The 72,089-nt window shown below is 43.7% G+C and overlaps 1 long non-coding RNA gene across 1 annotated transcript; it reads right to left on the bottom strand.

Annotated features, from left to right (window-relative positions):
* Window positions 1-21,973: 21,973 nt before the first annotated feature.
* On the bottom strand, window positions 21,974-53,770 carry LOC147663119 (uncharacterized). The gene is made up of 3 exons (XR_015305429.1): window positions 53,349-53,770; window positions 26,420-26,551; window positions 21,974-22,074 (listed from the first exon to the last, which is right to left on the bottom strand). It is a non-coding gene; the product is annotated as an uncharacterized LOC147663119 (long non-coding RNA).
* Window positions 53,771-72,089: the final 18,319 nt, after the last annotated feature.

Genomic DNA, 72,089 nt, shown 5'->3' with positions numbered 1-72,089 from the left:
ACGTGAGAGTACCTTTAGGACCAGCAGGTCAAAAGATAAGAGCTGATTAGCAAATTCACATCAACTAAGATGATTGGCTCCATGTTAGGCCTCGAGGACTCAGTCTTGTGTCCTGAATAAATAATAAAAGCAACAGATAGGGCTCATTGTAGGGCTACAGTGCCTTTATTTATTGTTGTGGTGATCCCATGACAAAGCCAATAGGCCTGACCATTGATTTGACATTACATTTAAAAATAACTTTAGAAATTGACTGAAAAAAACCCAAAGGTTAAAGAGATGTTACAGTTAGGTGACAATGTCAGTTAACAGTATCAAATTGTCACAGAAACTGATCCTGGGGCAGCCCAACCCTAAAGGCTATCAAAAAAAGGTGCAAGGGGAACAGACATGACTTCGCATCCAGCAATATCACTAGCCCTGGGAGCGAGGCCCGACTTCACGCAGATAGATCAGCACATCATCAGCATGCAAAGAACATATGCCATGTGCTGCAATCCCCCATTACTTGTCCCATATTCATAAGGCACAGGTCAATGGTTCCATGGCCAAGGCGAAGATTAATGGGGACAGAGGACAGTCCTGTCTGGTGCCCTACTGGATATCGAACCTGTCCAGTATCAGCCACCCTGTCTTGACTCTCGCCTCTGGAAGTACATATGAAGCACAGATCCAAACAAGGTACCCTGGACCAATGTTCATTTCTTCCAGCATCGCAAACAGGTAGTCACACCCAAGGGTATCATAAGCATTTCTGGTGGCAAGGGATACCACCACTGGCATAGCCTCTTCCTCCAAGTCAGCCCTCACCAAATGGAGGAGTCTTCAAATATTAAAGAAGCTGTTACGACCCAGGATGAATACCTTCTGTTCTGCATGCACTTCAGAACTAACCACATGGAGCAGTTTATTCACCAGCACCTTGCCTAGGATCTTGTAATTGAGATTCAGTAACAACAACGACCGGTGTGAGAGAAAATCCAATGGGGAATTGTCCAGCTTGGGGAGTACCACTATGAAGACTTTGCGAAATACCTGTGTTCCCACGCTTCATTGTAACTCTCCAGTAGCTACAGAGACAGGAGCGTGCTACATGTGGCGTGATATTCTATGGGGAGACTGTCCATCTCAGGGTTTTACTGTGCACTATTTCATATATGGCCACACGGATCTCTTCCATCTGGAGAGAGGCATTCAGTTCTGCTTGTGTGATAGATTCAGATGGGTATGGGCTATCTTGCAGGTAACCACACAGGCCATCAACGGGGGACTCACTGCATGAAGGGAGTGGTAAAAGCAACTAAAGGATTAATAATACGCCCTTGTGTGTTGAGGACCACCCCCGTTCATTTGAATTGTTCAAAGGAATGATCAAATCTGATCAGCGCAGGAAAAGGACTAACCGGGGGTGGACCCATGTACTGGGGAGTTAAAGGAGCTCACCATCCTTCAGATGCTGGTGGCACTACATATCATGTGCCCTATGCCATGCCAATTATTCAGGAAAGTGTTGCTTGGTCCTGCGACATGCAGAACCCTCCACGGGGCAGAGTGGTCCCTGCCAATGTCTGGCACACAATTAAAGTCCCCGCCCCAAATTGTAGGGATGTGTGGATCACTGTAAAGAGTTGCGGTCAACCGATCCAAGAGGCAGAGTGCTCAGCGCATAAATAACCAGCAGCACCAGAGGTCTGCAATCTAGCTGCCCCTCCACTACTACCACATATTTGCCCTCCAATCTATCCTGCATGACTATTGCACAAACTGAGCCCCTGGAGCTACCATAAAAGGACTCATAAGCTGAGGCCATAAACCTGTCCTCTTCACTTCGTGTGGTGCTTGCACAATTCTGTCTGCGTCAAGTGCGTCTCCTGCAAGAAGGTGACCTGTGTGTGCCATTGTTTAAGGTAAGTATGAACATGGTACTGCTTAACAGGAGTGGCTATGCCCCACACATTCCACATCAGGAAAGTATATTGTGGGGTTGTAAGTTGCTCAAGTGTTCCCATGTAAAGTGTGCATAGTCAGGTGACAGTCAACGGCTCTGCCCCACACATGTGGCACCACCAGGCAGCTGGTCCCTCCCATCCCCCTCCCAGCGTTTAAGGATATACTAGTGGTGTGAAGAACAGGCAGGCATGTGTGTAGGTACATCTACAATAGCACAACAGCATTCTCAAGTCAATTACAGTATAGTGGGGTATGACAAGCCATAGGTAATGTTACCCAGCTCTTCAGCCCATCACTTGACACTTGGTGCCAAGACAGCCCAACCCCCCCTCTGAGTCCCTCAAAGCGCATCCAGCCCATATAGGCAGTCTCAGGGCTTACCACCCATGAGAGACAGAATGCATCATAGCAAATGATCCGCGGGATGGGGCATCAGCTCCGGGTCATTGAGCTCCACATTGAGGGAATACTTACTTCAATCCAAAGGTCTGCAATTTCAGCTCAACATCTGTGTATAAGTTCAACAATGCTGCTCCTCAGCAGATAAAATCTGGGCAGGCAGTGGGAGCGCTGCCATTGAAGTGCCAGGCCCCTTCATCCAAAAATGCTGGAGAATTAAGTCTCTGTCCCTGACGTTAAGGAGTCTCACAATTATGGGATGTGGGCAGGTGCCTGATGGCACTCAATTGAAAAGAAGTTAGGTGCCTTCCCTGTCAACACTGTGAACAACAGCCAATATTCAAGATAAAGTTCCATGTTCAGGCCCTCATTGTGTTCTGAGAAACCCAAGAAGCAAGCATTGTTGCACCTCGAGCACCTTTCTGCATCTTTCGCTCTCTGTTGTAGGGAGAAATTATTGGCCTTCATCCCCTGCATCTGAGTCTGTAAATCTTTTAGCATGGGATGCATGGTAATAAAGGGGGACTCCATATCTTCTACTCTGTCCACTAACGGCTGATGATCTGCTCAAAGAAGGCCCCCATCCAAGGAAATAGTGTCTGTTTTAGACTCTAGGGTGGTTTAGGTGTCCATTATGGCCTGTAGAATCCTTTCAAACTGGCCAAAAGGGTAGCTTCGAGACTCCCCAGGGCACCATCCCCCCTCGGCCTGTTCAGCATCCCCGACTGAGGCAGCCTAAACTGTCAGAGAAGGCTGCTTAGATGCCCGCAACTTCATAATAGTCCCAGGCCAGTGCAGAACATAAAAAAAACACAGCACCAGGTTCCCAGAGGGCAGGTGATGACAACCATCAGTAGCGCCCCAAACCACAAGCAACTCAGGACTTCATGGGTCCCACAGAAAAAGCTGAGCACTGTAGGCAGATACAAGGAATCACTGTCCAAGAAATCCCTTCCAGACCTTCAGTCAGTTCCACCAGGGAAACATGGGCCCCCACACCACTGACCACTGCAGGCACGTGGAAGCTGGGCCTCACCTTCCCATCAGGTTGCGGTCGGACCCCAACAGGACATCACCACATGCTGTCACCCACGGGTCGAGGGTTGACCACGGTGACAGCCTCACACCCTGCCTGGAACCCACAGCCAGGCAGGTAGCCTACTGTCAGAGCCAATCTTCACTGGCCTCAAGCACCCATTGCAGCTTGAGAAGAAAATCAGATCGGACTCTCCATTCAGGTTCCAAACAGCATAAGTCCCCGTCGACACCCAACCGAGGTCTGCAAAACATGCCACATCTTTCAGGCACACAGCGGGGTCCCTTATGTCTGTCCACTGTGCTGTTCTCACTGACAGTGGCCCGGGGGTGGACTGCCGTGCAGGTGCATTCAGAAGCGCTGGTCAGGACCAAGGCTCCATGGCCCCAGAGCCACCGATGTCCAGGTCAGCGTAGTCAGGGTAGGCCGCAGCGTTCCCTGTCTCACTCCACTGTGGGTAACCTCACATCTCCGTCAGGATTGGCCCATGGGTGTTGCTCCAGATCAGGAGTTTCAGCCACTGGTAGGCGTCTCAACACTCCAGGCAGGCCGCAGTTGGGACTCTGCATCACTGGGCACGGCCTTGCGGCAACAGGCTGCTCCGATTGGCCATGCATTCCCACAAGCAGCAGGGCCCTCCACACAATGGGCACTACGGTACCAAGTAGCACAGGGACACATCGGCACAGCGACGAGTGTTCACTTTCGTGGGCACCCAGGATAGGAGCGGATTACAGAGAGGAAATGGCCGGAGCTCAGACAGACATGTCTGCTTTATTTGCCATCTTGGCCATGCCCAAGAGGACCTAAAAGTTAATCTAGAATCATTTGAATGTCCTTGGAAATCAGATAGAAATATTATGTTCTAGAGGAAAAGGGAACAAATGCTTTTGCAGCCAGGTATAACAATCATTATTTTTCACTTATTCTCTACACACAAAATGGGCAATGTTTAAAAATGACAGTGTATGAAAATGGGTTATTAGTTGGTGTGTGTGTGAGTTCTTCCTAAGTAATAAGTCATACGCTTTGTCAATTCCAACCCAAAGTTTTTTTACATACCCCTGGGTTCAACCTCCAGTAGCTATGGCATTGAGCAGACAGGCTTAATCCAAGAAAATTATCTGAAGTAGTTAGCAATACCTAAACAATCAAAAAGTCAAAACACCCACATGGAAAATCCCATGGCCAATGTCCAACGAAAGTCAAATTTTTAACCTGAAATATGACCCAAAAATCATTATACACCACTAATGGGGACTTGCAATATGAATTTTTAAAGATTGAGGTCAAAAACACAAAGAAAAAGAAAGAGACAAATCAGAACTCATTGATTGTGTTTGACTGGGACCTAGGTGTGATTTCAGGCCAACTGCAATAGTCTGTAGGTCGGCTACCACAAAACTGTCATACTGGTCAAAGTAGTTTTTAACCTTCTGGACTTACCTTTCTTATGAAAGTCATAACACTCTAGTGGGGCAAAGTTGAAGGCTGTATTTGGAGCAAAAATTCTCCAGTTGGGTAAGCCTGATGTAGTATCGGATGAACTCCTCACATCATTGGACACCTTTTCTGATTGTATTGAGCAGTTCCTCTTGGTCACTTCTAAAGCTTTCAGGTCCTCAGGGCCAGGACTCAGGGATGAGGATAAATTCCAGACGATGCCACCAGCAGTGTCCAGTACAAGTACAGTTACTACTGATCACTACAAGAAAGGCCTCAATAAGCTTTCTCTGTCCCTTTGGCGACACAAGAGGTCAGTTTATTGACCATTGAAATCCACGTCTGAATCGTGGTTATGGTGGGAGCAGGACCAGCCCTTCACGCCACCACATAGCACGCAGCTTCCAGGTCCATATGTGTTCTGGTGAACTGGGGGTGAGTCAGTCAGTCAGTGGAGGGAGGGTAATTCCAGGGCACTTCCTTACCAATGGTCACAAAGTACCTCTGGGCACTCCTCAATCTTTAGCAGCACATCCTAGCTGCCTTACTACAAACTATTTAACAGCTCTATTCTCTGGGAAATATAGCATAAAAGGACCCTTAAAACCCTCAAAGGATCTGGTGGCCCAGTCAAACGTATCGCTAGGAGTCCCCTTCTCTTCACCCACACTAACCTGGTTCTGGGACCAGCTTTACTCCCACTGTGATGGTGCCAGTACAGCTGAACTCTGCCCCTGAAATGAAAGGCCTCTTTTACCCAGGTTTCACTTTTCACCTATCTATGAATTGCCAGGCTTTAGCTTGGTCCCTTTCAATGTAATTAAGTTTCTAATAGGATCACCCACAGCATTTTAAATGAATAATAACTTTTGAGGTGTCGTCACTTTATGACAATGCCAGCATTACATTCTTCTGTGTTTCACTTTTGAATACTACGCATCCTACTTTGCGAGCTTCAAGACCTAATTAGAGTGACTAATTTAAGATTTGCAAGAAGATTTCCATTCTGTTAAAACAGTTTATTTTGACAGGCAGACTATACATGTAGGACTGAAGCCAATTCTTTCTGTGCCAACCTAGTGAATATCGCAGTAGGTCCTCCAGATACACTGGAGACATTTACCTTTCCATGACAATGGTATATTTTCCTGTACCATATAATATGGCCTTACTGGAAAGTTTAATATGTCAGTTGGGGAATAACCAATGTTACCATGTTTTAGGGTTCAGAGGACATACACATCAGGATTGGACAGCAGTGATCTCGTGAAGAGTTCAAAGACCAGACATCGTAGTCAGAAACAATTAGGGTGATCATGCAAAAGAAGGGATCTTCTCATTTGGAAATGTGCCCCTTAAAAGAATATTCACTGTCATTTAGCTAGGCAGTTAAATTATATCTAACTAGGGAACCCCAATAACTATCAGAGAAGAAATAATGCATAGGTGAATTCCATATATGTACATCCCAACCCCCTGCAACCCCTAGGCTCAAAACGATCATCAGCTTAGCTGTGGAGTTTCAGAACAGATTTACAGAGCAATTCAGATGTATAAGTCTGACATTCACATTCAAATGACTAGATCTACAAGTGCAAGTTATTCAGAAAAGGCATTTGCACTTATAAATCATTTTACTAATGCATAACATTATCCACAATGGGGTAATACAGAGTGTCAGAAGATCCCAATAAGAAGGTAGAGAATGGACATACTAAGGGAACAGGGGTTTCTTGTTGGAATTGGCAACATCTATATTCTTAGGAATTAATGAGCGTTCTCAAATTCTTTCTTTACCTCTAACCCAAAAAACACAGAGAAATCTACTACTATCATAGGCAGTATTGAATATCCTCCAACTGAGGTAAAAGGAGAACTAACACACTCAAAAGATAAGGGATCTTGCCACAGGAAAAATATTTTTTCCTTTTGGGATTTTTTTAATAAATTGAGGACATTACACAATGGCTAATTATATAACATCCACCATATATATTACTGCCGATAAGAATTCACAACAGTTTTCCAGAAATACGGCTGTTGCAGATTTCCTGGGGTGTTTCTTGAAATCTCCCTATGAATGCTGGATGGCTGTAAATCAGCACCTTGGAAAAGCAGTAAACCTGCAGGTGCACATGTGCAACAATTTATGTGAATCAGGCCCTTTAAAAACTAGTCCCATTTGAGATAAGCTGAATACAAAGGCTGCAAAGTGATGTATTTCAAAAAAGGAAATCATTGGATAAAGCACAATGGCCATTGAATTGAGAACCATCCTATCACGCAGCTTCCCTGACAATCTCAGGGAAAAGGTAATAGAACGTAATTTTGGGCCTGAGTGTGGCAGGCAGAAAGGATAATTATTTAGAGGGGCGGAGCTTCAAAATATCAGCAGGGAAGATTACTCCATCTCCAGCACTGACATACAACCTTCAATGGACAGACTGAGTATTGGCCATCAGAGGTTGTGCCATTTAGAGTGGGAAAACAAATTACTTTTCCTTAATGCAATCCAAAACATGGTGGCATTTGAAAGTAGACATTTTTCAATGACCCCCAAGCAATGGGAGAAAACTCCAGTGGTATATTGCTGTTTTTATTTTCAAGAAAAAAATCCAGCTTTCGGATTTTCTTTTTTAAAAGAAAAAAAACATTGGCGATTGCCATATGGCTTCGTGATGTTGACAGACCCATATGGCACACTTTCAATACATTGACAGGAACTGCTAAGACAGTTGCTCCTTGCAATGTAAGAGATGTCTGCTGTGGCCATCTCTAAACGTGGAGTACTCCATTGCCCGAAATGAAAACCTGCCCTATAAATCAGACCCTTTGATTGGTAGTGGTACTCCCAAATGGAGATACATAATTTATTTCACCACTGGATTTTCCTTTAAGAAAAAAAACGCTCTGAGAATGGAGTTCACATATTCATGCCATAAATCCTCCTAAGCAATCCCAGATCCCCTGTCTAAAACAGGTGAAGATAATCCTGACCAACAAGGGTAATGGTGTGTTCACTATGTGTGTGGTGCCTGAATAATGAATTGTGTGCATCACGATGCCAAGCCTAATAGGCGAATATTCAACAATATATGGGCATATGGAGTGAGTCCATGAAATAAAGAAAGAATACCTGAATGCTGCTCACTTGCAGGATGATGGAGTAATGTCAATAAAAGGAATGGAAGGTGTGTTTTTCTCACGAAGCATGACTGATGTGAGGCAGTTGTTTCTGCAATTAAACCACTAGATGGTAAGGCCTTTACTGGACAAGGCGCCAGATGTAGGACCATTAACTTTTGCGATTGCAAAACAATATTACATGGCATTGAGGCTCGTAAATAGGAAGGAATGTCCCGTCCTAATAGCGAGAGTCACAAGTGCTATTTTGCGTTTCAGTGACTTGCAAAATAGCATTTGTACATGCCTGGACCCTTTTCTGTGGTTCTCCCGTTTACAATCGCAAAAAAGGTTTGTACATCAGGCCCAAGGAATTTAGATAAACTGATTCGACATGCAAGAAATTTTGTGTTGGCCTGTGCGTGGATCGGGCACTAGGAGGTTGAGTAAAACAGGAAAAATTATGTTTTGTGAACATGTTGTGTTAAAAATACTGATTTGAGAAATAAGGAGTTGAAAAGTTGTGATTGCTTATACAACAATTTGTTGCCCAATAAAACCCTATAGTATATAAAACTGTGTATTTTTGGTGAATTTAGGTTGTAATAGGCGGTTCGGCATTTCCTATCAAAGTGAATCACAGAGAAAAATATCGACCTGATATAGAAATTTAGCAATGGCAATTACCACCAAAAAATAAAGAACAAGGAGAATGAGAAGCAGATCTGAAGAGAAATAGGGCATGGAGAATCTCACCCATTAAAAGGTGAAACGGAGCAATGAAACACCCAACCAAGAAAAATATGAGATGTTGTTAAACAAAGAAAAATGGTCCATGTAACTAACATTAATGCTGATTCTTCCAAACTAAAACTTAAGACCTTTATCACATACAGGTACATGCATCATTGGTGCCGTTTGCCTTAATTGCGAAAAATTAAGGAATCGCAATTAAGGAATCGCAAACGGCAATGCATCAAGAAATCGCTAAAGTTTTAGCGATTTCTTAATATTCCTTATTTGCGATTCCTTAGTTGCGAATCGCAAATAAGGAATCGCTTTACATTGATTCCTATGGGCCTAGAGGCCCATAGGAATCAATGTTAAGGCATTTTCATTTTGCGAATTCACAATTAAGGAATCGCAAAATGAGAATACAATTTCAAGGGTGCAGGGGGGGTCCTAAGGACCCCCCTGCACCCTTGGAATGTCACGTAAGTACATTTTACTCACACACATGTCCCAAGGGCATGTGTGTGTGTAACATGTAAGTGTCAAATATGCATTTATTTGCATTTTTTAAACTTTTCGCAAAATTACCATGAAGGTTTACTTCATGGTAATTTTTCACTTCAAAATTGCGAATTCGCAAAATAAAATTAATCATGCATAGCATTTAGGAAATCGCAAATTTTGCGATTTCTTAAATGCTATCGCAATTTGAGAAATCGCAAAAAATTGCGAATTCTTAAATTGCGATACATGAAAAATAAATGATGCATCCCAATAAGTGATTTTGGAATCGCAAACGGCCGATTTTTGCGATTCGCACCGTTTGCGATTCCAAAATCGATTGATGCATGTGCCTTATAGTGTTTTGAGTGTGCATGTCTTAGTAGCAAGTGAAAGCTACATTTGTACATACTCTGTACACAATTTGAACACAAAAGTATCCACCACATTCATAGTAAACCAGGGAAAATAAAAGAGACAAAATTGCATCCCACTGAAAATTCGTTTACTCAGATTTTGGAATGACATCTACAGATTACATCTTTAGAATTCCACGGAAGCCATAGTGAATCATACAAAAACGTGTGTTTTTCACACTTATCTTCAAAACAAAACTCACATTCATATTTTGAGATTTTGGATTATCAATTTGGAAGTGGGTACTACACCAATTAAATATTGCAATCTCTTCGTAGTTGAAATCACAGTTTCATTGAAAAAAATCTCGTCTACCCTGGTAGCTTACACAAAAACAGTAGAATTTTCGCCACGGAAGTGCATGCTAAATAAATAAGTGTCATCAAAAGAACATTAAAGTAAAAAAAAATACATTTCGCAAATAATACAGGGTGTCAGAAGATCCCAATAAGAAGGTAGAGAATGGACATACTAAGGGAACAGGGGTTTCTTGTTGGAATTGGCAACATCTATATTCTTATGAATTAATGAGCGTTCTCAACCTCTTTCTTTACCTCTAACCCAAAAAACACAGAGAAATCTACTACTATATTAGGCAGTATTGAATACCTTCCAACTGAGGTAAAAGGAGAACTAACACACTCAAAAGATAAGGGATCTTGCCACAGGAAAAATATTTTTTCCTTTTGGGATTTTTTTAATAAATTGAGGACATTACACAATGGCTAATTATATAACATTCACCATATATATTACTGCCGATAAGAATTCACAACAGTCAGTTTTCCAGAAATACGGCTGTTGCAGATTTCCTGGGGTGTTTCTTGAAATCTCCCTATGAATGCTGGATGGCTGTAAATCAGCACCTTGGAGAAGCAGTAAACCTGCAGGTGCACATGTGCAACAATTTATGTGAATCAGGCCCTCTAAGGTTCAGTAAAACTAGTCCCATTTGAGATAAGCTGAATACAAAGACTGCAAAGTGATGTATTTTTAAAAAGGAAATCATTGGATAAAGCACAATGGCCATTCAATTGAGACTCATCCTATCACACAGCTTCCCTGACAATCTCAGGGAAAAGGTAATAGAACGTTATTTTCGGCCTGAATGTGGCAGGCAGAAAGGATAATTATTTAGAGGGATGTAGCTTCAAAATATGAGCAGGGAAGATTACTCCATCTCCAGCACTGACATACAACCTTCAATGGACAGACTGAGTATTGGCCATCAGAGGTTGTGCCATTTAGAGTGGGAAAACAAATTACTTTTCCTTAATGCAATCCAAAACATGGTGGCATTTGAAAGTAGACATTTTTCAATGACCCCCAAGCAATGGGAGAAAACTCCAGTGGTATATTGCTGTTTTTATTTTCAAGAAGAAAATCCAGCTTTCAGATTTTCTTTTTTAAAAGAAAAAAAACATTGGCGATTGCCATATGGCTTCGTGATGTTGACAGACCCATATGGCACACTTTCAATACATTGACAGGAACTGCTAAGACAGTTGCTCCTTGCAATGTAAGAGATGTCTGCTGTGGCCATCTCTAAACGTGGAGTACTCCATTGCCCGAAATGAAAACCTGCCCTATAAATCAGACCCTTTGATTGGTAGTGGTACTCCCAAATGGAGATACATAATTTATTTCACCACTGGATTTTCCTTTAAGAAAAAAAAATGCTCTGAAAATGGAGTTCACATATTCATACCATAAATCCTCCTAAGCAATCCCAGATCCCCTGTCTAAAACAGGTGAAGATAATCCTGACCAACAAGGGTAATGATGTTTTCACTATGTGTGTAGTGCCTGAATAATGAATTCTGTGCATCACGATGCCAAGCCTAATAGGCGAATATTCAACAATATATGGGCATATGGAGTGAGTCCATGAAATAAAGGAAGAATACCTGAATGCTGCTCACTTGCAGGATGATGGAGTTATGTCAGTTAAAGGAATGGAAGGTGTGTTTTTCTCATGAAGCTTGACTGATGTGAGGCAGTTGTTTCTGCAATTAAACCACTAGATGATAAGGCCTTTACTAGACACGTAGACACGGGGCCAGATGTAGGATCATTAACTTTTGCGATTGCAAAACAATAGTACATGGCATTGAGGCTCGTAAGTAGGAAGGAATGCCCCTTCCTAACAGCGAGAGTCGCAAGTGCTATTTTGCGATTCAGTGACTTGCAAAATAGCATTTGTACATGCCTGGACCCTTTTCTGCAGTTGCAAACAAGCCAATCTCCCGTTTACAACCACAAAAAAGGTTTGTACATCAGGGCCAAGGAATTTAGATAAACTGATTCGACATACAAGAAATTTTGTGTTGGCTTGTGCGTGGATCGGGCACTAGGAGGTTGAGTAAAACAGGAAAAATTATGTTTTGTGAACATGTTGTGTTAAAAATACTGATTTGAGAAATAAGGAGTTGAAAAGTTGTGAGTGCTTATACAACAATTTGTTACTCAATAAAACCCTATAGTATACAAAACTGTATTTTTGGTGAACTAATGGTGTAATCGGCGGTTCGGCATTTCCTACCAAAGTGAATCACAGAGAAAAATATCGACCTGATATAGAAATTTAGCAATAGCAAATACCACCAAAAAATAAAGAACAAGGAGAATGAGAAGCAGATCTGAAGAGAAATAGGGCATGGAGAATCTCACCCATTAAAAGGTGAAACGGAGCAATGAAACACCCAACCAAGAAAAATATGAGATGTTGTTAAACAAAGAAAAATGGTCCATGTAACTAACATTAATGCTGATTCTTCCAAACTAAAACTTAAGACCTTTATCACATACAGGTACATGCATCATTGGTGCCGTTTGCAATTCCTTAATTGCGAAAAATTAAGGAATCGCAATTAAGGAATCGCAAACGGCAATGCATCAAGAAATCGCTAAAGTTTTAGCGATTTCTTAATATTCCTTATTTGCGATTCCTTAATTGCGAATCGCAAATAAGGAATCGCTTTACATTGATTCCTATGGGCCTAGAGGCCCATAGGAATCAATGTTAAGGCATTTTCATTTTGCGAATTCGCAATTAAGGAATCGCAAAATGAGAATACAATTTCAAGGGTGCAGGGGGGGGGTCCTAAGGACCCCCCTGCACCCTTGGAATGTCACGTAAGTACATTTTACTCACACACATGTCCCAAGGGCATGTGTGTGTGTAACATGTACGTGTCAAATATGCATTTATTTGCATTTTTTAAACTTTTCGCAAAATTACCATGAAGGTTTACTTCATGGTAATTTTTCACTTCAAAATTGCGAATTCGCCAAATAAAATTAATCATGCATAGCATTTAAGAAATCGCAAATTTTGCGATTTCTTAAATGCTATCGCAATTTGAGAAATCGCAAAAAATTGCGAATTCTTAAATTGCGATACATGAAAAATAAATGATGCATCCCAATAAGTGATTTTGGAATCGCAAACGGCCGATTTTTGCGATTCGCACCGTTTGCGATTCCAAAATCGCTTGATGCATGTGCCTTATAGTGTTTTGAGTGTGCATGTCTTAGTAGCAAGTGAAAGCTACATTTGTACATACTCTGTACACAATTTGAACACAAAAGTATCCACCACATTCATAGTAAACCAGGGAAAATAAAAGAGACAAAGTTGCATCCCACTGAAAATTCGTTTACTCAGATTTTGGAATGACATCTACAGATTACATCTTTAGAATTCCACGGAAGCCATAGTGAATCATACAAAAACGTGTGTTTTTCACACTTATCTTCAAAAAAAAACTCACATTCATATTTTGAGATTTTGGATTATCAATTTGGAAGTGGGTACTACACCAATTAAATATTGCAATCTCTTCGTAGTTGAAATCACAGTTTCATTGAAAAAAATCTCGTCTACCCTGGTAGCTTACACAAAAACAGTAGAATTTTCGCCACGGAAGTGCATGCTAAATAAATAAGTGTCATCAAAAGAACATTAAAGTAAAAAAAAATACATTTCGCAAACAAATTTATTTAAAATCAAAACATAAACAAACAACACAAAATAAGACACCGCAATAGACATCAAATTAAGGGAAACAGTGGTGTGAATTTTCATTGTTACAAAGCAAAAGCCAGTAACATTTAGAACGACACAGTAAAGGGCAATGGTTAAATAGAGCTTGGGTTGGTATTTAGGCCACCAGGGATGGAGCACCCTTTGAATAATCCTAACAGGCCACATAGGAAAATGTTAGGTCTTAGTGACTGGTTACAAGGACCCCTTCGTTCCAGTGGGGCTGGTAACAATAGGCACCAACATCATAGGAATTATGATCTCTGCTGGAACAATGTTAACCGGTTTTCTTTCACCCAGAGATTTTGACAGCAGAAAGCAGTCAAACCCAAGGTGGACCTCTGGGGCAAAATGTTGAATTGATGGGGGAAAAGAACTGAAATTACTGGCACCCCTTGGAATTTCACTTTTCTAAGGGGGTCCTGAAACATATTTACCAAAGCTTGAATGAAACTCCTCTATGAACTATCACTATGCTCAGTAGCTGCAACTGTAGGATACAGCATCAGGGTACCCACATCCATCATTAAACTCTGCATTCCCTAAGCCAGTGGGAAGTAATAATTAATTTCTAAAGTATTTGCTTACAATGCACAAAATGTCTTTAGCAATTCGTAATTGCTACTACAAATCGCAAAAAACACTTAGCTGTCCCTTGTGACTTTCAAGAGAAAGGAGTGACAGCAGCCACTGTCCGTGCAGGTCACAGCGGTGGAGCCGCATGAGGGGGGATTTCGAGGGACGATGCAGAGGGAAAATGTATTATTTATTTAATTTCCCCACTGCATCGTCCCTCAAATTCCCCCTCCCACATGGCCTCACCGCAGCGACGGCTCGTGGAGGGAGTTACGGTGGGGCAGGAGGGTGGGGAGGGGGAGGGGCAGGGTGGAGGTTGCTAAAAACCGGCATATGGATAATTGCAAGTAAGTAAACAATTTAATTAATAAAACGAATTTCGTAGCTCGCACTGCATTGCATTTTGCGATGCAAGGCGCACTACGAAATTCGTTTTATTAATTAAATTGTTTACTTACCTGCAATTATCCATATGCCGGTTTTTAGCAACCTCCACCCTGCCCCTCCCCCTCCCCACCCTCCTGCCCCACCGTAACTCCCTCCACGAGCCGTCGCTGCCTCACCGCCTCACCGCCCCACCGTCTTTACCTGCACGGACCGCAGCTGAGTGGCAGGCATGCTTTAAGACAGTTTTTGCATTGAAAACTCATGAACTGAATAGAGTTTACTAGAGGATAAGCAGTGACATTCACAGCTTATACTTTGCTTGTGGAGGTTGGAGACATCGGGAAGAGCAGTGGTGTCATGGGCCGATGTGTACCCTCCCTGAAGACAAGTTTTTAGTGTGCCATTATTTGTGGCATGGTAAGACCTACTCCTTTTAGAGAAATGGGTCACAATTCAGGCACTTTGCAAATGTGAAAACTAGGATGGAAGTTTATTCTTCCATGTAGGACTCCATCCCAGAATTCCCCACTTCTTGCATTGAGTCTCAAGCTAACTTCTTCCCCATTAATGAGATAGGTGGATTTCAACTTTTTTTAAAGTCCATTAGCACTGTGATCAGTTTGAGTATCGCTTGCACTGCAACAGGAGGGACCGCTCACAGCACGATTCAAACCACTGGACGATAATCAGCCTTTTTGTGCATGAGTCCTCGAATGCATTATTGACAGGGTCGCGGCACAGCGCTGTATTCATGCAGTGTCTGCACGCAGTAATCCAGCAGAGGATAAGTGGGCGATTTGAAAGGATTTTCTGAAATCCAGCCTCATTTATATTGATGAGGAAGGATTCTATCTGTAAATCCTTGCAAATGTCTGCAAACTCAGAGATAAAGGCCTACATGGCACACCATATTTACATCTCAGCATTCACTTCTGCAGTGTGCTGCCATTATATCATGCTGCAGTCAAGGGAAATAGGTTGCAATGTAGAAAATTTGCATATGCGGAAAGAGACATTGAGGGCAGCATGGAGCGGTCCATGAGATCACTGTGTAATCCCGCTAATTCGGCAGCTCTTCCTCACAGAATAAGTTGGCCATTCACTCCCTTTGACATCCAGTAAGCATTTGAAGGTTGGGGATACATTTTGCTTTGACAAAGACATCTGCATTTTGTAGCAATAACTATGCAGACACAAAATTACATTAGAGCGCACATACCATACTGCTTTAAGGCAATAGAAGACAATCCCTTAGTTACTGAGTCTTTGGACCAAAAACTCCAAACACACCCAATGCTAACAGTTGGCTGGAGTGGCAGGAATGATGACAGCATGAACAGTGCCATCATCAGGAGCATTTGCAATTTATTCTGATTGAAATCCATGTGCATCAGCTAAATACAACATGAGATGTTACCTCTAAAATACCCTTATGCTGAGGCAGCCGCCTCAATATCAAACGTTAAGGAGCGTTTGATGCATGTAGTACCACCAATTGCAACTATTATGCCATCATATTTTAGAGCACTCAAACAAACTAGTGGTCAATCCCTTCATCAAGAACCCAGAAGGGTTAGTGTGTGCAATTCCAGCAAGAAGTGAAATTGTTCACACACTTGACGACGCCAGATACAGAATGCAACAGGTAACTTTCAGTGCCACTTCGACCAGGTGAGCTTGGTCTTTGCGAACATTTGTTATGGTCAATTTTCTCCATTACAGTGTTTTGATTTGTTAAAAATAAAGAAAATAAAAATACTCCTACAACTAACTTTTAACAGCATTTAAGACAAAATAAATAACAGTAAAATTGGTTCTGTAGGTGATGCGTTTTTGAACAAGTATTTAAGAAAATTATTTATAAATTAAATAAATATGTTTTAACTAATTATTTAACGTATTCAATTTAACGAGTTAATTTGCTGAAAGGTTTTCTTTCACGAAATCTTCGTTTAAAATATGTATAAAAATTGTTTTACATTTATGCTTTATATTAAAATAGTCTGATTCATTTTATAAGAATAATAAACTTTAATATTTTCCCTTTTCGTTGCCATAGGCAGATCAATGACAGAGATCTCCAAAAAGTTACTAGTAGAAACCTTAAACTTGTAAATCCTACTGTAGGAGGTTCCGTGAGGGGGTGGAGAAATTAAAGTCTACCCTTAGGTTTAAATCTACACTTGTAAATCATAAATAGTAAAATGATATAGATTTAGACCTTTGTGCAGTGGTAGATTTATAACATGAGTACATCTATTTATGTACATTTACTTTTGTGAATGGGGCCCTTAGTGTTGTCAGACTGCTACTTGACTTTGCCTCTTAACTCATACAACACTGCAGGCATTCCTTCTCACTCAATGCAAAATGAACTCCACAAGTGTAAGAGCCTCTTAAGGGTAAAGCACTATAATGATGTACTAGATTATACACTTAACACCTGAGTGCACACTGGAGGACAAGTAATGTATTTATTCTACATTATATTGTATATGTCTGCAAGGCTGCCATGTTCATTAAATATCCTTGGAAATTTGTGAGCTGACCTACTACTTAACTCCTCCTTTTACCAGTGTTGCTAAACGCAATCTCCAGCAACTGCATCAAACTCATACATTGGCCAATCCGGGGATTATTGGGAGTTGTTTGACGGAAAAGCATGTGACTTGGCCCAGGTGTTTGACCAGCGCCCATGATGCAGTTGCTATGGCAATTCAATTTAAACAACAGTTGTTTTTAAATAAATCTGTCATCATCAGATGCTGCAAATAAGCACGGTTGGGTGCCACGAAGTTTCAATCCCTGGATTAGGCGATTCTGTAGCTCACTGAAATCTTAGTGAGCTGCCTCAAAGCAACATTCAATAATTTCTGGGAAGCCTGGGACTCCAGCACTGCTACGTAGGGAACTGCCCACCTTCAGGTTACAGGGAGAAGAGAAGAGCTACGGCATAGCTTTAAACTCATTTTGATTTTTGGCCTGGCTGGCATATTAATGGTGTCATAGTTATGTCTGCCTAACCCAAGGATTCCCCGTTCATATGAGATTCTATAATAGCATGTGGTTTACAGGTATTTCGAAGTGCCTGATTATCTTTGTGAAGAAAGTATTGCTTTTTTGCATTTGGACGATTTTTCGGTAAGTACTATTTTATTTTTCGACTTTGCAGATGACAAAATCTAGAACAGTACTTTATCTCCACAATGAAACCAGAAAACCCATTCTTTGATATATTTGAAAATGTAACATAACGTATTTTTTCATCATAAAAAGAAATCGCCTTCAGTAGACTAAAAAAGCCTGAATTTTGTCCATGTCATCGAAAGCAACATTTATTTTATCAGCTTAATTCCACCAATTTGCAGGACTTTAGGGCCAAAGGCTTAGGGCCCGATTCGCAGAACTAACTTAAGACAAAATCCTAAACTTACTACTTTTGGTATTCACAGAAGTTAGGATTTTATCTTAAGTTTGTCTTAAGACAGACTTAAGACAGACTTAAGTTAGGATTTTGTCTTAAATCTGTCTTAAGTCTGTCTTAAGACAAATTTAAGACAAAATCCTAACTTCTGTGAATACCAAAAGTAGTAAGTTTAGGATTTTGTCTTAAGTTAGTTCTGTGAATCGGGCCCTTAGTCAGCATGTCACTCTAGAAAGTGAGACATCAAGATGAGGAGCATGGTAATGGACATTTGAAGAATGATGTTCATATCACTGTAATCCAGATGTCTTTTCTGTGTGGCTATGGATGCGCCCAACAAGCATTTCCGATGCTTTCCTCTTCACAGCCTGACACTATAAAACACTGTTCAATTCATCAAACTGTCAGTGTTTTCGAACAAATAATAAGGCATCAGGTCTAGAATGCAAGGCAAGGTTTTGCTGTGTGTAGTCCAATTCGTGCTGCTGTCTTGTGCCAGATGTAATGCAGGATGCAGTGCACCATAAACAACTGACAGTGAGCGTGTGTGATGATAACACTTATACCGATGTGCAAAGTGTACTATTATATTTATTACCCTTGTTTCTGTGTATGAGGCAGGAACCTTCCATGTCCAGGCGTTCATGATGGGAAATATTATTCCCTGGTGCATGCATGCTGCAGGACTGTAGAAGCATCCTTCAGATATAAAATAACATTTCCTCCCAAAGAGGGACAGAAAGCAGTCAGACTCCAAGAAGTTGTTTGATATAATTTATTTTCAGTCTTTTCACTTTTCTAATCATTTTAGAGAATGCTTTAATATTTTCCTTGTGGTCTTTCTTCGATTTAATCAGGACAGAGGTCAGAATTTGCCAACTGCACCAAGTAGAAAAGAAAGACAGATGTTCAGACAGTGTGGGGAAATGCGTTTTCAAGCTACACATTTGCATATTTTCTTTAGTAGGCAGTGATGCATGCTGGTCTATGTACTTTACAGTTCTCTTTGGGCCCTATTTTGTTCTCTATTTTGTCCATACATTTCTGTTTTGGGCAGCGTGAAGACACATGCTTTAATAATTAGTTCTCAAATTACTGTCAGTACCAATGGGAACATCCAAATATATGTCAACTTTTATACTTTTGGAAGATCATATTAATCGGAAATGTGTGACAGTAGAGAGTTCAAACTCACTGAAAGGTTCCTATATCTTGACAATAAAATGTAAAGGATAGGGGTAGAAAGCTTATAAAAGTCTCAGCTGCTAGCAGTGATTCAGGTCACATTTTAGTACACTGTTTTTGCCAGTTAGGCCATTCCAGACAGGGACCAACCTTATGTAAATCAGACTAAATTGTTCTGTGGCAGTGAACAAATAGCCAAAAATGTCAGGCCAGGGCCCCTGATGAAGGGAACACAAGAAGCCTAGGACCAATTGTGGCTTATTGGGTCTCATCAATGAGGTGCAGTTGAGTTCTGTGGCACAGTGAGCAGAGGAACTATGTTGCGGCATACCCATTGCACTTCAAGTGTCACACTAAAGTGTCACACTAAAACACAAAAGTGATGGATGAGATGACTGTAAAAGTTCTGCTCCTAATATTCTTTCAGGGTTGGATTCTAGTCCATCATTGTTTTGCCCCCTAAGCCACTGCAGGTATGGATACGCCATATGCAAATGAGATACGCTCTTGCTCTAATAGAAACAGTGTGGCTTGAACTTCCCAGCCAGGTCCCCCATGAACATATTTCATACATAGAAAGAATTGTGAGGGGCAAAAAAAGAATTTACTCTTAGTAAATTTATTATCGAAGCACAAATCCGTCAACACGTAAATTTGCTTCAGGAGGGCCTATTTAACAGTTCCAGTAGTCCAATAAATCACTCAATTCATATTTTCAAGTAAGGTTTCTCTAATAGCAATGATGGACTCACGATTCAAAATAAAGTAAATTCTAGTATAACAAAAAGAATAACCGAATAAGTGCCATGCCATGATCAGTGTATCAGCAAAGGAGAGCTGCAGAACATAACCACAAGCAACCACCAGACCGGTTTTGGCCTTGTTGAGTCTCATCAATGAGTTGCAGCTTGAGTCCTGTGACATAGTGAGCATGGGGCATCTGGAAATATATTTCATCATTATTTTCTATTCCTTCCAAGAGTCTAAAAAGCACATCAAAACACTTATTGCCATCTCAGTGTTACTGGACCAGTTAGAAATAGTGGAGAGAAAGGTAAGTCTGTCGCACCAGCAGATGTGAAGAAGGTGACAGTAAATAAAGATAGTGTTTTGATGTTTTTCCGTAGTGATGGAGATGTTAAGCATTTCCAGCGGTGACACAACCTTCAGGGTAAAGCTCTAGAACATATATCACTCCTATATATATATATTTATTCATTAGGAATCCATCAGATGTACTTGCAAAAGAACCACACAGGATTTAAAGACTTGATCTTGCCCTAAATTCGAACCATCCAACCCAGATGCCAAAAAGAAGGCATGAAATTTCAAGGCACTTCTAAACTTTAGGAAGCCTAATTCCAACCTCAAGGAAAGCAGAACTCAGTTGCACAGGGTAGATAGAGGCCAGGATGAAAGTTCCATATTCATCTCTTTTAAACCTAGGTCACATGATGGCCATTAAATTTGCAGTATATTGTCAATAGCGAAATTCAGGTACCTTGAAAATGGGTAGGGCTATAAAAGTCTCTAAGCCTGTTCAGGCAAAGCAATTTTAATGAATTTATTGTTGACCTTCTTCAGGCCATTTGCATCTTTATGGTCTTCCTGGGATCAGTCCTCCTTCTTGAGGTAGATCTTTGTATCAATCAAAATGCTACCTGACATGAACACCTTCGGTGCTCATGACGAGCTGAGCTCGTGATGAGCCACGGCGCTCCGGTGCTCATGACGAGCTCAGCTCGTCATGGCCCGTGGAACGCTCAGGTGTGGGGAGAATTTCCCTGCTGTGCTGAGCGTTCCACGGGAGCCTATGCACCTGTGACGAGCGCATCTCGTCATGAGCACCGGAGCGCCGTAGCTCATGACGAGCTGAGCTCCTCATGAGCATGCGGGCGCTGTGCGTGCCCCCCTCCCCCCCAGCACAGCGGGGGAATAACCCCAGCAGCGAAGGGGTTAAGAGAGTTCTCTATGTTTGTCAGATGGACCAGGTAAAAGTTTAGTCTATGAGAAAGTGCTGAGCCTTGCAGGCTCCACATGTGATAGAATTTGTAACTGACCAAAATTAGGCACAGCTTGAATCCGTGGGTGTGTCTGATCAAGAACGAATTGAACCATGTGAAGTCTACACCGGTAAGCCTAGATTTGTCATGGACAGGTCAAGAGGATTCTATGGTCAAGGAATCAATATCACTATATTTTAATACATAACTACAACTAAAAGCATGGAGATGATTCTATTATGTTCTTAATTGATTGAGGATGTGGGACAAAGATTCATTGCTCCTATCACCAGACTTACCACTCCTATGTCAGGTATTATAAAGAGAAAGGAATAGTGTTGTGGTTTGCCTCATGTTGTTTCTTTCAATGCGTTTGAGCAGGTAAATATTTTAATAATATACGTACTCCCTAATCTAAAAATATTTCTAAAAGCTGCTTGTGTAGTGACATTTTATGTACGCACTTTGCAGTGATCAGTTTTTATTTACTGGTGCCACTCCAATTTTATATGAACACTGAGAGCATATTTCAGTACTACTAGAATGTGTTAAAAAATAATGAATTTCAATGTCAATATGATTAAAAGAGGTATAAAGGTATAATTCTGGCAGAATAATAAGCAAATCTGTACTTCTGCATCAAAGGTAAAACATTACATCATGCAATAAGTTGACGTTTTTTAAAGAGACTCAAACTAAAAATTTAACTATTATCTTTGCTGAGCATTGAAATAAAGTAAAAGTACACGTACCGTTGTGAATGAACTGTATAGATAGTATATGGCCCAAGCTATGATCACGATATAGTAGATATTCAGCCAAAAGGCCAACACAGCAGCGGCTAGTCCTACACCTATTCAAAAGGAAACGCAATAAAATATTGTTTCTTTTTAATTCGCAAACAGACATCATAACAATTTGATTTTTTTCAACTCGGTTTTGCAGCTAGAAAGAGCATTGTATATAATATTCACAAACACCCTTATTTTCAACTGAGTAGCATGAAACCTAAGTTTGTTCGAAGGCTTTAAGGACAACCCCTTTTCACTTTCTACTACCTTCAGTCTGGTTTCGGCCGGTTTTGCAACCACTGTAAATCTTGAATTTCGAATGAGCCACAACTTCAGTTCCAATGGAAGTAGAAAGGTGGGATTTAATACATTATCACCGTCGGTGCATGAGTTGGAAACTAATTGACTTTGTGTCTGCTATGGATGGCACAAAGCCCTTTTCAGCTGTGTATTGATTGCTTCTTTTCAACATTTTTCTGAAGGACACTTGTTTTTTGAAGCAGGAAAATACATGTCTTGGTTACTGTTGCAGACGTTTTAGCCTTATTCCTTGATTCTATCTTAAAACTATATATTTTTAGACATTATACTTGGAATCCATTTCTTTGAAATGCATTGTTGGCCTCCATTTTCCGAAGAGTGTCTTGGCCAGGGCTGCACTGGCCGTAGCGAGCATCGGGCATTTTCCCAGAAGGCTGGAAGGGTGGGGGCCGGTTTTGCAGCAGGTGGGCTGTTTTTTTGTTACTGGGGGACGGTTTTCCAGCGGTGCTGCAATATCAGCCCCCAGTAAAAAAAAAAGATACTTTTACATCCGCAGCGCCTCTCCTCTCGGGGGCTGGTCCTTCAAAATTACCAGGGCTGCTTTGGGTTTCCAGCTCGTCCCATGTCTTGGTGGGCACAACTTTCCTAGAAAAGCAAAGTTGCTCCTTTCTCTCAGGCGTTATTCACCACTCTGACTACCTGATGACAGGGTTTGCCTCTAGCGCTAATGGACATTAGGTACTCCTCAATGACATGTCCCAAAAAGGACATAACACATCCAGGGGTGGCTCTAGGCTCATGGCGGCCCTGGGTAGGGAGCATAGGTAGGGGGGCCCCGGAAGAGGGGGTCTGGGCTGGGCGGAGCGTGGAGGCCAGTGAAAAGGGGGGGTCAGGGTGTTTGGAAGTGGAACAGAGCCGGAAGCCGCCAAATCCCTGCCAGGGGCCGCCATGCAAATATGTATCCATCCTCAGAGGATTATTATATTGAGGATATATATTGGCGTGCTTGCCCCTGGGTTTTGGTGGCCCTGTGCAGGTGCACAGCTTGCACATGCCTAAGGCTGTCACTGACACATCATTCAACGTGCGGTGTCTCGTACAGAGGCGCTGCGATCCGGGAGTGAGACATAAACGTCTTCTCTTTAGACTCTTTTCATGTGGTTGACCTCAGTTTGTAATTATATAGATATGCACAAATATGTAAACACTACACAAAGGAAAGCACAGTTGATCTGAAAAAAAAACCATTTCAATTATTTCAGTCACATCATCCTTCTGTACCTTCCACTGAATCAAAGATGAAGCGCGAGGGCCCAAAGCATGGAACATTGGAAAGAAAGTTGTGCCCAAAAGCATTACACATAATGTCACTTGTGTTATTTGTGTTCTCTAACCCCTTCGCTGCGGGGGTTAATCCCCGGCTGTTCTGGGAGGGAGGGGGGGCGCTGTGGCACGGCGCTCCTGTGCTCATGACGAGCCCAGCTCGTCACGGCCCCACCCGTTCCCGTGGAACGCTCAGCACAGCAGGGAAATTATCCCCGCATGCGAGCGTTCCACGGCTCATGACGAGCTGAGCTCGTCATGAGCACCGGAGCGCCGTGGCTCATGACGAGCTCAGCTCGTCATGAGCCGCGAAGAGGTTAAGGGCAACAGTGCATCACCGCGAAATCCACAGTGATTTCCTACTTAGAAGCATTAGTTTAAATGAGCTCCTGTATGTGCAACTAAATCTATAAACAAACAAAAAAAACACTTGCCAAGGGTTTACCGTTTTCCTACCGAAACAACAATTCAATGCAGCCATCACAAGTTTTATCACATTTTCTGTAAATGTTAGTGATCTTTGGACCTGTGTTCGTACACAGAAAAAAAACTCAAACTCGGGAGCAAGAGTGATGCTAAATTTGTGTATCATTCCATACAATGAGGCAAGCATCCCCAAAAGGTATATGGAGCACAATAAAAAGAACAAAAGGAACTTTTCAGGGGCATTTATGTGAATACATACGCCTTGACCTCCACTAATGGCGTTGCAACCCGTTTACAATTCTAATTAGTAATTTTTAAGCGAGATATAAGTCTTTTCCTGAGATAAAAACACCTTCTTGGCCAGAAGAATAGGCAGAAAAGCACAATAAACGGCCCCTTGAACCTGGAGAAAAGGGCGAAAGGAAGAAAAGAAGTGATTTGATATCGTCGTGCTCCCTAGTGACCATTATTCCCTCAGTGAGTTCCAAGAGGGATAAATGTAGCTCAAGACCATTTGTCCTGTCAATTGTTTGGTTCATCTATAATGGATCCACTCCTTCTTTATTTGACTGTACCTCTTTCCAGCCTTCTTCTCTTAACACATTTCTACACTTAAAATGTATTTATTTGGGGTCTTCATAAGGACAGAGGGTTTCCAGTTGGGTGGCATTTAAATAATTATTTTTTCTTTCCGCCTAACACTACAGACTTCTGGATTATTTTGCTTGATGCAGCCTCGTGTTAGTTGGCATCAGATTTGCTGGTGCAGTGTGTGTTCTTTACATCAGATGTGGACTTGGTACTACGTGGAACACTCCCTTTAAACCCAGGTACGCTGCAGCAAGCAATGTACTGAAAGCCAGACGCGGTCAGTAGTAGGAGTTCCTGCAGGGCGGTGTCGTGGGGAGGGGGAGGGGCAGGGTGGGGAGTAGTAATGTATGGATTACGGAGTTTAACAGGTAAGTAATCATATAAGTAAATAAAACATATTTTGTTGCGCGCACTGCATCGTATTTGGTGATGCAGTGCGCGCAACAAAATTCATTTTATTTATTTATATGTTTACTTACCTGTTAAACTCCGTAATCCATACATTACTACCCCCCACCCTGCCCCTCCCCCTCCCCACATCACCGCCCTGCAGGAACTCCTACTACCGACCGCGGCTACTTAAAGCCGAGAGTAAGTCTCCTTGCCTATGCCCTCCCACTGCACTATGCCTAGTCACACAGCACAGCTTTATCGTTACCGCTAATAAAACTTTGTACATCGCCTATTTTTCCTTTTTATCTGGACAGCTAATGGACTAGTAGAATTCTAGAGAGCATTACTTCAAGCACGAATGGAGGAAATTAGGCCCCAATGTATAAAGCCATTTAGCATTTCTTAACAGGTCGTATCGCTACTTTGTCCTGTTAAGAAATGCAGAATGGCCATTTCAGATGTATAAAGGGTCAAAAACAGTCACAATTTGCGATTGCTACACTGTAGAAATCGCAAATTGCAACCTCAATTTTGAAATTGCAAATAGGGATTACCTATTTGCAATTCCTAAAGCATAAATACAAACCATTTCCTATATGAAATTGGGCATTTAGGAAATGCAATTAACATTACTTCAAGTCGATGGTAACCATGTGGAAAATAAAAAAATGCATTATAAATTGCATTTTTTGATTGTGACATGAAGTACACATATGTATATGCACTTACATGTGCAGTAGGACATTGGGGGTGCCTCTAGGGGGGCTTAAAGCCCAGAGGTACCCTTGGCTTTGCATTTCTTAAATTGCGATTTCCTAGTAGGAAAACTCAATTTAGGAAATGCAAACCATTTTCCTATTTCGCCCATAGGCCCAAATGCAATGGCATTTCCTATTTGCGATTCCTAATCTGTAGGAATCGCTATTCGGAAACTGCAAATTTTGTATATATCCTTTCACTATTTAAGAAATGTAAATGGTAACCTTAGTACATCTGGACCCTAGTGTCTAATATGTGAAGAATAGATACACGTTGGTTGAAATGAACAGCACGAGATAAAGTAACATAAGTGGCCTTTTATATTATGAAAGAGGGATGAATGTTGGGTACAATGGAAGAGAATGGTGCAAAAGTCATATAGCTGAGAGTGTGCACTTGCATAGCATATATTATTTGATGAGCTACAACAATCTGTGCACTTGTAAATGTAATGTTTATTCTAATAATACACTAACGCCATCTCTATTCAAATACACAACTTGATATGGCAAAAGTAATTCTGTCAATTTATTTTTATGCGTCTTTTAAATGTTGCACTTGTAGAAAAAAAGAATACATTTTACTATATGGTCTTTAAATATAAAACAACGATGTGCCTAATATAAGCAAAAAAATGCATAATCGAAATTGTACCTTTGAACATTGGAGCAAGTTTCCATACTCCCAGGCCTCCGATGGATGTGAACTGACCGAGGGAACATTCCAAGAGAAAAAGTGGCACTCCAGCAAAAAACAAAGTTAGAAAATATGGAATCAAAAATGCACCTAGAAGGAATACAAAAAGATGTGATGAAACAAAGCTCTTCAGGACAACCCATTCAAATCCATAGCCTATTGATGGTTGCGCACTTGACAATTGTCTCACGTTGTGCACTCATTCAGAACCATCAAATCTGTTGAAAGCTACATCAATATTAAATCAGACTCAATTGAAAGTAATGAAAATTCATGAAAATGGAAAACAGACCAGAGTCATGCAGGCTTTGATCTCATGAAATCAAAGAATCTGAAGAGAAATTGTATTTCGATTTTACTTCTTCAGTGTAATATACTATTATTGAAAGTTTCTTTATGAACACTTTGTAGGAAGCTAGAGCCACATATACGACAGAAACATTTTGCAAGTTCATAATTGCAGCTTTTTTGACTTGCAATTAGGAGTTGCAAAATGGGATGTTGCAATATGACACATTTAGGCCCACATGCATCAACATGGCCATTTGCGATTCCTTATTAGCGAAAAATAAGGAATCGCTAATAAGGAATCGCAAATGGCTATGCATGAAGAAATCGCTAAATAAATTGCGATTTCTTAAAATTCCTTAATTGCGACTCGCAAATTGCTAATCGCCATTAAGTAATAGCTCCCCTTTCATTCCTATGGGCCTAGAGGCCCATAGGAATGAATGGGAAGACATTCTCAATTTGCGATTAGCAATTTGCAAATCGCAATTTGAGAATGCGATTTCAAGGGTGCAGGGGTGTCCAAAGGACACCCTGTTGCACCCCTGAAATCAATCTGTGCACGTATGTTGTGCACACACATGCCCTAAGGGCATGTGTGTGCACAACATAAAACAAAAAAGTTGAATTTTTCAAAGTTTTCGCAAATTACCGTGAGGTTCAACCTCATGGTAATTTGCTCCCCCTAAGTGCGAATTCGTTATTTTTTAAAGTTTCATGCATTGCATTTAAGGAATCTCAATTAGAGATTCCGGAAATGCAATCGCAATTTTGCGATTTCTTAAATTACGAATAATACAAAAATTGTGATGCATCCCAAATAATGAAATTGCATTCGCAAACGGCCGAATTTTGCGATGCGCACCCTTTGCGAATGCAATTTTCATTGATGCATGTGCCCCTTAGTGATTCCCAAAGGGCTGCAATTTACCTGCTTCATCAATAGTCATGAGGCAGGTGGGAATTTGTGACCCATTGGAATTGGCCTGTAGTCACAGGAATGGTGGCCCGCTGGTGTCAGAAGACCACAAAGTCTGTATTCGCTTTTCAAACAAAGTAAAACATTTTTTGAATGCAGCCCGTTTTCCATAAAGGAAAATGGGATGCATTCAAAAGAGAAAAATGAAAAGTTACCTCTTATTTTTTGCTTATCAGTAATAGATTACAAACTTACAAAATGGGATAAGTACATGCCAAATAACTATTTTGCGTTTTGGAAATGGCCTAGTTTTCCATTTGCGACTGCTAACACGTGTCGTAAATGTGACCTCTACACACTAGGGCCCAATTCAAAACGTTTTTGCTCACATAAAATAATTAGATGCTCAAAAAATTAGATGCAATAAAAAATCCTCATCACATAATAAGGATTTGGGGAATTTGCACAGCTGTCATTGTAAATTTAGGATTAAAAGTGTGAGACTGAGAGGTCCACTATAGGCTACCATTCAGACGTAGGCAAAACCCCACAAATACAACATAAATACATAGTCACACATCTCTCTATGATAGCTTCTCTCTTGCAAGGCACACAAATGCATTTTGGTGAAAGGGATAAGTTAGTGACTTGAAAGTTTAACCGCTTCGCTGCTGATGACGAGCTCAGCTCGTCATCAGCTACGGCGCTGCTATGCTGATGACGAGCTGAGCTCGTCACGTAACGCGGCTTTTTGAAAATTGCCGCACACAGTGGAAAAAGCTGCCGCAGCAATGCGGATAAGCAAGGATAAGAATGATCCCACCTAGTGAAAACTACGTATGAGCACTTTTTGTGATAGGTCATATTTATTAAGATTTAAAACTGTAGTAGATAATATCCATGTGTTCTTTGTAAATCTCATAAAAGTAAGAAATCTACCCCAGAAAAGGGGAAATCCTACCAGTGCAGATTTGTGACTTTTAAAATGAAAACTTTGAGAATTAGGACCTACGTTGTAAACAGGTACAGTGAGGGTAACTTGTTGGGAAAATATTGGGTTTTGATTAATGTATAATTTTAATTGTATACATTATGCCTATGTGCATTGAAAATGTATAGCCTTAGAGGAAAAATAAAGTCCTGAAATGTTCCTTTTTCTTTCTTTCTTTCTTTCTTTCTTTCTTTCTTTCTTTCTTTCTTTCTTTCTTTCTTTCTTTCTTTCTTTCTTTCTTCCCTTCTTTTTTCCCTTCTTTCTTTCTTTCTTTCTTTCTTTCTTTCTTTCTTTCTTTCTTAAGAAATGGTGAGCTTGTCTGGAAGATGAGCAGGGTTGCTGGTTGTAGTGGATGAAGCTAGTTTTGAAGATGGCGTGTCCAGCGGGTCTATCTGTAGACTTTTTGCCCTTATATTTCTGACCTGTTTTTGTTGGTTTCATGACTCTGGACACTTTACCACAGTTAAACTGTTAAACAGTGCTAAAGTGCATATGCTATCCCTGTTAATTGTGTTATGAATTGGTGATTCCATGATTTATATATTTGCCTTACTAGTCAGTCCCTAGTACAGTGCACTGTGTGTGCCCAGGGACTGTAAATCAAATGTTGCTAGTGGGCCTGCAACACTGATTGTGCTTCCCACCTAACTAGCCTGTAAATGTAACTCAGATCTGCCACTGCAGTATCTGTGTGCAATTTGGTACTGCCATGTGGACTTGGCAAGTGCACCCACTTGCCAGGCCCTACCCTTCCCTTTTCTTACATGTTAGTCACCCCTAAGGTAGGACAAGGGTACCCCTGTGGGCAGGGTGCAGTGTATGTGAAAGGTAGGACATACCCTGATGTGTATGGCATGTCCTGTTAGTGAAATACTGCTAAATTAGTTTTTCACGATTGTAAGGCTATCTCTCCCCATAGGATAGAATGGAGAGTTTGCTTATAACATCTTATAAGCATAACTGCCCATGGGAACAAGATGGGAAAATAAAGTTTGATATGCCTGAACTCAGAATGTTAAGTTGCATCTTGTAGTGAGGGGGATTTTTACATTCTGGGTTTGAAAATACCACTTTGATAAAGTAGGTATTTTCTTGCTTAGCCATCCAGTGTGCCTCTGCTAGGTTGTGTATTGCCTGGAGTGTCAGGGGCTGGGGATGTGCATTCTGTTCAGAGAGCCATTTTGGGTTTTGAAGTGTGTCCTGCCTTTCCAGGGTGAGTCAGGGCTGGGCTGAATAGACCTGGGATGCATTCAGAGTAAGGGGTGGAGTTCTCACTACCTCCTGAATAGGGCCTGGTCTGCATTTAGAGTGGTGGGAGAGATTTCCCTTGCACCTGAATAGGCCTTGTCTGCCTTACACAATACTGTCTCCACCACCTGCAAGGCAGCTGCACCAGAGGACATAACTGAGTTTGGATGGGCAAAGAGCTTCTCCGCCACCAGAGAACAAAGGGAATTGTGCTGTAATAGGTGGGCACCAGACCCCTGAACATTAGACTACTGCCGAACTAAGGAAACTGTCAGGAAGAAGAACCAGGAAAGCTGGAGGAGGAGTGCTGCCCCTGTGCTGTGTGCTGCTGGGGTTGGCCTGCAGTGGGTGCTTCTATCTTGGGCAGGGAAAGGACTGGACTGTGCTTTCGTCATCCTGTCTCAGGGATAGAGAAGGCTTCAAAGACTACTTCTGGAAATCAAGAGGAACATGTGCCAAGGAGAAGAGCTAGAAGTAACTGAAGTAGGAGTACTACCCCTTTGCTGTGTGATGTCTGGAGTTGGCCTACTGTAGCTGTTTCTGCCAAGAATAGGAACTGTCTGTGTATCCTCCTTGCAAAGTGTCTCCAAGGGCTTGAGGTGGAGCTTGCTCTCTGTTCTGTGTACTGCAGGCACTGCAGAGAGTACTGCCTTGCTTTGCCATGCAACCCTGGTCTCACCAACTCCGTCAACGAGCCACTGCATGCACTGTGGGCACCGCACTCTTGACTGCTTTGTTACACGCTGCACAGACGTCACTGAATCTATCACTGCCCGACTCAAACATCAACCGGCTCCGTTGACGCACCATGACCTTCCAGCACCGCATCGAGTACCGTCTCACCCTGCAACGCAAGCCTTGGTTTCACCGACTCCATCAATGAGCCGCTACCTGCACTGAGCCATGATGACACTGCACGCTTCCATCTTACATTGCAACCGCGACGGTTGCCCCGACCAACTCGCATCAGCACGATGGGTGCAGCAAGAAAAGTACTGTCTCTGATTCTGTCGATGCTTTAGCTGACCTGTACCAACGTGGTTGGCTGGATTTGTTGAACTCTGTCGTGTTCAGTATCGCTGTAGCCCCGACCGAAGCTACTGAGTGGGAGGAACTGTGTTTTCACGTTATTCCTGCAATTTAATGGTTCATTTCCACAGTAACAATTTTTACAGTATTGTTTGTTGGAATGTTGTCATTTTTGATCTTGTTTGGTTTAGATAAAGTTTTACTTATTTTTCTAAACTGGTGTGGTTTCCATTTGTAGTGTTTTCACTGTGTTACTGTATGCATGCACAAATGATTCATACACTGCCTCTGAGATAAGCCTGTCTGTTCGTGCCAAGCTGCCAAGGGGGGAGCAGGGGGTATTTTAGAAGTGTATCCTCCTTACCCTGAGTAGGAAGAAGGGTCCCTACTTGGTCACAGGTACCTACGTCTGCCAACTAGAGGCCCCCATTTCTAACATTGGTGGTCAGCCGTGAGGATCTGGACTTGCATTTGTACCTTACATACAGTGATTGGTGTACACTACTAGTATAGTGCAGACCATTACGCAACCACATACAGCTTTTTTCTGTTTTCTGGTGTCCTCCTGGAAGCATTTTTAATACTGAGACTCTGATTAGTTGTTGCACCTCAAAAGTCTTGAGAAAATGGAACTTGACTTCTGCCACATGTTCATATATACGATGAGGTAACTACGTTTGTTCTGCAAGAAAAGGGGGCTGCCTGTGAAGGGTAGGTCGAGGAAGGATCTAGAGGCAGCCCTATTTCAGTATGAACTACCCTGCCTGGGGCTAACAGTACCAGATGAGTCTGAGAAGGAGGATGTCTATGAAAGTGAGGGAGAAATAGAGAAAGTTGAATGGCTTCTGGCTTGTGATTAGAAGCTGAGAGAGCTTGATGAGGAGCTCGAGAGGGCTGTGACGAAGCAGGCATCAGCCTGAGAAAAAGAAATGTGTGTAGCTCAGGAAGTGAGCTTGGATGGATTGGAGGTGGATTGGAGGTGGAGTCCAGCTCAGATGGTGGCAGTAAAAAGGTGTTTTCTAGTGCTGAGGAAGAAGTACACACACCCAGAGATGTGGCACCTCACTTGAAGGAGGTGGTTAACACACACACAAGTGGGTTCAGGTTTATGGGGTAGCTCCAGTGGTGCTGCAGTGTCCCTGAAGTGGATTGGGGAACTTGCATAGGGGATCATATTCCTAGTGGTGGGAGGGGCACTCTACTAACTCTAGAGGAGAGGTCCTGGGAGAGGGGTTTCCACATGTAGAAGTCCTGGTCTGTGAGTGTGGAGACTGAGCAGAAGAGGGTGAGTTGAGTGACAGAGATAGTCAGACACTGTCTTGCCAATCTCAGGAGAGTGAGTTGTATTTCTACAAGGCACTGGATGGTTAGGCAAAGGGTAGCTTGGTTAACACCTGTGTGATGCTGTGTGATTCAATTGTTGGAGAGCATATTTAAAGTACCTGTTTTTCAGAGCTATTGCAAAACCTGGTGGAGTGTGAGTCCTCTGACCCCAGGGAGCTCACACTCGAGGCAGACCTTGTGGTATATTCCAGAGGGTCCGAAGAAGCATCTGGGGTGATCCTGAAGGAGGTGGCTCAGGTTTTCCCCAACCAAGTGAGGTAGGGGAAGGTTGTGGTGGACTAGATTGGTCCCAGAGTAATGGGAGGGGTGTAGGGTCCCATTTCCTGTCTCATAGGAGAAGGAGTGGGAGTGGGCTATGTCAGAGGTGTCCAAAACCCAATCTCAAGGCCTGGGTGGTTCCATGAGTGAGCGCCAGGAGGGGGGCCTAGTCTGTACCAGGAGGCCATCCCCTGGGGGGATTCCAAGGTGTCTGTTGAGCTAGGGACGACAGCAGTAACTAGCATTCCACTAGCTCTGGTATCTGGTGCACCGCTCCATTTGGGAGGGTGCATGAGTCTATAGAGAGGGTGAGGGGGGACGCAGTCCCCCGTGGAAGGACCAGTGGGTCAGGGGTTGCCAGCTCTAAGGTCAGAGAACCCCAGGACTGACCCTGGTAAGGCTACTTCAGGCCTGGAGGGTCTTCATGCTCTGTCAGATGGACAGGAGGCTGGAGACCTGCACTAGGCAGGCTCTTGCACAACTTCAAAGGAGTGTGTTTCCTAGGGGTGTATTCCCTCAGAAGTCCTGGGTTGCCAGGCACAGATCCAGCCGAAGGGTGTAGACTCTGGGTAGGAGGGCCAGGTTCATGGTGTCCCCCCTGACCAGGAGGAAGGGGCGACTGCTAACAGTACACCTACCAGTCTGTCTACTGGGGGCACCGCTATAGGTGGGAGGGTGCAGGGTCTCAGTAGGGAGCAGGGACAGAGCAGCCTCACCCCTGACTCCTGCTCAGGGTAAGGGTATTGACCTAGGCTGGGAACCCAGTTGCAGGCTAGAACCCCTGAAATGGTGGGTGAATTATGCAGGACACCTGCCACAGGTACCCTGACAATTTTGGAAGGAGGTACTGCTCCTGGTGGGGGGGTGTGCTGGGGGGGTGAAAGAGCCCAAATTGAGAGAACCAGGTGTGGGAGAGCTCTGCCCAGTCCCCTGCCCAGTTTCAGGTTACAAAGCCTGGGCTGGAGGGTCAGTGTCAGGATGTTTTCCCTGACCTGAAAGGAGAGAGAGTGGACAAAGGGTGCCAGGCACCTGAGGCAACTGCCCCCCTCTCTGATGCCACAGAGGTTGGAGACCCTGAAAGGCATAATGCCTGGAACTCATCACTGACCTTTGTCAGTGGCCACTGTGGCTTGCTGTTCTGGTGGATAGAGTGGGGCCCCTGGGGAGGGGACAGGATTCACACCCTGGAGTGGACTGGGCCACACCACCGTGTTGGCCATGTGGGTACTGTCTGCCTGTTGGGACACACCTGTGAGAAGCTAAGTTTAGGTGCTGCACAGATGGTGTCCACAGGTGAAGAGAATGTTTCCCCATTGGTTAGCATAGTGGGCCCTGAGAGTATGGACAGAGGGATGCAACACTGGATTAAAAAAGGTGTAGAACTAGAACATGCCCCCGCTATTGTGGGCCAGGTCTAGGTTTTATCACCTCAACCAGGGAAGTCCACCAAGGGATAGTCTACCCTGGATTTAGGCTGGAAGGGGATTGCGTTAGACCTGGCTTGTCCAGCAGGTTTATCCCTAGACTTTTTGATTTTTGGCCTTCTGTTTCTGACCTATGTTGTTTGTTTTATGACTTTGGGCACTTTACCATTGCTGATCAGTGCTAAAGTGCATATGTAAATTGTGTTATGGATTGGTGATTCCATGAGTAGCATATTTCATTTACAAGTCAGTCCCTAGTACAATGTACTGTATGTGCCCAGGGCCTGTATATCAAATGCTACTAGTGGGCCTGAAGCACTGATTGTCCCACCCACCTAAGCAGCCTGTAAATGTAACTCAGATCTGCCACTGAAGTATCTGTGCGCAGTTTGGTACTGCCATGTCAACTTGGCAAGTGCACCAACTTGCCTGGCCCTACCCTTCCCTTTTCTTAAATGTTACCCCCTAGGGTTGGCCCAAGGTACCCCTGTGGGCAGGGTGCAGTGTTTGTGAAAGGAAGGACATGCCCTGCTGTGTGTGGCATGTTCTGATTGTGAAATGCTGCCAAATTCATTTTACACTATTGTAAGACTATCTGTCCCCATAGGATAAAAGGGGAGTTTGCTTATACCATCTTATAATAATAACTGCCCATGGGAACAAGAAAGGAAAGTAAAGTGTGATATGCCTGAACTCAGAATGTTACATCTATCAGTTAGGGAGATTTTTACATTCTGCGTTTGAAAATACGACTTTTAGTAAGTAGGTATTTTCTTGCTCAGCCATCCAGGGTGCCTCTGCTATGTTGTGTATTGACTGTCTGTCTTTGGAGTGACAGGGGCTGGGGATGTGCATTCTGTTCAGACAGCTACTTGGGGGGTTGAGGTGTGTCCTGCCTTTCCGGGGTGAGTCAGAGCTGGGCTGAATAGACCTGGGCTGCATTTAGAGTACAGGGGGGAGTTCTCACTAGCACCTGAAAAGGCCCCGTCTGCATTGAGAGTGGTGAGAGGAGATTTCAATTGCACCTGAATAGGCCATGTCTGCCTTACACAATGCTATGTCCACCTCCTGCCAGGCAGCTGCACCAGAGAGTACAGAACTGGGTTTGGCTGTGCAAAGAGCTTCCCTGCCACCAGGGAACAAAGGGATTTGTGCTATAAAAAGTGGGGACCAGACCCCTGAACTTTAGGCAATATCTGAACTAAGTGGGGGACCTGCCAGGAGGAACAATGATAGCTAGAGGAGAAGTTCTGCCCCTGTGATGTATGCTGTTGGGGTTGGCCTGCATTGGTTGCTTTTGTCTTGGGCAGGGAAGGGCTGGACTGTGTTTTATCATCCTCCTGTTAGAGTTTGCTCCAAGGGCTTGAAGTAGAGCTTGCTTCCTGTTGGAAGTCTCAGGGATAGAAAAGACTTCAAAGACTACTTATGGAAATCAAGAGGAACCTCTGCAAAGGAGAAGAGCTAGAAGAAACTGGAGAAGGAGTACTGTCACTTTGCTGTGTGCTGTCTGGGGTTGGCCTGCAGTGGTTGTTTCTGCCAAGGAGAGGAACTGTGTGTGTATCCTTCTTGAAAAGTATCTCCAAAGGCTTGAAGTGGAGCTTGCCCCTTGTTCAAGAAGTCTCAGGAACAGGAAAGACCTCACCGTCCTTCTGGGCACTGTCTCTGGAACCGCTGGTTTCAGTCGCCACAGAAGACAAGGGCAACTGACTCTGTCACTGAGTCGGTCATGGGATTCCTTGTCCTGAAGGCACAGCAGAGAGCACCACCTCACTGCGCAACGCAACCCTGGTCTCATTGACTCTGTCAACGAGCAACTGCTTTCACTGCGTCCTGTGGGCACCGCACTTCATACCGCTTCGCTACACGCTGCACAGACATCACAGACTCCGTTGATGCCCAACTCAAACTTCAACCAGCTTCGGCTCCGTCGCCGCACCGTGACCTGCCAGCACTGCATCGAGCACCGTTTCACCCTGCAACTCAAGCCTTGGTCTCACCGACTCTGTCAATGAGCTGCTACCTGCACCGAACCGCGAAGACACCGCACGCTGCAATGCTTCTGTCTTACATTGCAACTGCGGCGGTTGCCCCAACCGCCTCGCATTGGCGCATTGGCTGCAACAAGAAAGATAATGTTCCAAGTCTGTCGACGCTTTAGCTGACCCGTACTGACATGGTTGGCTGGAATTGTTAGACTCTGTGGTGTTCAAGATCGCGGTAGCCCCGTACGGGGCTACTGAGTCGGAGGAACTTTGTTTTCACATTGTCCTGTAATTTAAAGGTTATTTTGCACAGTAACTATTTTTACTGTGTGGTATGTTTGATTTTTGTCATTTTTTATATTGATTGGTTTAAATAACATTTTACTTATTCTTTTTTAACTGGCGTGGTGTTCATTTGCAATGTTTTCACTGTTTTACTGTATGCATGCACAAATGCTTTACACACTGCCTCTGAGATAAGCCTTCTGCTCGTGCCAAGCTACCAAGGGGGTGAGCAGGGTTATTTTAGAAGTGTATCCCCCTTACCCTGACTAGTAAGGAGGGTCCCTACTTGGTCAAAGATATCCACCTCTGCCAACTAGAGACCCCCTTTTCTAACATTTAGTAAAAAGAGCTGGTACCACACTGGCTTTGTTCTTTATGGCACTCCATTCCTTGAGGGTGAGGTTGGTGTTCAGAGTGAATCTAAGTGGCTTGGCATTTGGTGAAAGCTGGGTTTAGAAGCCATCAAGGCTCATATAATTGAGCTAGAATTGTACTGTATCTTGTTTCTTGTTCTAGGAAAATAACACGACTTCTGTGTTTGTTGGGTTGAGCTTTAGGTAGACACTGAACATCCATGTCTGGATGATGTGCAAGCTCTGTTTTAATCCATTGGGTGTTTGAAGCAGAGCAGACTTTCAAATAGAGATATGTATCATATGTTTAAGGTTAAACAAGTCTAGGACCATGTATTTCTATGTAGAGGTTGAAGACAACAGGAGAAAGTAGGGAATGCTGGGGGACTGCACAGGAGATTGGGATATTTTGTGACCTGAAGATGCCCATGTGCCTAAATTGGCATTGGTTGGAAAGGTAGAAGGAGAAATAGTGAAGGACATTGCCAGTGATTCCCACTTCAGACTCCACAGCATGTACGAGGGTAGATGGCCAACTGTGTCAAGGCAGCTGGGATGCCCAGCAATATCAGCAGGGATGGGTCATTATCATTTTTGGTCAAAAGAGCATTGTCTATGAAGTGTAAGCTAGCAGTCTCCTTGCTGCAGGTTGTTCTGAAGCTAAAGTTGGTAGTCATACAGGAGATGGATAGCATTGATGTGACCTCAGAATCAAATGCAGGCTGCTTTTTCAATGCCCTTGCTAATGAATTATTGGTGAGTAATGGACCAGTAGCTGGCGAGGTCATCAGGGTCAAGTGACTGGGAGGGCGTGGCTTGGACGCCGATGGTGATGGACGCCTGAGAGCTCGGCTCCGGGACTGAGCCCACTTTGATCCTGCAAATCGGAGTCTAAGGGGCACCCTAACCCCTGCGATCCGGAGACCGTACCGGTGGGGACCCTCTGGGACACCCGGTAACACTCGAAAGTCGGCTGTTCCGACGGAAAACCGAAGTTGAGGTGACCCGCGGAGTGGGACCCAAGATGGCGCCCGGACCTTCTAGGCTTCTTGGCCGAGACCCTCGATCCGGAGGAGCACAATAGAGCAACGCGCGCCCTCTCCACCCTGTCCCCCTGGAATGCTATACTTGGGGTGACGCTTGGGACGAGTCCGGACACGGTGGCCATCCCCTGAAGGGCCGCTGGCTGAACTCCTGTCGTTCTTGGAACGCGGACGCCCGGTGTCCCGGGGTGTGAGGACGACCCCCGCGGGCCGCACCGGATTGCCCCCCACCAAGTGACTGAACTCCATGGGCAGCACTGCACCCCGGCGCCACAGAGTCTCCGGCGGACCTGGTGACACTCACTCCAGATCCTCATCGGCCAGACGGGCCTGCCCAACCTGGCGCCACTCATCCCCGCCTCCTCCTCGTGGGCCGCCGACGGCACGGTGGTGGCGCTGCCCGAGGTTGCGGAGGGACAGCGGATCCTGGAGGCGGCGATCGACGACTTGCACCACAGCGACAACGTGCCAGGAGAGGCATAACCGGCGCCCGCACCTAGTGGCGACTCGGACGGACCTCCATCCGGGGGACGCAACCGCCATGGGGAAACCAAGGGGCCCCAGGGCGACCACCCCAGCCGCCTCGGATTCGGAGGCGCCGGACAAAGAGGATCGAGGGGACCCCGGGGGCTCCGGGGGTCCCCACTTGCAACAACAGTTTGACCGAGTCCTGGAGGCGATCACGACCACGCGCTCAGCCCTGCAGCAGGATATTGCCCAGGTCGCGACGAGTTTGGGCCTCCTCAGGGCGGATCACGGAAAGCTCTCGGATAGAGTCAAGGAGGTGGAGAGCTCAGTGAAGACCTTGGAGCCGGCACAAAAAACCTTGGCCGCGACCGTGAAAGATGCCCTATCCCGGATTGATGTCCTGGAGAGACGGGCGGAGGACGCTGAAGGACGCAATAGGCGGAACAACATTGGGGTGGTGGGTCTGCCGGAGAAGATCGAAGATGGCGACATGGTGGCCTATCTGGAAGCGTGGCTCCGGGACACGGTAGCCCCTGAAGGCCTATCCTTCTTTTACACCCTGGAACGGGCGCACAGAGTGCCGGCGAGGCCGCCGCAACAGGGCCACTCCCCTCGGCCGGTGATTGCACGTCTGCTGCACTTTCGGGACAGAGACCTCATCCTTACCACCGCAAGACATAATGGCCCTTACACGGTTGAAAATAGCCAGGTGAACATTAACCCGGATTACACATACGAGACTCAGCGCAGGCGGGCCTCTTACCTGGCGGTCAAGCGCGAACTCCGGAGCGAGGGCATCCAATATTCGCTCCTCTTCCCTGCAAGGCTCCGCATCATCGTTGATGATAAGACTCAGTTCTTCGAATCCCCGGAGGAGGTCTGCGACTGGCTTGAACTTTATAGAGCGGGTAAAGATGGCTTCAGCTCGTCCTCACAGTTGACAGTGGAACCTGAACCTGGGCAACAACGACGATCTAAAAGAATTCGAAGCCGCCGTGGTAGGGCGGCCAAGCCTTCGACAGTGGAGACAATGGCGGAGCGGAAAGGAGTGCTGGAGATGGTGTCTACTCTGTCGGGATCACTGGGTGGCCCCATTCTTGAGGAATCGAACCCTGGAGGCGAGGGAGCACCGTCAGAGACTGAGGACTCAGATACTGATAGCACCCACACGCCGGTGATAACTCCGAACTCGGCTGAGGACATTTTGGATGGTCAGGGATAACGGGGTGAGCTGTTTCAATTTGGGTGGGGGTGGCGCCCGGGACGGTCGGGAAGGCGGGCGTGTGTGAACTCCGGTGAGGGGGGGGTGCCCCGATCGGGACGTGGCCTTTTGTTTTGGGCTCATTGTAGTCTCGGCAGCCTGGGCATCGAGGGCCCATTACCGGCGCCCAGCCCGCACCTAGCCCTTAAGGCCTTCCTGTGGTGGCGACCGCAGGATTAGTCGGGGATCGTGGGATAGTTTGGGGTTTGGTTTGGATGGGAACTAGGTGTCACTATTTGGGTCCTGTTCTGGGGAGGGTGGGTAAGGGTTTGTTTCAATCGGGGGTTGTTGTTCTTTTGTTGGGGAAAATGGCCGCCATCAGTGTTGCATTGACTGTTGCTAGCTCGTCATTGGAGCCTTGGAGGGGGGACCCGGAACAGACGGTGTGGGACAATGGCTGATGTTGCTAATGTGAAATGCATTACTTGGAATGTGCGGGGGCTCCACACTATGTCTCGGTGCCACAAAGTTCACGCTTATTTAGTGCGTAGAGGGGTACAGATAGCGCTGCTGCAGGAGACTCATCTCAACAAGGCGGAAGGGGCGGCGCTACAGCGTAGATGGAGAGGACAGGTCTTCTGCACCACGTACTCAGCGTATGCGAGGGGGGCGCTCATATGGATCAGGGCTGGGGTCCCCTTTCAGGTCACGAGAACGGTGGTGGATCCGGAGGGGCGCTACGTGGCTCTTACAGGCACTTTGGGGGGTAGAGACTTGAACATTTGCTGTGTCTATGCGCCTAATGTGGACCAGCTTGCCTTCCTCTCTAGGTTATCGGGTTCGTTGGCCCACTGCTTCTCAGGACCCCTCTTACTCGGGGGTGATTTTAATTCTGTGGTGGACGTGGAGGCCGACCGCTCGCACCCGCCCCTCCCGGACTCTCCAGTTCGCCGGGTAGCGAAAGGGAGGAAGGAATGGCAGGCGCAATGGGGGCTCACGGACGTCTGGAGGGTACAACATCCCGACACTAGAGACTACTCCTATTTTTCGGGCATACATGAGTTGCACGTGCGTCTAGATGGGTTCTTGGGATCGGCGGAGCTGGTGTTCGCGGCGGTCCGGTCTGAATATTTGACCAGGACTATCTCGGACCACAACCCTCTTCTGATGGACCTTCGATGGTTTCCCGGGGTCTCTGCTGTCCCCACATGGAAACTGCGCCCGGAGATGCTAGAGGACATAGTCTTTAAGGCGGACCTGGGGGACAAAATCTCGGAGTACTTCGCCTCTAATGGGGGTACTGCGGGATCGCGAGCGTTGGAATGGGATGCCTTTAAGGTGGTGATCAGGGGCTACTGTATTACAAAAAAAGTAGGCATGCGGCGCGTCATCATTGATGACTTGGCAGCGGCTGATCGGAAGCTCCGCAAGATGGAGCTTCGTCGCCCCGGACGCCCCAAACTACAAGAGCGCACGGCGGCAGCGAGGGAGGCGGTGGCGGCGGAGGTCGAGCGGCTCCGCTGCTTCGACTACAAGGCCTACACCACCAGGTCACTCGTGGAGGGGGATAGGTCGGGCGCACTGTTGGCGTGGCTAGCCAACCCCATGCGCCGGACCTCCCCGACGACGTCCATGCATACGGCGGAGGGCGTTGAGGTGCACACCCAGCCTGAGATCTTGAGCTGCTACCTCAGATACTATGAGCGACTATACCGTAGTGGCTCTGCTAGGGACCCCGCTTTGATTGAGGACTACCTACAACCCCTGGAGTTGCCAACACTGGAACCAGAGGTGGCGAAGGCGCTGGGCTCCGACATCGAACTAGGCGAAATTCGTGGTGCCATTAAAAGGATGGCAAGGAATAAGACCCCGGGCCTGGATGGCCTCCCAGTAGAATTTTACTCCGCTTACGCTGACCTCCTGGCGCCGCGGCTGCTGATAGTTTACAGAGAGGCGAAGCGGTTGGGGCGCCTCCCCGGCTCGATGTGCGAGGCCCTAGTGGTTCCCCTCCTCAAGCCTGGCAGAGACTCGTCTGACCCGGCATCCTATCGGCCTCTGTCAATGTTGACGGTCGATTATAAGATCCTAAGCAGCATCTTGGCATCGAGGCTACTGGGGCACATGCGCTTCTTAGTTCATGAGGACCAGGCTGGATTAATTCCCAAGCGAAACACGACCATGAACATTCGCAGGCTGTTTCGCATACTGGGGGAACCGCACCTGGAAGCCCCGTGCCCGGTGATCCTTTCGGTGGATTTAGAGAAGGACTTTGATAGCCTGGAATGGGACTACCTGTGCAGTGTACTGCGGCGGTTCGGTCTGGGTGAGGGCTTTGTCAGGTGGACCATGGTATTGTACGCTGCGGCATCGGCTAGGGTGAGGGCGGGCCCTCTGATCTCCTCGCAATATTCGGTGGAGAGAGGCACGAGGCAGGGTTGCTCGTTGTCCCCACTGCTCTTCGCGCTGGCGGTGGAACCCCTGGCGCTGCGGCTCCGGTCCGGTGCCCACTTTAACGGCTTGTGGACGCAGTCGGGCCCGCATCGAGTCTCGCTTTACGCTGACGATTTGTTGCTCTTCCTCGAGGACCCAGTGACCGCCCTGAATGGGGCCGCGGAGGCGCTCACGACTTTTGGGGAGGTCTCGGGCCTCCGAGTGAATTGGGCCAAGACTTGCCTGTTTCCGGTCCGTAGGGGCACGTCCAGCCCTGACATAGGTGGGGAGATCAGATGGGAGCCTGACTGTTTCAAGTACCTGGGGGTATACGTATACCACGACCCAGCTGACCTCCTCGATGGGAACATAGCTCGCTGTACTCGCGCGTTACGCGGTAGCATGGACTTCTGGGCTACCCTGCCGCTTGCGGTGGCAGGGCGGATCGCCCTACTGAAAATAGTGGCTCTCCCCCGGCTGCTCTATTACTTCCGCGCGCTGCCGATTTGGATCCCACCGGCCACCTTTCGTCTACTACGTTCTATGGTGGTGGGCTTCCTCTGGGGCTCGGGCCGCCGGAGAGTGGCCCTCAAGACCCTGATGAGGCCGAAAGCTGAGGGTGGCCTTGCTGTGCCGGACTTTGAGAAGTACTACCTGGCGGCGCAGCTGCAGACCTTTACCCAGGAGGTCGCTAGGGAGTTCCGGGGCCCGGAGGCCGGGAGGGGCACCGGGATGGCTAGGCACGTTATCTCCTTCGTCACATTGCGGCAGCGTATGGCATTGCAGGACCTGACGCTGGAAGAAAGGACCATCCGGTTATGTTGGAACCGTGCCCACGCCCGGGGTCAATTACGGTTACCATATGCACCCGAGATACCACTGGGTATGTTGACGGCCCTGCCCCACGGGGGAGATTGGTCATGCCTGGCGCACTGGGAGGAGGCGGGGCTGCAGCTAGTGGGGGACCTCTATGAGGATGGGGCGCTGTTGCCCTTCCAGGAGCTTATAGACCGCTTTGACGTCCCTCGTGGCGACTTCCTTTTACACGCGGCTCTGGTCCGAGCGATTCAAGCACACTGGAAGACAGGACTGGAAGAACCACCTACGTCCCCGGTGTGCCAGTATGTCATGATGTCCGCAGGGACGGTTAAGGCGGTCACGTGTCTCTATGGTAGGTTGATTACCAAGGAGTTGACCCCCCTCACCACTCTACGAACCCGCTGGGAGGCGGATATAGGGAAGGTGATCCCGGAGGCGACCTGGTCACAGCTTATGAGGCGGGCCTGGAAGGGCACACGCCACGCCCGCTTCCAGTTAGTCCACTTCTACGTGCTTCATAGGGCCTATCTGACCCCGGCGAAGATTCAACAGTACTTTGCCGTGGATTCGGCGGAATGCCCCAGGTGCCGAGCACCCGGGGCGGACTTCATTCACATGCTATGGTCCTGCCCGGCGCTGTCCTCCTATTGGCTCGGAGTGGGAGATACCTTGACTGGGGTGACGGGGAGGTCCTTGTCGGTTGACGCGGCGGTGGGGCTCCTGCACTGGTTCCCTCACACCCCCAGGAATAAAATCACAAGCAAATTTATTGACCTGGGGCTGCTCCTCGCAAAACGAGAGGTGACCAGGAATTGGAAGGCAAGGATTGGTCCAACGGAGGCTAGGTGGCACGGCGAACTGTTGAAGTGGGCGGCAGGAGAGAGTACACTGCGTTACCAAGTGGCCAGGAGACAGCATAGCGAGAAAGCGCAGGAGGCAGCGCTAGAATGGGAAACGTTAGTGCAGGCCCTCAGAGATTATTGCGCTCCCAGCGATTCCGAGAGTGAAGATGCGACAAGGCCCACGTCCCGTTAGTCCACTATAGATCACCTATCCATTGCACTTTCCCGTAGGTCTCCCGTAGGCTTTCCTACACGCATTGCGACACACTGATGGTGGGGTTGGGGGGGTTTCCATTAGACTTACTAGTTGTTGGGGGGGTGTTTTCCTTTTGTCCTGTTTGTAGGATGATTTAGAAAAGCAGATGACGTTCTTTGGATCATCCGGACCGGCTTCGACATTCCAGCGGATCCCCATTGGTGTTCGCCGCCCGACCTCCGGGTTGTGGGCTGAATGGCTGTGTACACTTCTGACTTGCGAGGGGGGATGTGTCTGGTACCGTTTTGATTGATTGGGTTTATATTGCTGGTATACTCTGTACTTTTAACTGATTCCTGCAATAAAAATATATTTAAAAATAAAAATAAAAATCAGGGTCAAGTGACTGTTTCTTTAGAAGTGGGAGGATCTGTTCTGTCTTGAGAACCTCTGAGAAGATGCCTTGAGTGAGAGAGTTGTTTAGTTTCAAATTCTTATTCAGAGACATTTTATCCATAAAAGAATAGATCAGTCATAATAATAGGGGAAATATAGCAATCCATTAACAAAAACCAAATAAAAACAAGTTCATGCATTACAATTGATTTAGCATAAAACAAATATATACAAAAAGTCCCATAAATTAATTAATATTATAAGCTCAAGTTGTCAAGTTTTATTTTCATATTTTTATTGTCAAGTTGTCAAGTTTTATTTTATTTATGTTTTGGAACTCTTAACAGGGGTCCACATAAAATCATCCAACATTGATATTTAAAGCATTATCAACAATTTACAAGAAACAAATCTAATATATATCCAAGAAACTTTTAAAAAAGTAAAAAATTATACAACAAAACCTCTCATTTGGCGGATTACAGATAGCATCGAGAAAAGCAGAGGCGGAAAAGATATTTAGTTTTAGACAGATAGGTCTCAACCATTTAAGGCGATGTTGTTTTAAGGCCGGACAAACGAATAACACGTGTTTAACATCTTGTTTGTATTTGTTGCAAAAATTGCACATCACTGATGAGCCATACCATTTTGATAACAAATTATTTAAAGGGAGTAGGTCTTGCCTCAGGAGAAACAAAAAACGACGCACCCCATGGGGGAGATTCCAGGAAACATAAGGTTGAGAAATACTAATTTGGTAATGATTAATGGCTGGTAACGGACCCCTTTTTGCAGTAAGGGCCTCTTTATCTAAATCAAAACTTAGGTTCAATGAGGCCAATTTTAGAGTCAGTTTTAACTGATAGGTAGATAAAGAAAAAAGAGTCAATTCATCTAATTTCAAAAGTTTAAATGCTAATCTAAAATTCATTACGATAGTGGAATGCTCTTTTAGGGGTCCAAGAAGTTCTTTTTGGATCAGATATCTTAAGGTACCAGGTTCACCGTTCGCCAAGCTGGAGACCCACCGTACTACCCCAGCAAGACTCTGGACCCAAGCACTTCGTATACCAAATTCCAACCTAAAGGCTGCTATATTACACGCAGTATTAACCATACACAATTTCCGTAGAATTTTTCCCTCTGTGGTATTCAGAAAACCCCATCTCCCCACTTCGAGTAATTCTATGCCATATAGTAAGGTGGATGGGACTTTAGCTCTAAAAACCTCCAATAGGTAGGCAAAATGCCTCTGTCCAGTATATCTATAGAGGGTATTTAGTCCCCTCTCATGAGACATTGCCTTCCGAATATTGTTCACTATATGGGCTTTATCACTTAGTGTGCTAGAAACTATTTTCCCCAAAAAAGTATAGGATTGGACAACTTCCAATCCAAGGCCCCCTATATTCCAGAAAAAGTTCCCAAATTTTTGCTTTTTCCTTCCTACAATGCACATGACTTTACTCTTGGATACATTTATCCTTAAATGGTGTGATTCTGCAAATCCGTGTAGCGCATGCAACCGATTATTCAATCCAGTGGGGGTCAAATCCAAGATTAGTATATCATCTGCATATAACAGACATACTATTGGTTTGCCCCCCAGAGTTGGGGCAATACCAGCACTTGACGATAGAATTTGCGGAAGGTCCGATAGGTATAACGAAAACAATAGTGGGGTCAAAAGGCAACCTTGTTTTAGCCCGTTGGCAGACGGGATAGCTTGAGAGAGACCTCTTTTCCCTCCCAAGAGCACTCTGCACCATGTATCGGAGTGAAGCTCCCGAACCAAGTTTAAGAGCTCGGGGGGCATGCCTAGATCCGATAACTTTCTCCACAGCAAAGGGCGATCCACCTTATCAAAGGCGGTGGAGAAATCTATGAATGCTGCATATATTCTCCCTCCCCGGAGCTTGATGTATTTCTCCGATAAAACTTGTAAGGCGGTCAGGTTATCCATGGTGCCATTCTTTTTCCGGAATCCCGTCTGCTCAAGAGGCAATATATTATTCTCGGCTACCCAATCATTAATTAATTGCAAGAGACATTTAGAAAAAACTTTGCCGACAGCATTGAGGAGGGCAATCTGTCTATAATTTTGGGGTACATTTCTGTCTCCCTTCTTATACAGGGGGACCAGTATACTACCCTTTCAGGAGGGAGGGATTAGGGTGTGCAGAAAACAAAATTTAAATACCGGGAAGAGAATCTTACTCCAGATGTCACTATTCTGTTTTAATACAGAAATGGGGAGCTCGTCCGGGCCCATTGCTCCAGACGAACGAATACCCTTGATGGCTAGTTCAATCATTTTTTCGGAGGGTGGAGCAAGGCTGGAATTGTTCTCTTTTTTCCTATTGAGAACAACTACCCTTCCATTTCCGGCATTCAAGTTCAAGATGTATTCTACCCATTTTTGTTCTTCAATCGGGACAGGTAAGGATCTGGATCTAAGACCACAACCTTCCCCGATCAGGGACCAGAATAGTCTAGGATTGCCATTGAAGACAGCCTCCCGCAGTTTGATCCATACCGAGTCCTCTCTTTCCTTTTTTTGCTTAATTTTTAGCCTTGTCCTCCTTCTTTTTAGTAGAGCCAGTCTGTGATGTCTTAAGCTCATTATCTTTATAAAAACAGATTCCATCAAATGTATGTTGGGCCTAATCACAGCATCTACATTTTGATTCAGAAAAAGAAAATCATAAGGTGCACATTTAATTACGAGCGCGCACTGACAATTTAAAAACGGTACCTACATGGGCCACTAACTGAGTGAGAGAGTCATTGACAATGGTTTGCCGGAGTAAGAGAGAACTCCCAAAAAGAGCTTTGATTAATTACTATGTTGAGACACCATCTTCATAAGAAGTGTGTCTGTGGGAGTTGAATATGCCAGCGAGATATTGAAGGCATAAGACTTTGAAGCCTGACCAGTGCAGTATCCTACAGAAAGGAGTGGGTATAAGAGATGAAGCAGGCTTGGTGTTGTCAATGAGCTGTCAGGTTTTCTATATTATTTCACTGAAGGAGAGGTTGATAGCATTGCACTTTTCCGTGGAGTGAAAAACTGCTGAGTGTTGATGCAGTGCTTGTTTGTCTTGAATAGTGTTCTGCTTCTGTTGATGGTGTTATTGATTGTGTTGGTATAGTACTTTGCTTTGACTGATGTGATGAGCTGTTAGCCTGTTGTGTTTTTGGACTTCAGGATCAAGAGGTTCTTGGGCATTCTGTTTTTCTTCCACTATGTCCTGTCTGTGGATGGGTTGGGTATTGCTAGCAAGGTCTTGAGAGAACTAGGTTCAGAAGAGGATGGTTTGCACTTGCATGTTGTAATTCAGGTGTGGATGTTCACATAGCTTTCCTAACAAATTGTTGAAGTTGTTTTGAAAGGTGTTGACATAAGACATGGAGTTGGTAGGGTGATAGATGAGCTCAAGCTTCAGATTAGTAATGAAGAAGTCTTTAACATTTCTAAAGCTTTTGGTCTTTTCTTTTGTGCTGGACTTGGTTTGTTGGTAGGATGCTGAGTTTCGGGATGGAGTTGGGAAAGTGATTGGTCCAGTATGAGGGTATGGGTGCTTTGTGTTGGATTGTTGGCTATGTTCAGAAGACAAGTTCAAGGATGTGGCCTTTGGAGTGTGACAGTTGTGTGACATGAGGGACCAGATTAAGCCTATTGATGAAGGTGAAAGTGTGTATTTTGTTTATTTTTAAGCATGTGTTGTCTGGGTGGTCGAAGTTACCCAAAAGAGTGTCATGGGCAAGTTGGATGGACCAGATGGTTTGGAGATCTGAAAATTCATCAAAAAAGTCATTGTTCTGCCTGGGAGGCCTGTAGATGTGATGAAAGGTGGTTGTCTGAGTTGCGAAAAGTGGGAAATGACACATCAGCAGCTCAATGGAGATGCATGTTACTTGCTTGCCTAGGATGCAGGACCGGGAAAACTTATGGATGACAATGAAGTCTCCTCCCTTCTTATCTGTGCGGTCAGCATGATGGATGTTGTAACCTGTGGGAAGAAGGACTTCTAGGATGTTTGATGATATTGGCATGCACCATGGTTCTATGATGAAGAGACCATCAAGCTTGCAATAGGTGTTGAGGTCTGCAATGGCTGGTGCATGGATTACTGCAGAGCGAGCATAAATGAGCATGAATTGGAACATCTGTTCTGTAGTTTGAGGATATGTGGTAGTTAGTGGGATGTGGACGAGTTGGGGTCTATGTTTTGTGCGAATGCTATGTGAGTGTCTGAGTCATCTACGTCAGGATGTGATTGTGGGTTTTGGCAGTATGGGGTGCTGGGTTATTTATCAATGTAAGTTTCAGTGGAAAAGGAGTTTTGGTCCAAGGCCCTTCTTGCCCTAAAAGCCCCAAACAGGCAATCCCCTTACCGGTGTCCACTAGTTTATGTATTCACCTGGACAATTCGAATCCCTGAAGAGTTTGTTTGAGTAGGGACAAGGCAGGAAGGGATGTAAGTTCCTGTGCATATGGATGATGGGAAATCCAGTGACGCCACTTCCTGAGCATATGGAGGATGGTAAATGCAGTGATGTCACTTCCTGTGCGGATGGATGATGGGAAAGAAAGTTATGTTGCTGCCTGTGCTGATTGTTGATGGGAAATGCAGTGGTGTAAATTCCTGTGAACCTCAATGATGGGAAATAAAGCACTCTTGCTTGGCTTCTTCTTTTGAAGACAAACTGAGCAGGAAATAAGTGATATCACTTCCTGTGCAGATGCAAAATCCAAACATTTCTGTGCAAATGGAGCATGGGAAATGCAGTGGGGACACTTTCTGTGCAGATTGGTGATGGAAAGAGAACTACTATTGCTTGGCTTCTTCTTCAAAATATATTTTTAGTAAATCTCAGCTCAAACAGAGATACAAGTTGATGGTACCTGGCTGGGCATCAAACTTGTGGCCTAGCCATATTGGCTACTCCTGATTCCAGTTTTCACAGTTAAAAATGTGGGGTCTTAATTTAACAGGAATCATCTTTTGTCTGCCAATTCATAAGTGCTGGTCAAGAGGTTTCACTCATTTGAAAAATTTGAAAAGGATCACGCTGTTCATATCCCTGTCACACACCAGACTGGTATGTGACACATCTGCACTACTGCAGTGCAGTATTTTGTGGTCAACTAGAGCATTATACCATCAAATTCCCTCATTTAAAGATCTTGGTGGTGTGACTGGACTGTGGGTTATGGAAATTTGGCCATGTGTCTCAGTCAGTGCAATATTCTCTAATGGCCTGTGGAACATAAAACCCAATTAAAAATTCTCTGTTTGATATTTAGAGCTGTTTATACTACTTACCCAGCCTTTTTATCGCGTGAAGTGACTCCTTACAGTCAGAATGCAAAGGTCTGTGACCCCCTTGATCCTGGAAGTCCTTTGGTTTAAATGTGGAAGACCCAGAAGCAGGGCTTTGTGAGTTTTGGTTCTCAAGCTTTAGGACAGCCTCCCACTAGGTTTAAGCAGCTAACCAAATGTCTTTAATGATTTTGTAAATCTAATCTGTTAAGATGAAATGCTATGTTTTTTCTCAAATCAAGATACTTCTGTGGATGCACACGTAAGAAAAGATAATAATCATCATCATAAACATAATATGATATGCAAGACAAACAGCGAAACATTACCCACATTAGTCACTGCTAGCAGATGACAAGCATGTCATTGGCTCAATTTGGGCGCCATAATGTGGGATACATTATTTTTGATAAGTATCTAAAAACTGATTTCAGTCTATGAAATCTTGAAGCTGGATGCCACTGTTTTCTCCAATATTTTAGAAATCCCAGTATTAGTGAAATAACTACCAGGATCAAGAGAGATATTTATTTTAGTAGTCAGGTTAATGCCAATTTCTATTAGTCTGTTGGCAATAGGCCAGTTGGTCTTGAGCTGTTAATAATCTTTGCTACACTGGGTGTAAAAGCTGAGGCCATCGTTTTAGCAGCAAGAAACAGTGGTTTATTTGTTAGAGGCGAGCTCATCTTTCTTATGAAGGATGTGTTTCTCCCAGCATCAATATCTTTAAAATAAAGAAGGAGTGGGTTGACATTTTGAATTCATGGAAAGTGACCTCCGTAATTCCTCTTTCAGTCCCTTGGCAAGAGATGATAAAGGAACTACTGTTTGGTGAGCTGTGGATGAGTACAGTTATTTGGATAAAGAATGTGTTGAAAGCTTCATCTTTCACCCATGATGGATTAGGGCCTGCTGGTGAGCAATCTGGTCTTACAAATAAATGCAAAAAAAAATGAGCTTTTGGTGATACTCAGTGGTCTCGCAAATTTCCTATCAAGTTTATCCTGAAAAATGGCTGATCCATAATAATGCTGATATATATTTTTACTTCGGCTTCTTTGGACTTGGCATCTTCAATAATGTTGGGCAGATGCTTCCACGTGAGGTTGGTTATGGACTCTGTTGACCTTCTTCCATGGACATTCACTGAATATATAGAGCGGATTTATAAACAAAATTGATGTTGTGGCAACTGGAATACACATAGTCAGAATGTATGAAAGGTACATTGTGAGTCGGAAATCTTGCTATGGTCAATTTTGCGACTAACTGCCAGTGGTTCATAAAAGGAGAAATTAAATGGAGACCCTCCCCGTCATAGCATTTATATGTAAAGTGTCAGTGTTGAGTAAACTCAATTTTAGTCACAAATTACTGATAGGATACTGACATCTGAAAGGGGTTGTAATCCATTTGCACAGTGAAAGCGGTTCCTGAGGGACAGCTTCCCCTCGGAGAATGTGGTTCGTGGGCATGTGGGGAATCACTCAGTTGTCCAGGAAATGACTGCAAGGGCCCACTAATTTTCTTATCTTTTGATTGCAGTTCCTGCCCAGTAAAATGCAATTCACTTCAATAAAAGAAATATCTGCAATTTGTCAATGTGAAATGAGGGATTCCAATCTGTTTTCTTTGGAGTCCTACAACCCTGTATTTGCAGGTCTTTATAGTAGGCTTCACAAGCAGAACGCTGCCTCATTCATGGTAGTGGGTTACGATTCTGCAAACCCTAAACAATGATCACTTTTACACTCGGAAGTAATTGTCCAGTTTGAATGATTAACTTGAGCACTGATGCAAGCTCTAGTGCTGAGCCGACTGGACTACTCCAATGCATTATTGGCTTCGGCCAACAAGGCTTCTTTGGACAAATTGCAAGTAGTCCAGAATACTGCAGCCTGCCTAGTAGAGAATGCCCCTCCCAGAACGGCCTCTATGTGGCTTCTAAATAAACTCCACTGGCTCCCTGTGAGAAAACAAGTGAAATACAAGATTTGTTGGACTGTTTTCAAAGCTCTCAATGACCCGGGTCCCTCCTACCTATCTGACAAACTACCAGGGTACACGCCCTCTAAGCCCCTTCAGTCAGGAGCTAAACTACTTCTCTGCACCCCGAGAATTGAAAAAGCACGCATGGGTGGCAGGGCATTTACTTACCTCGCCCCTACTCTTTGGAACAAACTTCCCCTCCACTTACGCGAAAGCCAGGACCCCCTACATTTCAGTAAGCTGCTAAAGACCAATCTTTTCTGAGGTGTGCTTGTCTGGCTGAAGCTCACTGCCCAAGCGCGGAGATACCCCCGACTGGGTGATTCGGGTGCTATATAAATTCTTAAATAACAAATTAATAAATATCAAATATCCTTTACCGTTTTTTTCCAATTCATCTACTAGGTTCAGAGACTAAGGCTTATAGTACAAGTTGCAAAACATATGCATACATAACAATAAAATGGAATGATATATGGTTATGTTTCTAGCCATGCATGTGTGTAATGCATGTAATGCATGAATTGTTCATGATCAGTGTACTGCATATTGTGTGAATATATAGCCTTCAAATCAAAGGCATGCCTTCATTAAGACTCATTTCTCGTGCGTATCAGTTTTCTGTCCTTTAAAAGGCATGATGCATTCTTTCCTTTATCCTGATCCTTCTAGATAATAAATTCCACAATTCACAATTGAAAGATCTGAGAGTATCATTTCTCCAATACCCTGCTGGAAATAATGTGAACTTTTCAGATAAACACCGAATGTTCAAATTTTCCTGCCGATTAAATTACTTTATCAAGGAGTGACTAAATGAGGCTCTGACGCATTTAAGAAACATCATTCCTCAGTCTAGGGCCATCCTCTGTGGGTGCTGAAACAGCTGCAGCAAAACCAACACTGCTAACCCTCATGTGGATGTTGAGACTGCTGCCAGAACACCAGAAATGCTAACGGTACAGTGGGTGCAAAACTTGAACCCCAAACATCACCAATGCTCCTCCCTTGAGTACTGAAAGAGATGCAGCAAAGCTAACAATATAAACCCTCGTGTGAGCACTAAAACACCTGACCAAACACTATTAATGCAAACCCTTATGTGGGTGCCCAAACAGCTGCTTGAACACCAACAATGCTAACTCGCCTGTGAGTGCTAAGACAGCTGCCTAAACACCAACCATTCTAACCCTCCTGTGGGTGTGGAACCAGCTGCCCAAACACCAACAATTCCTGTGGGTGCTGAGAAAGCTGCCTGAACACCAGCAATGCTAACCTTTCGGTGGGTGTGAACAGCTGCCTGAACACCAACAATGCTAACCCACCTGTCTGTGGGTGCTAAGACAGTTGCCCAAACCCCAACAATTGTAAACCGCCTCTAGGTGCTGAAACAACTCCAGCAACATCAACAATGCTAACCTTCCTGTGGGTCCTGAAACAGCTGCCTGAACACCCACCATACTAACCCTCCTGTGGGTGATGATGCAGAAGTAGCAACACCATGACTGCTAGCTGTCCAGTGGATGCTGAAACAGCTGGACAAACAACAACAATGCTAACCCTCTTGTGGGTGCTGTAACAGCTCCACGAAAACCAAAAATGCTAAGCTAATAAGTGTTTCTTCATGTTTGAAAGACAGAGGGGGCTTTCAAGATCTTGGAGCCAGTGATGGAGGAGTGAAATTAACTGCGCGTCACTAAATTGAAAAACATGGAACTGCATTACTTTTGATTCATTTCAAAAGCAATCTGCTGCTATAATAGGTGTACATTACTTCATCATGAAATTAATCTTTTAGATGCAATTATTTTGTTTTGGGATTTTATGTTAATATTTATATTTAATAAAACACCCGTTTTTAATAGGACGAAACGGTTATTTTGAGGAAACTAATGAAAACCCCTAAATCCGCATAAGTAAAACTAATTTAATAAAACCCAGTTATTATTTTTTCCGTGTGGTGCCACTTATAGAATACAATAGGCACAGGTGGTGTGAACAGTTAATAGATAATTGCATGGAAAGATTATCTACAAGTAAATGATCACCTACCTCCTCCATTTTTGCCGCACAAATATGGAAATCGCCACACATTCCCTAAACCAATGGCGTATCCAACACATGACATGAGGAAGTCAAATCGTCCTTTCCAATTGTCTCTATCTGGATCTTCTACTCTTTTCTTCTGCACTTTCACTACCAGTGTCTTGGGTTTGTCATTCGTTATTGAGGCTTCACTGAGCTCAGTGGATATTTGTCCATCCGCAGCTTTTGTGCCATTGGTCGCCATGTCTCGGGGTTTGGAGTGAGGGTGCCTGGGAGCCAGACGAGAGATTTCAGCACCAGTCCACGTGGACAGCAGCTTCGCGGCTGTAAATTACTCAACTAGGGATATGAATTAGTGGTAAAATATAAATAAAACGTCACTGTTCCAGCGTGATGTCCTATGAGCAGCTCCAGTGATTTTCTGCATTTATCTGAAAAATATTAAATAAGAAAATCAATTTAGTACAGTGTAATACAACAGCAGATGTAGTATTTATTTCAGTATTAAAGTATACCTTCCAAAGTAATGTCAACTAAAATAAACACCACAGACAAGTTAATTTCAAAGTGCTGTGGACAATGACATGCGTATATGTGAGATGCATATTTCAATGGTTTTTGGTGTATCAGGTGATATACAGCATAATTGTTTTAGGGCTTTGAAAACAAATGTGACATCACCGAGTTAGATGTGTTCCACCTGTCGTTGAGACTCTAATTCTAAATACCACCTGGCTTCTGATGTGGTAATATTTTGCTCTGGAACTACTGATATTGTGAGTTGTGGTGATTTACCACATTATTCCAGGCTGTCCCACAAGTGTTGGGGAATTACTTGAGAAATCAGTGTGTTCTTCACATGTAATTCCCATATTCTTGGCGTTTTTTTAGGAAACCCATAGGGTGGTATTGCATATGTAGATTTGCCACCCATCTCAGATTCCTGATTCGGCTAGCAACTTCTCAGCAATTCTTAGAATTTCGGAATGGATGCATGAGTGGATAACTTAAATTTTTTCTGACAGGACGGGAAACAATAGGCAGTAATTACACTACTTAAGACACAAACTGCTGGTAACACCTATTTTTTCAGAAGAATGAAAGATTCAGGATAATGTATATGATAGATATGATTACTATTGTTTGTTGTTTGTTTGGGCTTGTGTGTGTGCATAGCCAGGAGTCAACAGGTTTAATGCATTATAAGGACCTTAGATAAATAAATCACACCAGTATATAATATTAATACTACATATAGTGGATGGAATAAATGCATGTGACCGTATTGTGCATAGTAAGCAGTGGTCAACCTTCATAGAACGTTAATACTAACTTTCTCCTGCCTCAAGGTGTTGAGAGGAAAACACCGACCGGTCTAATGACTCCAAATCACAATTTTTGCATTTTCCATATTCGGTCAAATGAGGGGACTATATTCATGATCACCTGAATATGTGACACTGAAGGACCAAATTAGGGTTCAGTACTGCCTTAGTTCTGTAATATGACAATTTAAGTAGACATTTCTATGCCAATATTATGTGTCTCGCAGGCCCTTTTCCTCATATCATTTTTAATATCCTCTACTTGTCTCTTTTTTCTCATGTCCCTTTCTTCTCCTATTAGCACTCTTACTTCACCCATTCCCTCCCTTTATTTCACCACCCCTTTCATCTCCTATCCTGGTGTGATTTTTCATTACAACTTTCCTCCTCTCTGTATTCCTCTCTGGCATGCTTTACTTTCTTTTCCTTATGTTTACCCATTCAGATATTCCACTTCTTGTAACGTTTCCTACTGTCAGACTTCTTCCCAAATATCCTGCTAACTTCCCTGCCCTTTTCAATATGTTCCTCACCAAATATTCTTTTCTCCCCTCGCTTCCTAGATAGGAGGGTCTTTTCTGTGTCTTCTGCCAGGCCCTCCTCCATTGCCTGCACCCCTACTTAAATTGTAGTCGTATAAGAGCTGAGGACCAAAGTTTTATTCTAAAACCCACAGACAGTGTTATTGAATGTTTGGGTGCCAAATATGAAGGCTGTATAATTAAGTGCCAGTCCCCAAAAATGTGTTTCAAACTAAGGTATCCTACCATCATTCCGTCCGATTTCCTTGGGATCAGCATGAGTGAATTGGTGGACTAAATAGGGAATATGATGTGAGTGTGAGAACAGGAGACTTGGTCATGATAGAAATGACAAAAAAAACAACCTTAATTAATTCAGGGCATCAATATAGGGTTAGTCCTGGTGTAAATGTAAATGTAAATTGATACTTGTATAGCGCACTACTCACCCACAAGGGTCTCAAGGCGCTTGTATGAATACCGCTGTGGAACCCGTCCTGGCTTTCCCTGTGAGGCATCCCCTCCTGGGGCACCGCCAGGGTGAAGGCCAGGCATCCTTAGGGGGAAGCCCAGGACCTTTTGATTGGCCATTCAGAGGGGTGAAACATGTCGATGAGAAGTTAGGATAGAAGGGTAGTAACCCCTCCTAAAGAACACCCATATATATGTATCTGATTTTTGTATCTATACGAAAGGCACTCAATAATAGAGGAACACTGGGGTGTCCTTTAGACATTTTTTAACTTTTAAACCCCTTGAGGAACAATATTTAAAGAGTTCCCTGGAATATGGTTGAGCCCACCCATGTTTATAAGGACCAGGGTGAGACCCAATGAGGAAACATGACACCACTAAGATTTGTGAGGGTTCTTAAACAACCCTTTTAGGTTGTTCTTTTCTATGTAGAAACAGGTTGAAATGGAGTCTTAACATTGGTAAGATACCTTAGTTTGAAATAAATCAGGTAAGGACGCTGTATTCTGCAATTCCCCTACATGTATAGAGAATCTCTCTCTCCTCCCCACAGGGACGTGGGGGAATAAGGCAGAGACCACAAAAATGAGTGCAAGTGGGCCTAACTGCAACCATAGGCTCCAATTAAACACTGACCTGCCCTCATGTGGATTCACCTAGCAAACGTCTTCCCTATCGTTTTTTTTAATTAAATGGAAATGTGACTGAGATTATTTTTAATTTTATGCTTTTATTTATCCATTTATTTATTTGAGAGTTTTATAGAGAGCATGAATGACCCTCAGGAATCAGGCGCTTCACATAGTAGACAATCTATCAACCCTTACTGCTAAAACTCTCTTAAAATTCAGAAGGCAACTGAAAACTGTCTTATTTAAAAATGAGATCTAGCATCTGCTCCAATTCACATCTTCTGTTTAGCCGGCACCATAAGCGCAGAGATACTCCATCTGGAGTTGATTCAAGCGCTATAAAAACCAGCAAATAAATAAATAAATAAATAAATAAATAAATAAAAGAAATATAATGCAATGATGGTGTAAAATTAAATTATTTGCCCCAATGTTTGTGGTCTGAGTCAACATGGTGTACACAGCATCCATAAATGTGCTCAAAGTTTCTCATATGTGATATTGGGCCTTACCCTATGCCAGGTGTGACATGATGCAAGGGAAAGCACTGCAATGCTATGTGCACTGCAGACACAGCATTTTGGGAAAGAGGAAGCCTCACGGGTGGGACTACATATCAACTCGAAATTTGTGCCTGGGTAATTTGCTGGAGCACAGTGTTTAACTTGTACACATTCAGAACATTCTTTGTAAATGAGTTTGGCTTTAGGAGTTCTCAATGGGAAGTACTATTGCACATGGACCTGACTTTGGTAGAACATATGATTTTGAAAGATTTGTTTGTTCTTATGCGATGATATGTTTTGTAAAGAAGACATAATTTGAAAAGTGCAGCCTTTGCCTGAGTCGATAGTTCAAGTTTGCGCCTCAATATATATCTACACACTAACAAGGCAATACGAAAGCTTTACATGTATCTATCGATATATATATCTATCGATATATATATATACATATCTATCGATACATATATATATATATTCACTGAAAAAACCATAGGTTTCACACCAGTTATAGTTAGGAATTAGCATTTAAAAAACCTATTAAATTCACTAAAAAAACCATAGGTTTCACATCAGTTATAGTTATCTGGAAATTTTACTGACATAAAACCAATGAAATTCCATGTTATAGTTAGTTGGACTCACTATAACTTGCGCGCCTGCAATGCACTGCTGATTACGTCACATATTACATCACTCATGACATGGTCAGTGACATCACTCATGACATCACTGATGACACCATCCAGTGAATGTGTGTCTTTATGAAAAATAAATATGTTTTATATATGTATTTGTAAAGGACGATGGAAGAATAAATGGTTAAATAAGTGTGTAAATGGATGTTTTTTTTAAAGAATTGATTGGTTAACTGCCTTATTAAGTGTATCTTAGTGAATACATATATTAACGAGTAATTTTTAAATATTTAAATATATGTATCAGTGTTTCACTTTGTGTATAAGTGGCTGCATGGGTTGGTGACTGACTCACTGTTTGTATGTGTTTTGAAGACAGCATATGTGCAGGACTGTATGGGTGGATGAGTGTGTATATATGTGTGTTAGTGAGTGAATGCCTGTCTCACTAGTGTCTTTATGAGTAACTACATATGTTTTGATCTTGTATATATGAGCATTGATGTATATAAGTAAGTATATGTGAGAGTGAGAGATTGAAAGAGTTCCTGTTTAAATAAGTATGTGTTTCTATAAGTGATTGTTTAAGAGAGTAAGTATGTGTAAGTTTCCTTAGAAGTAATGTGCTAATGTATGTATAGCTGTATATGCAAATAAATGGATGTTCAATAGTTTATTTGCATGTGTGAGTATGTGTGTGAGTAACTTTTGTAAGACTGTCGGTGTGTAACAGGATGTATATTTGTATCACTATATATGATGAGTGAGAATATGTATGAGTGACTATATAGAACTGTTGGTGTATGAGTGGATGTGTATATAGATAATGGAATTACTGAATTGGTTATTGTAACTGGTATGGGTATCTCCATTTTTTTGAAAATGTTAGTTTCTATTGTTGAATTTGTGTTTCAAGGGTTACATTACACTGAAAGGAGGTCTGTCAGTCTGTCACAAGGATGGTGTTATCAGTGATGTCATGAGTGATGTCACTGACCATGTCATGAGTGATGTAATATGTGACGTAATCAGCAGTGCATTGCAGGCGCGCAAGTTATAGTGAGTCCAACTAACTATAACGTGGAATTTCATTGGTTTTATGTCAGTAAAATTTCCAGCTAACTATAACTGATGTGAAACCTATGGTTTTTTTAGTGAATTTAATAGGTTTTTTAAATGCTATTTCCTAACTATAACTGGTGTGAAACCTATGGTTTTTTCAGTGAATTTCACTGTTTTTTAAATGCTAATTCCTAACTATAACTGGTCTGAAACCTATGGTTTTTTTAGTGAATTTCAAAGGTTTTTTAAATGCTAATTACTAACTATAAGTCTCACTTTATAAATAAGACTGTTAGCGCTCTAGTTGGTCTTTAGAACACTCTGATACATTCTGTCATTGGGCTATAGTTGCGCTACATCTGGCTGATATTTGGGCTACATTTGTATTTTTTTGTCTCTGGTGGCCATCTTTGGGCTACATTGGGCTACATTTGGGCTACATTTTGGCTCTAACATATATAAAGCCCAATGTAGCACAATACATATTTTTCAAAAGTTAATTTTCGTAAAAACCACTTCAGAATAAGGCTACCTGTCCCTACAATTATCCCCTTTTTTTTTTTTTTTTTTTGGAGCGCTCCCGGTGCGCGCCCCGGGGAGCGCTCGGGAAAGCGTACTTCTATAAAGCACCCCAGGGCGCGCTCCGGGGAGCGTCCCGTGAGCGCCAATATCGCGAACGAAAACATGATCGTGACGTATCGCGTAGCCGCGTCCGCGTGATACGTATGGCGTAAGCGCACCCGGAAGTACTCGAGCGAATACGATCGCGCAACGTAAACATCTGACGCGCTTACGCTACGCGACCCGGAGCGTGCCCCCGGGCGCGCCCCGGGGCGCGTAGCGTAAGCGCGTCGGGTCATGTGACCTGAAAATAACACTTTTCATTGGTTCATAACAGTTTTGGTCTCATAATGATGAAGCCTCTGGTCTTGTGACCTGAAAATAACACTTCTCATTGGTTCAGGACAGTTTTTTTTCCAAATGATGAAAGACCCCACCTTTTTCCTTATTCTGACTTTGTCCTTTGACTGAGGAAGACCTGTTTGTACCTCTCTGTACCTTTTTGATCTTTATAATGGCTTCAGTAGCAGCAGCAGCTGGTGCATCTGCCCCACCACCACCACCATCACCACCAAGAGGACCAGCTCAAGATTATATTGGTGGTCAAGAAGAGGAGGAGGAGGAAGAGGAAGAGGAGGAGGGGAGGAGAAGATGGCTGCCTGAAGAAAATACCCCATACAAGCCCAAGCCACACATTGTATGGGAGTTTTTTTCACTCCCAGAGGGCAAGAAAAAAGTGAATGCGGCCAAGGTAACTTGCCTAATCTGCAATGAAGAACTCTCAAGGGGCAACCCAAACAAAAAATATTCCTTTGGTAACTATACCATGATTCGACATATGACCCGTAAGCACCCTAACAACTATTCTCGTGCAGAGCTCAGGGAACTGGCCAGTAACCTCCCCCAGTCTTCAAGGACCACCTCCCAAAGAAACGAACCCACTTCATCGGGACCAGAAACATCAGAGATGATGCCTTGTATTCAGCCAAGATTTGCTGATTTTAAAATCACTTGTACTGCATGTGGCAAGCTTATCGCCTATGGTGAAAAGAGCATAAAGCTCATCGTCCTTGCAGGTGACAATCACAAGTGCCCCAAAAAGAACTAATTTTTTGGGTTTTTTGTTTTTTTTGCTCCAGTTGAGCCAGTTTCAATTCCCTTTTTTTGTTTCTCCCCCTAAAAAAATATAAAACTGTTTTGAAAAGCCAAAAAAAGTACAAAATGTTCAAAAAACACAAAAAAATATAAAACAACAAAAAAAAAAAAAGTTCTTTTTAGAACTACCTCCAATTTCTAAAAAAAAGGCTTCCTTTTTTAAAAACTCTGTCATTCTTTTTTTCTCATAGTACGCTCCCCGGTACGCGCACCGGGGAGCGCACCGAGCGCTCCCCCCGCGCAAAACGAAAAAAAAAATATTTTAAATGCCCCGCTGGGCCCTTTTATTGCCCCCACATCAAACCTAGGGGGTCAGAGGGGGTCTATCCCTGACGCCTTATGGTCATTTCCCCCTTTGTTTTAGCCACCTCTTGTGTCTCGATTTTACCGAGACACAAGATGGCGGCCGCTCCGGACTGTTTCGAATGTTTACAGACACCCAAGAACCAATCAGCTTTCCGTGCGCACCTCACGTGGCGCGCCCGGAGCGCTCCCCGGGGCGCGTACCGGGGCGCTGCCATAGATATATATATTTTTTTGAACCTAAATTACTCAAAATCTACTGGAGCACATATCTCGAGACATAGCAAAGGCACATCGGGCTACCAGTCCCTACAATTTTGCCAAATTTGGTGGAAATCCATTCAGCCGTTCGGGCTAAAAGTGAAATCGACCGCCCTATAGAAATTAACATGGAGAAAACGCGTTTTGGGACCCCCCTTTTATCTCGGCCCCCGCTTGACGAATCCCCCCCAAACTTTCAGGGAAGGACCAGCGCGCCGCGAGGCCATTTTTTGGAAATTTTCAGGCAGATTTGTCAACTGAAGCCAAAGTTATTCCAAATAGAATTTTGAGATTTAACATTGAAAAAAATCCTAACTATAACTACCTACTGGCGACCGCCAGTAGGTAATATATATATATATATATATATATATATATATATATATATATATATATATATATATATATATATATATATATATATATATATATATATATATATATCCAAGTTTCACAATGCCCAAGCTTTAGGACGCACTCTCCATCAAACTCAAGAGGCAGCAGCGCAGTCTGCGGCTTCACCGGTAAATTCCAGTGCCTTACGCGTTTCAGATTAACTCACATCCGTGGCAAAGCTGTTTGGGAACAATAAATAATTGAATGCTGCAACAAGTTGGTCCATGCCTCGTATTTCCACTTGATGGGTGGAGTGCTGCTGCTGCGAGGTATTGCAGATATATATATATATGATTATGATAGAGAAAAAAGACTGCTTAAGCCTAAGATATGTAGTGTGTCTTTAATGTTTACTACCACGTGGTTGTGAGAAAAAAATGCCTGGGAAAACTCTTTGTACTTAAACCATTGAGATTGTACTGACTAACGATCTGTGAACAAGGGCGGATGCCCGAAACGCGTAGGATCTGGTGGCTTAAGCGCAAATAAATTGTTTTTTTTGGCCCATGACGAACGTTGGAGTGGCGTGGCTTCTTTTCGACATTGCTGCGGCGGCGGCTGCGATAATCACTGGAGAGAGCCTCATTCTGTGCATTTTACTTCGGAAGGTGGTTGCTTCCGAAGCCACTCCACTCCCCGCAAGATTGGCTGCAGCTGTTCAACCAAACGTGCATTACTTTCTTCTAAGGAAATAATCAAGCAGCAGCCCCCGTCCTGGCTCTGGATTTCACTCCGCCAAGTTTCTGCGGTAACGGACCTGCATGGTTGTCGTTCAACGCATAATCGACTTCGGCGGTGAGTGACAGTGAGCGAGCAAGCGGTGGGGAGGAGTTCTTTGGCCTTGGCAGTAAGAGAGCGGTAACTGACTGTGTTCGCAACTTAACTGCATCAACCTGATCGCGCTATATCAAGTCACCGCTAACATGTCAGCAGAGACCTTGAGAGACAGGGAGGCGGCGGCGGATGTGCTTTACTCTAATCTCCCGAAGGTTATCAACAAACAGGGAGTCAACAAAGCCGCGTCCGATAATGCTGAAAACACGGACGAAGACAAAATCAGAGCTGCCATGAAACGCCTTGAAAAATGTATGCGGCAAGAACTCACCTAATGGTGGGAACACAAATCCCTCACCAAGTATCTGGAGGAGGGGCGGGTGCCCCGTGGTCTTCGTATCCTCTTAGCTCCGAGCTATGAAAATCCCAATCCGGACATGCTGAGGGAATGGTGACAAACCAATCTCGAGTCCTCCAGTAAGTTAATACAAGTACTTGTGAAATACGCTGTGATTGACAGAGAAGTCATAATGAAGGAAATAGAGAGTATAAACGAACTGCTCTGCACATTTGAGCCAAACAAATTATTTGGGAAGCTACGGAAAGAGATTGACGACCGGCTGAAACAACAAGAGGAAAAAATCAAAAATCGCAAAATATATAAATTCGCCCGTGACAAGGAGGACTACGCCCAAGGGCGAATTTTTACATTTGCCAAGAAATATGAAAATGCTAAGAAGACAAGATTGGCACAACAGGCTTCAAAGAAACCTGCTTCCTCCACGGAGACCCCAGTGGCTGCCTCCACCTCAGCAGGCATTGGTGTGGCTTCCGAGAGTAGCGACAATGAATCCCTTACAAGTAACTCATCGTGGGAAAGCAGAGGCGAAAAATCATTGGATACACAAACAGCGATTTTAAATCTTGGGGAAGAGGTGGATTTTTTACGCTCGGATCGGCTGCAAACATTGAGACCCAGAAATCAGAAACAGCAGCCGCAAAGCAAGCAAAACGAGCAAGGGCAAACCAATGCCGAAGAGAACGCCGCAAAAAGCAAAAAATCACCAAAAAAACCAAAGAGGCAATACTGGCGAAAAAGGAAGTAACGGACAACGCAATTATCAATTTATCCACCGTTGTACTTACAGAAGCAGAAAAACAGCTTCTAAGTTTGGGGCTTACTTATTGTCCTGTGTCCGACTTCAGCTACACCGATGTAGGCCGATGTATGGTAGGGGGGGAGGAAGAGTGCAATGTGCCCTCCACTCCCTAAGTGCGCATATGCGTTTTGGCCGGCCGTCTCAGGCCAACCAAAACACACATGCCCACTTAGGTTTTCTCCAGCCCAGCTGCATTGAGTAGCTGAGCAGGAGAAACCCCACAGACTCCTTGGTCTCATGAAGTTCTTTAACATCAAAGAGGGCAACAAAAACAATCCTCCAAAGCAACCTGAAATTACATCAACTTCGAGCTCGCTTGATGTCCCGGCTGGAGACACCAGAGCTTATTTGACAATGCACCAATTGGCAATGAATGATGCGCCAGTTGCCGAGGATGTGTCAACACAGGATGAACTGCGTACAGCACAAATATCCCAGGTAGGAATGAATTTAAGTCCATTCAAACCGAAATCAAGTTTCATCCCAATTATGCCCCGTGATTCAATAGATACATTTCACGACATGGTCATTGAAGATTTGAAACAACTTTACCATAAAGTGAAACATAGAAAGAGATATAGAAGTAGTAGAGAACAGGCTTACACAACTTTGGTCAATAAGTTAAGCAAGGACCAAAGCATTATAGTCACCATGGCAGACAAAGGCGGCAACGTTGTGATTTGGCCACAAAAAGACTATTTGGATGAAGCAATGTTGCAATTAATCAATGGGACCTGCTACATGAGAACTACTATGAGATCGTACAACGAATCAAAAGAGGCCCTTAAAAAACTTTTGTTTAAATGGAAAAGAGAAAACATGTTGTCCAAACAAGAATTTGACTTCTTAAATGTTGAAAATCCAGTACTACCTAAACTATACCTATTACCGAAGGTGCATAAGATGGTGAGTCCCACCCCTGGCAGGCCCATCATTTCTGCTATCTCCAGTGTGGCTGAGCATATTGGGGAATACATTGATTACTTCCTTCAAAGTTTGGTGCAAGCATTGCCAACCTATATTAAAGACACTGGCCACTTCCTTAACAAGATCAAAAATGTTCCCTGGAGTGATGATCTATTATTAATCACCCTAGATATAGAATCACTCTATACCAGTATTAATCATCAAACTGGGCTTAGAGCACTTGAACATTTTTTAGGAACTAGACCTATCAGTTGCTACAAACATAATAAGATGCTAATAGAATTAACAAATTGGTGCTTGCATCACAATTATTTTATGTTTGGCAAGGAATTGTACCTGCAACAAAGAGGGGTGGCGATGGGTGCCTGCTTCTCCCCCAGCTACGCGTGTTTACACGTGGGCTGGTGGGAGGAGCAGGTACTCAACATCACTTACAGTGATATTATGGCGAACAATGTACTGCACTGGATGCGATTCATTGATGATGTCTTTTTGGTGTGGAGGGGGGATCAGACGAGTGCAGAAAACTTTATTAAATCACTAAATGTCAATGATGAAAACCTACATTTTACATCTCACATCAATCAAGTAGAGGCGGATTTTCTTGATGTTAAAATATTTGTGAAAAATGGTAAATTATGCACTAAATTACATCGCAAGAGTACTGCTGGCAACAGTACACTCCATGCCAGCAGCTCCCACCCCCGTCACACCATTGACAATATCCCCTTCGGTGAGCTATTGAGGCTCAAACGAATCTGCAGCACTGATGAAGATTATGAACTTTGTGCCGCAGAAGCCCTGAATAGATTTCGAGGGAGGGGATATAAGGAATCTGTTTTGAAGCAGTCTATTGAAAAAGCTAAGAATAGACCTAGGGACTCTTTGTTACTAAATTCAGAATCCATTACGGAACAAACATCAGATTCAGATACCAGTGCACCTAGACTAATTTTGACCTTTAATAGACAGGAACGCAAAATTCGGTCTATAATTAAACAAAGGTGGCCAGCTTTGAAAACTGACTTGGTGTTGGCACCAAGAATAGCGGCAGGACCCAACATTACATACAGGAAAGGCCTAAGTTTGAGAACCCAACTGAGCAGAGATTTTCCTGAAGTTATCAAAAGAGACAATTGGATGGTTAAGCCTGGCTTCATCCGGTGTTCTAGCTGTAGAGCCTGCAAATTCGGGGTGAACACCACCAAGTATTCTACACCCTTCAGACCTGAGCCAGTAGAAATTAAGGGCAAACACAACTGCAAAACTGAGTTTGCGGTCTATGTTCTGACATGCACCTGTGGCTTAAGATATGTGGGCAGCACACGCCAACAGGTGCATGTCAGAATTTTGCAACATCTGCGAGCCATCGTTAACAACGACAGCTCATACCCCGTGGCTCGTCATTTTAAAGCTTTTCACCACAACAACCTTGAATGCCTGACATATTTTGTCATAGCCTCCATACCCAAACCTATTAGAGGAGGGGACAGGGATCTCATGCTCAGGAGATTGGAATCCCAGTTTATCCTTGAACTGGACAGTCGTTTCCCTAACGGTCTCAATACAACTGAAGACCTTCATGTATTCCTGTAAAAACCATTTGTTGACCATATGATATTTAGTTTAAAGCTTTCCCGCCATTTTCCGCCCCCCTTTTTCCCTCTTGAAGTCTCTTTATGAAATATATGTTCAATTTTATCTCTTTAATTTTGGCACATATGTGTGGCATTGAGTGAGAGTTTTTCTCTCACTCACCACCCATATTGGAAGAACACCACTTTGGATTTCTTCCATACTTTTCCCTTCGGGGGCACACATCATTTTGGGTTCTCTATAGCACCTTAATATTGACACAGACAGAGGGGGCATGATGATAAGCAGTGGCAAGGCTCTTTCGTATTATACGTTTTATTTCAGTGACCAAAGATGAACAGAATACAAAATCATGATGGATATATAAAGCATTTATGCTGATATCAGATAAGTTTCTTATCTAATAAAATAGAGACAGTGCTCAACCATGAATATACATTCGGTCTTAACCAATGATAATGCACAAACGATTCTTTGTGCGCAAAGTGTTTTTGTTTACATATTCTAGTCATTTGACGAATCAAACAATATTGCACTTTTTGACGATGGCACTTTATTGCATTATTCTTTGCACTATTTCTGCATACTTTGCACAAACTTGCTGGTTGTAATACTTGCACATTGTCTCTGTTACGTGTTTTTTTATAAAAATGAATATTATATTTTTATAAACTTAAAACATATTTATTTATTTTTTTATCTTTAGAATAAATTGTAATATCATTGTGATTTTAACATGATTATGCATTTATGCGATAATCACTGGAGAGAGCCTCATTCTGTGCATATATATATATATATATATATATATATATATGAAACAACAAGGTTCCTTTAATTAAAGGAAAACACCGCACTAATAAATATATATATATATATATATATATATATATATATATATATATATATATATATATATATATATATAACATGGTTCTTTTTAACACACACAATTTAAAAATAAGCATTGACAAATTCAAAGGGTCTGGTCTTGGCAAGCTGAAACAATGGTAAAAAAAAGATTGTGCAAGCGTATGCTGCAAAAATAAAAAAAAAGAAGAAAAATAATTATCCTTTTAATAGACCAGAATGGGTTCTTCCTACCAGGCTGGCATGCTTACAAAAGGTATACAAAATCTTTTTCAGAATTTTATTAGCACAATGAAAAGCTGCTATTGGTTTTAAATTACTGTAACGCGAGGCCATCATTTAAACACACAAGGCTGACAAAACAGTGTAAGAAAGACAGGAAGAATAAAACACTGACAAAGTAAAGTATTGATTCATCAGCCCAGGCACTGATGTGCACTTCCTTTTAGGTGGATGTGCATATCTGATTAGTAAGATGCTTTCAATGGCAATGCAAGAGAGCGAATAGCTGAAATGGGCTAACAAATTCCCCCTTACCCAATTTATTTATTTATTTATTTATTGCAACTTTATATAGGGCAAACCTTACCCAAAGGTGTCAGGGCGCTTTACAAAAGGACCAGTTACATTACATAAGGACTACAGAGTACATGAGTTACATAAAAGATACAAACAGAACAACTCTAAAATCACATAAGAATGGTAGTAATTACAAAAGTCTACTACATATACTAGTGGTTGTAGTTGCATAGATACAAGTTGCAAGTTGACCCAAGGAAAAGTACAAACAGGTAAACCCTAAACTTACATAAGAATGGTAGTAAGTACAAAAGTCTACTACAGATGCTAGTGGTTAGAGTTGCATATATACAAGATGCAAAACCACTCAAGATTACATTTTAAGAAGCGATTAGGGTTGAACAAATATTTATTACATAGTCCACTGAATGAGGTGAGTTGATCCAAACCCCCTCTATTCAAGTATATATGCGTGACTGTGTTTCATTTATGGATTAGTTGGAGTATTTGAGGCTGTTGAAATGTCTAAAGCTGTCTTTAGGCCAGATCAAATTTGTGCTTGAATGTAGTGCAGTCACGTTGGGGTGCACTTTAGTCAGTACCGGACTGGTCGCAGCAGGCACCGGACATTTCTTGGGGGGGTCGGAGGGGCGGGGTCCAGTTTTGTGCCTGTGGGGGGGGAGGGGGACTTTTGTCACTGGGGGCCGGTTTTGCAGCAGTGCGAGCACTTCAATACAGGCCCCCTGTAACAAAAGCGGGAGCAGTGCTACTTGCTAGCATCCCCCGCCCCCCCTCCCAGGGCCGGTCAAGCAGGAGTCTGCCTGGGCTGCTTGATGTTCCCAGTCTGGCCTAGACTTAAGTCATTGTTACAAAGTTATTTGAATGCGCTGAGCTACTGTACGAAACAAACAATTACAACTGGTGTCTCCTTTCTTCAAATGTGAGGGATATAATCTTTATATTAAAATTAGGCTACACCAATAATTAGGCAACAACTGCATCAGAATTAAAACATGAAAGGCATGACCTTTGAAGGCAAGGACGAGGATTACTACGATTTTCCAGGCTTTATGAAAATAAAAACATTTTTCTGGTTGATATGGTCAACAGAAAAATGTATTTTCATATGTTTTCAAACTATCACGATTTTTTCTTGCAAATTGTACAGTTGCATCTCTTTTTATCACAGTCAAATGTCTTCACTCATTCAAAAAGAAGCAACATCAAGTTTTGAAGATTGCAGATCAGTACTGTATACCGGTGCCAATGAACAAGCTTACATACTGCTGTAATTTTTAATCCATACTCAAATTCTAAGCATAAATACTGGATCGCAAAGGAAAAACTAATTTCGGGTTTATGGTCTTAACGTCCTCATCGTTTTTGTCCTTAAAAATATGATTGGTTTGTATGTTTGTCTTTGTTGCCATCCCTTCTTGACTGACGATTTCAAGGGGTTTGGAAGATGTATGCATTTTGCTGTTTTAGCCATTCTATTTATTCATTCAAACACATTTACTTGCACTGTTCATTTTGCCCTTTCACCAATAATCATGCATGCATTTATTCACCAGAATCAATACACATTCATGCTCAATTCCAAATATTACATCAACTATCCACCAACACATTCAGTCATTTATGTCCTCACACCCATACATTAATTAATCCATCCAGCTTTTCAACCATGGAGCCTATTATTGATATATCCACCCACCCAGCCAAATCTCAGCCCATCATCGATCTATCCCCCCACCCAGCTGTATCTCTCAGCCTATAATCGTTCTATCCACCCACACAGCCACATCTCTCAGCCCATGATCGATCTACCCACCCACCCAGGCCCATCTCTCAGTCCATCATCGATCTATCCACCCACCCAGTCACATATCTCACCCATCATCGATCTATCCACCTACCAAGCAGCATCTCTCAGCCCATTCACATGCTCCCATGCTTGCATTCATCAACTATGCAGTCACCTCAACTCATTGAGTCATGAATCCACATGATTACATTGATGCATTCAACCACTCAGCTCAACAATTTCACCCATCTACCCACACCACAACTCTCTTGCTCAAATCCAATGAATGCATCAACTATCCACCAACACATTCAGTCATTCATCTCTTCACACCCATACAGTAATTAATCCATCCAGCATTTCAGCCACGAAGCCCATCATTGATATATCCACCCACCCAGCCAAATCTCAGCCCATCATCGATCTATCCACCCACCCAGCCACATCTCTCAGCCCATCATCGATCTACCCACCCACCAAGCCAGATCTCTCAGCCCATCATCGATCTTTCCACCCACCCAGCCGCATCTCTCAGCCCATCATCGATCTACCCACCCACCAAGGCAGATCTCTCAACCCATCATCGATCTATCCATCCACCCAGCCGCATCTCTCAGCCCATCATCGATCTACCCACCCACCAAGGCAGATCTCTCAACCCCTCATCGATCTATCCATCCACCCAGCCGCATCTCTCAGCCCATCATCGATCTACCCACCCACCAAGCCAGATCTCTCAGCCCATCATCGATCTTTCCACCCACCCAGCCGCATCTCTCAGCCCATCATCGATCTTTCCACCCACCCAGCCGCATCTCTCAGCCCATCATCGATCTACCCACCCACCAAGGCAGATCTCTCAACCCATCATCGATCTATCCATCCACCCAGCCGCATCTCTCAGCCCATCATCGATTTACCCACCCACCAAGGCAGATCTCTCAAACCATCATCGATCTACCCACCCACCAAGCTAGATCTCTCAGCCCATCATCGATCTATCCACCCACCCAGCCGCATCTCTCAGCCCATCATCGATCTACCCACCCACCAAGGCAGGTCTCTCAACCCATCATCGATCAACCCACCCACCAAGCCAGATCTCTCAGCCCATCATTGATCTATCCCCCCACCCAGCCGCATCTCTCAGCCCATCATCGATCTACCCACCCACCCAGTCACATCTCTCAACCCATCATCGATCTATCCAACCACCCAGCCACATCTCTCACCTATCATCGATTTATCCACCAACCCAGCAGCATCTCTCAGCCCATTCACATGCTCTGGTGCTTTTATTCATGAACTATGCAGCCACCTTCACTCATTGAGTCATTAATCCACATGATTACATTGATGCATTCAACCACTCAACTCCACGAGCTCACCCATCTACCCACACCATGACTCTTTTGGAACATCCACCGGATCCATCAATTAAGGCACCCCGTATCTGCTTGGTTCCACTTTTATCCCTCAGCCTAGTCATTTATACATCCACCATGTTTATTCATATATTTATTCACGCATTTCCATCTACCCGTGTGGGCCTATGTTGTGACTTTTTGCGCGTTTGCGTGTGTTTACCTGTGTGCCTGTGTATGTATGCGTGCATGTAGAATACTGTCTGCATATGTTGGTGTATGTGCACAGATACCTGTATCTGCGTGTGTTCTTTTCGTGTCTGTATATGTGCCTGTATTCTCTGTGCTTCTGTATGAATAAACTATTAATAGGCATACATATTAGCAGTGCTATTGCTTGTTGATTTAATGTCTATTTGAATACTCCCAGGATTAATCCTGCTCTTTGCCCTATCTTCCCCAGAGAGATACGGTAGGCGGAAGCTATTCTCCTTATCTTTCACCTCAAGAGCAAGCTTAATGCCTGTTAGTTCTTATCACTGGGAAACAGAGTTCATATGAAATGTTTGGCATTTGAGTATCACAGGTTTTAAGACATTAAATTGGCAGGGAAAATTCTACTTTCCATTTAAACTGTTCACATTTTAAAACCAGAAATGAGCTGAAATCAAAAGCTTTAGGATTAACTATGTAAAATCATATTTAAATAAATTCTGACTTGAAGAAAGCGACGAGCTCTGCCTTAATTTATTACACTTTAAAGTTCTTTGGATCTGGTTCATTAACAACCCCCAACCGCAAAGTGGGAGGAATTTGAGGTTCTTTATTTTTACAAATAGGGCTGTAGAAACACAGAAATCTGATAGTTTATCACTGGCAGAGCTGAAGAGACATGATACGAGAAATGAGGATCTTACCCTAAAATGTTTGTTATGTGAGAATGAGCACATTTCTTGACATTTATATCTCAATGAAATGAGCCCGTAACTTATAATTTGTTCATCATATAATATCATGATGAGCCTATTTCTTTAAAAGTCATAGCCAGTGGTAATATGTCTACTACTTTCTAGTCCCTGGCAGGGGCGGCTCCTCCTCAATGGTGGAGGGGCGTCGTCTCACTACCTGACTCAGAGCCAGAAAATGTAAATTAAAACAATGTCCTTGCTTTGTTTTAATTTACATTTGCCGGCTCTTAGCCAGTGCTGTGGGAGGTGTGGGGCCGATGTATGGTAGGGGGGGAGGAAGAGTGCAATGTGCCCTCCACTCCCTAAGTGCGCATATGCGTTTTGGCCGGCCGTCTCAGGCCAACCAAAACACACATGCCCACTTAGGTTTTCTCCAGCCCAGCTGCATTGAGTAGCTGAGCAGGAGAAACCCCACAGACTCCTTGGTCTAAGCAGGGCTTCTTTTCGGCCACCTCAGACCAATCCCAGTGCTGCTGGAATTGGACAGGGAGTCTGTCCCAGGGGATGCTGGAACCAGCAGACAGGAAGAGGAGAGGCGGTGGGAGCAGACACGACATTGGAGCGGGCGGCAGCAAAAGGTAAGTCTTATCTTTTTTCATATACAATCCCCTTACCCCCCACTGCGCGACCCCACCTGCCCACCATCCTTCGTTTTTATGGCAGCCGCCGCTGGTCCCTGGATAGTCTTACGTTAAAGTCACCACATCAAACTACTGCAACTGTAGATCAATTTATGGACACTGTGGATCCTAGTTACAAAAAATGGAAAAATACGGCTGGAGTTTGGTCTCCACTTAGCCGTACGTTTCCATTTTTTCCAGTTCACAATCAATACACAATCAGTTCTCAGAAGTATACCTGCAGAGCTGCACCAGGCACAGGTTACCAGGAGTACTTTTTGGAACATCATGTGGATTTTATAAAAAAATGT

This window comes from Lissotriton vulgaris, unplaced genomic scaffold (assembly GCF_964263255.1).
Source record: "Lissotriton vulgaris unplaced genomic scaffold, aLisVul1.2 SCAFFOLD_5033, whole genome shotgun sequence".
NCBI lineage: Eukaryota > Metazoa > Chordata > Amphibia > Caudata > Salamandridae > Lissotriton > Lissotriton vulgaris.
This window is presented reverse-complemented; position numbering and strand designations above follow the sequence as displayed.